Genomic DNA, 60,948 nt, shown 5'->3' with positions numbered 1-60,948 from the left:
TACTTAGAATATGTGCTAGCTTTACAACCGAGTCATTGTCCTGTCTCTTTTTGGTAAAATATTCCCATCAATCCTCCAATTTCTAGGCTTAATTTAACAACCTTTTATTCGCGGCTCAAACCAAGAAAGCCGTCATATTTGTTTCATAATGTCGCTTAGCCTATATGTTTTTGTTTTTTAAAAATAGCCACACTTTTTGTATAAAACAAAATATGTTGGCCTATTATCATGTTCCACAAAAAAAAAAAAGTAAAGAACTGTTCACTTTTCCTGGTTGAAAACGTACATTCTATACCTAGTTCATAAACGCACAAATGCCAAATGTCATGGTACCAATCAATCAGGAGAAAAATTGAGGGCTCTAAGCCCCTAACGTAAGTACAGATACATTTTAGCACCTTCTAATTCTTTTTTTTTTTTGTTTGTTTGTTTGGAAAAAGGGGGGAATTTTCTACACTTTGTGCCTACATTTCGGAGGGCCGGATGGAATCACGTCGTGGGCCGGATTGGGCATCACTGGGTTAACACGATGACGGGACTATATGTTTAACCAGTCCAAGCTCTAGGGTTTATTCGGAAAGTTTCCACATATCCTTCTGTGGCACTTTAACGGAACAACTCGCAGGTCATCTCTTGTCGCACTCTTTGCATCTTAAGTCCGAGTCTGTCAACAAATAGTTGGTTCAACGTTTTTATAAGAAGTCAATAGATTTTGTTTTGGACATGAGATTATAGTCCTTGTTGTATCATGGGTCAAGAACATTTGGAAATAGTAAAACTATTTTTATCGCGTACATTTTAGTATGAATACAGTTCTTTGTCTGTGATGTTAGAAGTTTGACTAGTATGTATTGTGCATAAAACATCTACATAATGTTGTCATTTATATTAAAAATTATCATAATATGTTTAGCCGCACAATCTAAGAATCCTAGTATGTCAATGAATAATTCAAAAAAAGTCACTGACTTTATATGTGTATGTATGTCACCAAACTATGTCCCTTTGAATGTGTTTAATAAAATATAATATATATCAGGCAAGTAAAAAATATTTTGTAGTGTAAGGATATATTCTTGAAAACGCAATAACAAATAAAAGCAAAGTTCCATTAAAATTGTGTATATTTGAATCTATTTGGTCGACACAAAACACAACACCACGCTACACTAATCCACTGGGAGAACATTAGAGTTTACCTAGGCTCTGATATTTTTTTTTTAAATAGACTTTTTGTTATTATTACAATTTTATTGAAACATACTTTCTTCATTCTCACATCTTCTTGCATGCACAGAAATGGTTTCAGTTTCAATATTATCACCTAGAAGTTTGAGTCAAAGAACAAAAGTATTTCAGCGTTTTCATTGGAGGGCAATGTCTGCACAAATGATTGTATTTTTTTATTGGACTCTCGTCACGTGATCACATTAAAATTATGTGAAAACAAAAAAAACAAAACATCGATTCTAATCTAACTATGTTAATTATATGCACAGCCATGGTTCAAGTAAAATAAGACACAATATACAACAGAATATGAATCATTTCATGAGAAATCCAAATGACATTCACATTCCTATGAAATTTTTCACTTTCGAATGAGACATTTGACATAAAATGGAGTGTTTGTTTCAGAAAGCCTGTGTTGCTTCCAAATCATTATGTACAAATAGCAAAAATTAATTAATTAAGTTATTTTAATTCTAAATTTGGCGTGGTTTTAAAAGACATAATCAAATGGACCAAATATCTACACACACAGATACATATATAGTACAAGAGCATTGTGAGGCGACCCGAGCGTTGATAGGCTACTGACAGTTAATGATGACATACATAATTTATCATTTCACATATACAATAATCAATTCAGGAACATCATCTGACATTAACATCAGATCAGAGACAGGTTAATAAAAAAATAAACATTTAAAAATATTATTTGTTTTTAGCAATTCGAGATACAACATTGCGCCAGTGACGTAGGAGAGGGGAAACAAATATTTAAATCTAATAACAGTGAGGGAAAACATGAAATTCAGCGAGGAATTCGTTGAAACAGGAAGTGACGATTAACGGTAATGTTGCCCTGTTACTATTCTGGTACTAAAATAATTTACATCTTCGGAGACATAATTAGTAGCCTTTTATTCCTTTGTAATACATAACACCAGAAACATTAGGACATGCATTCAAATGTAAATTGTTATTGCGTCAATGAGTTTCTGAATACGTGTTCATAATTAATAACACTGCAAACTGATCAATAATATATTCAATGGACCTGGAAACAAGATCAGCTTGTCCTAGGGATTAGGATTGCGTCACTAATATGGAGTTGTTACCGCTTGAGACATAGTAGCTCTTTAATGCAGTTATCTTATAATGAAACATTTGGACTTGACATTGACAACGTTTTAACTTCAAAAAATGTTCACATTCTATCCTACAAGATACTTGAATAAATAACAGTTCCCTCTCAGTGAAGGAATTCTAAAAAAAAAAAGGGGGGGGGGTATAAAATATGCTTGCTTTCAAGTCTGTTTTTAAAATAGTTGCTGTACTTTTAAAATAGTACTTAAAAAAGTTGTGGATATAAGAATATCTAACAATACCAACAGACTTGTTGTTAACACACTAAATTTTTGTTTACAAACTACAAGGCAGTTTGTATCTTTGTCCACCTTTCATTTCTCTAAACTTTGCGTTTCAATCTACATGCAGTAAAGAACAGTATTCTTTCATCCAATTTAGCACTCCTAATGTGCTAATAAAAAATTGTTTTTATTGAAATAAATGCGAGATAAATATAATATATTCTTTTTATCAATGTGCAAGTGAAAACTTTTTTCAGTTACAGAGTTCCTAGTTTAAATAGGTCAATCCACTTTAATACATATACCTGATATATCATCCAGATTTAGTACAATCGAACTCTCTTCTACATATTAGAAGATAATTTAGATTAGATGTGAATTAGGCTTGCACTTAAAAATAATTTTAATAATAAATTTTGACCAGAATGTTAGAGAAATCTGATCCAACTGTCTCCAATCCCATTGGCCAAAGAGTGGTCCTTGTTTAAGTACAGATGCTGTTACCACGGATACTAGACTTTTGTACAATTAAAATTTCGATTGAAAAAGTTTAATTGATTGAATCCGCTTAGAGGAGAATAGATTGTATCAAGCCGTGAAACTTGCCAGATTGAAACTGGCATGGAATTAATGTCAAAACTGAATTGGTCCAGGGGAGAGAGTCGGTCTTTGAGTAAAAAAATTAATCATCTCCCCTTGTCAATTTCCCGCAACTAATACCTTGGTAAACTGTGAAAGTAATTGTTATTTAAAATGTCAAAAACAGAAATATACTGCAAAACAAAAAAATGTTTTAGTTGTCTGTAATAATGTTAGTGAATACAGAAAATACTACTATTTCTAATAATTAAGCGTTCGGGCATTTTAAAGATGCTTATTTTTCCTAAAAAGATGGTAAGTTTGAAAAGCAATACGCTCTATTGCAGGATCAACTTTGTTTTATATAAAACTAATTGTAATTAAATCCAACAACAAAGGTGAATAAAAGTTAATATTCTCATTTTTAAAGAAACCTCATTTCTAGTTTGAAACAAAAGGACAAAGTCTAGATGAGTTTTCAAGTAGTTATACATGTAGGCCTATACAAATCCAGATTAGATTGGACAGTGACGGCAGTCAGTTAAACTGTTACTTAAGTTAAACTGTTCCTAATGTTAAACTGTTGCCTTAATCAAAATTGAATGAGATCAAATGTACAAAACAAATTGTGTTAAGAGACTTGTCTTCCAGATAGAATGATTTCTTCAATTAGATTTAGGATCGATTTCTTTAACAGCGTAAGCCAAGTGACCAACGACTAGATCGATCGATCACAATGTCATTGATCTCAACAAAGTGTCAACAAATCAAAGCTTTACGGAATCGATCATTACTCTGCCAAACAAAACCTTTCAACACTTTGGAAGTAACCCCCCATGTCCACACCCCCACAGTTTTGACGCCTTCTTCTGTTTATCCCAGAAAGGCCAGTTCCTAGAATAAACTTGGCTCCAATTTAGTCTTTCATCAAAAATATATTTGTTTCAACAAAACCTCCTTTGCGTCGGGAATAGATTTTTTTCATGTTCTTCTTTCTTAAGATCCAAGTCATTCGAATCACTCTCTGCTAAGGCTAACAACTAATGAAGGCAATTATCCCCTTGCCGTGGCGACTTGTTGTGGCAATCCTGTCTATTTGCCCACACGATGTTCTATTGCACTATATTTAGAGATCACTTAGAAATCATGAAACCCATCACAAACATAAGACTTCTCTCCTGGGGAATCGACCTGATTCTTTTTCGTTCAGCTCATTCCAATTAAAGCTTTTTTTTTTTTAAATATCTCAACCAGTATTACGAAACAGGACTTAACAAGTTTCCAGTGTGTGTGTGTGTGTGTGTGTATGTGCGCGCACACGCGCGTGCATTTGTTTTTTTAAATCTCCTTTTATTGTGACTTTCTTTTTTTCTAAGAGAATTGTTTCCAAGAGAATTGTTTCTAAGAGAATTGTTTCCAAGAGAATTGTTTCCAGCAGAATTGTTTCCAGCAGAATTGTTTCCAGCAGAATTGTTTCTAAGAGAATTGTTTCTAAGAGAATTGTTTCCAAGAGAATTGTTTCCAACAGAATTGTTTCCAAGAGAATTGTTTCTAAGAGAATTGTTTCCAAGAGAATTGTTTCCAGCAGAATTGTTTCCAGCAGAATTGTTTCCAGCAGAATTGTTTCCAACAGAATTGTTTCCAAGTGAATTGTTTCCAAGAGAATTGTTTCCAAGAGAATAGTTTCCAAGAGAATTGTTTCCAAGAAAATTGTTTCTAAGAGAATTGTTTCCAAGAGAATTGTTTCCAACAGAATTGTTTCCAACAGAATTGTTTCCAAGAGAATTGTTTCCAAGAGAATTGTTTTCAAGAGAACTGTTTCTAAATTCAAACAGTGCAACAGTCTCTGTGTTTATCTTTAAGATTCCTGCCCATCCGTTTGCTAGAGTTATCTCCGACTGCAGAGAAAGCCCTGGAAGCCAAGTCTGCGTGATCATGGCGCGTGCTTATCACGTGGAATCAGACAGTTATTTGTTTGCTTTGATCTGATTGGTCCCTTGTAGCTTTTTTATTTAGCGCAGGTGGTTACTTTTTGTTTTTGTTCAGGTATGGCCATGGCAACACATTGTATCCAGAAAGGCCCATACCTAGTGACATGCAGATGACTCAAAATGGCGTCGTACAATGTTGTGCTCACAGAAATAATTAGATCATTTCTATTTAGGTTGTTGTATCTTTCATTTATTTTCGTAAGTTGTTCCCATCATATGTTGAGAAGCATATACTGGACTAATCAATGAGTCGACTTTTAAAAAAACAACACAAAACTTTTCATCATCAAAGATCGATAGGTCTTGGGAAAAAAAAGACATCAAACTAATTTTAGAGCTATAACAAAAATGTTTTTCTATGCCGTGTCTGTTGAGTATTTTTATTGTAGCGTAAGTACATAATCACATTTATGTCAGCAGTAAGTCCAAATTTAATTTTCTTTACAGCTTTACACAGCTATAGTATACTTCTTATCAAATAATACATTACCCTATACAGCAATGGGACGCAAATAGATGGGGAAACTTGTACAAACTGCAGGACCAAAGCGCTTCAAGGTAGTATAGAAAACATTACATAGTTTACAATATCAGACGATAGAAAAGTGGCGTGATAGGACCGGCCTTGTTGGAAGTGTGGACGTCTATTGACATTGTGTATTGAAGAGCAATGGGTAATTGACAATGTGTAGTAATATTCGATGGATGCTGACTTCAATATGTGTAGAAGTTGTTTAAAGAACAAATTATATAGTTTACAAAAATCACTTTTGTTTGACATTTGCAAGAAAAAAATTCGTTTTTTTTTTCGTTATAATTTTAAATATAAAAAAAATACAAAATTCTGACATTCCTAATCTTTTCAATAAATTATTTTAAAAAAATACACCTAAAAATAAAAAGCATATTTTAGCAAAGTTCTGTGGAGCAGTTTGTGGATTGAGTTAAATCAATTACTGATGATCTGATTCTGAGAGAATCCTAGCGATCCAATGGAGGTCATTGTTAAGTTTTGTCGGGCAGTGAGCTTGACCTGGGGTCAACTATGGTGTCTTGCTACTTTATTTTAGCCTCAGATTTCTTGGTGGGCAAAGTGACCACAGCCCATATGTCTCAGACTTCACGGAGACACAGACATGAACACAGACTTTGTTAGATCTTGACTTCACCTGAATGTTAAGGAAACGTCTGCTATGTAGACACCAGGAGTACACCTGGGACTTGGTTTCCTTAGAAGTCCGGTACATGTGAAGTCATCTTGTTAGTGGTAACTTGTGACCAAGTGTTGGATGAACTGGAACACACGAGGAGTTGCCATGGCTGGGAATTAAAGAAAATATTTCCACTGTTACATTATTTGACATTTTTATTGATAATTTAATTACTATAGAACTTGTTATCATTTTCGTACAAACTAAATAACAGTATAACACACAAACAACAAGTGAAGTATATGAAGATGTCACTAAAGTTGTTTTTTTTAGTCCAATCAGGCACATGACAACCAAGTGACATACACTCATTCACGTCATTTTTTATATTTAAATTTCAAAAGTGTGGCAAGTAACTTTGAAAGAAGACACTATATATTGAGTTTTAATATTTGTATTATATTTATTTATTTATATAAAGCCAATACACATTTTTCAATTTCAATATATGTCTAGGTCTATATGACAAGTCTATTTCTATACTCCACTTCAGGGATATCGTCAACATTAAACTACCTCACATTTTCACAATACAAAGTGAAGGACCCGATTGAATACCATATTCATGACTATGCTTGCTTGTAAACTGGTCAACGCAATTGGTCCATTGAACTGCAGGCTATAAATAATGAATTATTGTAATTACTGTCATCATGATTCTTTAAAAAGAGGTTACTCTCCTTTTAAAGCCTATTACTCTGAGGACGAAGTCAACCGTTAAAACTGAACCAATTATGACAAAATAAGTTATTTCATCCAAGTATGTACTTCACGAGTCCACGTCACTTGTGTGTGTGTGTGTGTGTGTGTTTGTGTGTTGGATGTGTGTGGGAGACCACAGTCAGAATACTTCACAATCAAAGTTTGAATACAGACTTGTCAATGTCTTCTGTTCGTTCATTTTGGTGTGACTTTTAAAGTGATCGGCGACACACAAAGTCCTGTCAAAATAGAACAGGCAAGCCCTCAACTCAAATAAATAAGTGGCCAACTATTTTGTCCCTTTTTAAAGTCTTCCTCCTCCTCCCCCCCCCTCCACCCGGTGTGTGTTGAGATGTGAACATGATATCTGAAGCAGAAAATTAACTCCTATTCTTGATGAAACTGTGGGCCCTCGATCAACGCGCTCAATTCTTACATGCCTTTGTGCTAGATCCTGAGTGGTCTCCCTCCTCGCAATACCAAGAAGATCGTTCAAAACGAAAACAAAAAAGAGGAAGGAAGGGAGTTGAATGGAGATACTAAGGGCGAGCACTGCTTATCGTACAAATATAAAGTCAGAGATCTGTTGGAACAGTGACCTGCCCTCAACTGTGTCACCACCCGGACTATCTCCAGTAATTTCATTAGGATCCTTATAATTGCTGTTATTAGAAATGTCTTCGGCTCTCAATGTCCAATTGTACAAATCAAAGCCAGACTTGACTTGTTCAGCGACAGCCAGCAGACGTGAAGGACGTCTCTTCTCGAGGACCACACAAGTTTCAACAGAAATGGGCGTCATCCACTTGGTGGATAGGACTTTGAACAAATAAGGTTCCTCACACAATCCCGCTATTTGAAGCTTTGAAAATCTTTCTTTTGTTCCATATTTTATTTTCCGGACAAATATTTTGAGATTATCTAGTCTTGATCTATAGTGGAGATTTTCACGCTAAACTCAACAATGTCAAGGACGCTAAACTGAGTTATTGAGTTATATAATAAATAAACAAGGATACAAGGATAGTTTGTGTGGAAACACAAACTCAGAATCTGCTCCCGAAGTGGTCCACTCAGGCAGGTAAAAATGCAAGTTTCGGTATTTTCACCATGAATACCAGAAACTACAAACTATCAGCTATCACTATCTCCGCCCATACAAGATAGAAGGTCGAAAATGTTGCCGATATTACTATATTGTTAGGCCGACTGAGGATACGATACCACAGGTTACGAAGATTTATTAATGTTATTACAATAATCACATTATTAATACTCATTTGTAATCAATGAACTGATTGATATGAAGAGATTGCTCAGCGTGCGCCTGACCTAACGGATGTTATCGAATGATCATTGAACTGATCGTTTTGTGAATGACCAATCTCTCAATTCTAGGCCTCAAGCCAGAGGCATCATACGTTTGGTTAGACTGTCTGTGTATTATAGAAGTTGACAAGTAGGACTCCACTTGTAATAAATAATACTAAACAATGTTTACTAAGTCTTGTACATTTTATTTGACTTATGTACATACTAAATGCACTTATTTTCTTTTAAAACAAAGTCCCTTCAATTTTTGGTAGCTTGAATAATAGAAAACACTTAAATATTTATAGAACATTATTTTAGAAAAGCGCTAAACCCATTGCACAAATGTTATAAAATTATACAGAAATAATATCTCCCTTATTCATTTAGTGTACCCTGTTTAGTTTTAAACTATTAATACTGAACAGTTGTAAAAATGGTGTATTAAAAAAAAAAGTAGCCTATGCACCAGAAATTTGCATCAGAACTTAGCGAGGTCTAAAATATCATGATATAGGATTTTCAATAACTTTTCAATAACTTAACGGGACGGACAGGCGCACAGACAGACCACACAAAACTAGTAGCGGCTCTTTCCCTTTCGGAGGCCGCTAAAGAATTGAGCTACAAACACATGGGCTTAAAAAAATTGATTTTGCAGTGTTGAATAGTGTTCACACCTTATAAAATTTAAAAAAAAAATTATCAACACTTCCTCCTGGGGTCCTGAGTTCGAATCTTAGTGAAGACTGGGATTTTGAATTTCAGGATTTTTAGGGCGCCCTGAGTCCACTCGACTCTAATGGGTTCCTGACTTTAGTTGGAGAATTGTAAGGCGGTAGGTCGTTGTGCTGGCCACACGACATGCTGCTTGTTAACCTTTGGCCAAAGAAAAAGATGAGCTGAACATCGTCTGTCCCATAGATTGCAAAGTCTGAAAGTGGAACTTGACTTTGTACTTTATTTCCTCCTATATTATCAACAACAGAGACATCAAGAGTTTTGTTTTCACCATGGATGAAACACTCCAACTGTCAGATTCGTTTCCCATCGTTACATATGCATATAAAGTACTTCTAATACGGTTAAAATTAAAACAACATTTTAGGTCAACTTTAATTTTATTTTTAACAACAGCAGACTAAAATAAAAACAAAGCACACACACACATACAAATGAGTGTGAAGTTAATGTTGAAATGTAACACAAATAAACATTTAGCGATAAAAACTATAAGCTGACACTCTCTAACTGTGACTGTTGCCAACTGTATATTTAAAGTATTGTCAGTAAAAATGAAAAAAAAAAAAAAAAAAAAAAAATTAGGAAAAAAAAAGTAAAGTTGCTGACTCATCGAAATATGGGTTGTTTTTTTTTCTTCTAATTTTGGGGACCCCTTTCTTGTATATTACCCAATAGGCAGTAGCCCCGAATGCCCACCCTTACATCGGGCCCTGGGTGGGTGTATTAATTAAAAACAACATGTTTGGCAACCATATGTAAATTTTTAAGGGCTCTACGCCTGGCATATTTTTGTTTTGTTTTTGTTTGTTTTCACCCAGGCTAGTTGCTTGTACCGTATCGCGCTGTAGATAAATAATAAACCAACTTACGCTCTTGGGCTGCACATTGGTCACGTGGTGTGCGATCATGTGACACCCACTAATAACAAATAACAAAAAAAAAGACAACTCACTCTAAGAAACAAATACACAAGATTAAAGAGAACACCTTGGCGGGAAATGAGGGAGAGGAGGTGAGTTTGACACAAACAGTGACGTAGAATGAGTTCAACAAATGTACATGGCAGAAGTGAGTTTCTGGGAGGAAGGGAAGTGCTTTGGGGGGTAGGTGTCAGTGGCGGAGATGAATAAATGAAAGAACGGTTGACGGGACTACATGTCGTGACTCCCACACTGCTGGGATGTACATGCACGTATGTAATTATGGTTTGGTAGGGAGAGAGAGAGGGGGGCTAAACTAGTCTACTGTTTTAATAAAGCCAACTGCTGATGCGGATCGGCTGTAATCCTCACTCTCTACCTCACTTTCTACTATTTTTTTTGTAAAGGTCAAACTTACAAGTCAGGCATGATGGGGCATTGGTTTATCTTTAGCCTTGCCTAACTTCCAATGAAAGGGTCGCACTGATCGAACAAAGGATTTAGGACGAAATGGTTTGGCTTGTTCTCTTAAGTTACCTTTTTCTTTTTCAAAATGAGACTCTCTCTTTCTCTCCCCCCCCCTCTTCTCTCTGTACATCACTTCCCTTCTCTCTATCCTCCCTCCTCTCTCTCTCTCCTCTATCTCTCTCACTCTCGCGAGTAATAGGATGGAACTCTGTGAAAAACACGCGACATGGTGGTCCTGTATTAGTACTTGGTTGTGATTGATTTAGCTGACGCTAGGACTTCCGCTGGATGAGAAAGCTTTTGAATGTCGATAACCTAACAGATTTAATGCCATTGAAAGTGATTTCCATTCTAAATAAAATTATATTGAATTTTGGAAAAGTGTCTTAAGAAAAATCTCTCTCTATCTGTCTGTCTGTCTCTGTCTGTCTCTGACTGTCTCTGTCTGTCTCTGTCTGTCTCTGTTTCTTTCTCCAAGTCTTTTCTCGCTCTTCTCTCTGAGAACTTGTGAGAACACTTTCAAATGACTCGTTCAGTCACTCAGCCACGAACGACAAAGAGTCAAACTATTGGAACGAATCTTTGACACACAAAACAAAATATATAAATTATCTATTGGGCCAAAAGTTTCACAATTAGGTAAAGATGAGATTCACAATCAGACACAAATTAATTTCATAATTAGGCATAGATTCGTTTTACAATTAGCCGCAGACGCCCACAGATAATGGTAGATTGGAGAGTAGAGCAAGAGTATACATGTAGACAGAGCAAAATATCTGGTTCAGAATGTCGGTTGTGGACGGTGGGCAACAGCATAACCAGAAGTAGGAAGTTGGGGTGGAGGCGCGGCCATTTTTCTATTTCTATTACTTTCCTTTAGTTTAGGAAACGTAACGTCTTTAAACCAAGTCCTGACGAATAACTAACACTTAGATCTGAAATGTTATTAACAACACAACGAGGAGGAGGATGAGACATCCAATTCAGCGACACACCCAATCCACTGACACATCCAATCCACTGACACATCCAATCCACTGACACATCCAATCCACTGACACATCCAATCCACTGACACATCCAATCCACAGACACATCCAATCCACTGACACATCCAATCCACTGACACATCAAAATCAGCGAAACACAAATGAAGCGAAACATGTATAATACTTAACTAGACTATCTAGACTAGACTTGGCCTGTCTTAGTCTCGGGCTGCAGCTCAGAAGTAAACTGACATTTCTTTGAAGTTGTCATATTATGTATTAGTATCTTTTCTCTTACAATTACACAGTGTTTGGAGGTTGGGGTTGAATGTGAGGGCGTCATGGGGGATGCGCACTTTCAATGTAAATCATTAACAATATATTTTTTTTTACAAAACTTATATCAACTCACTCTGTCTGTCTGTCTGTCTGGTACAATTTTTTTACACGTTATTTCTCCCACACCCATTCTCGGATCAAGTTGAAACATTACACAATAGTTTATTGTAACTTACAAGACATGAATCAATAAAAAAATAACTAATTAATTAATTATTGTTTTTTTTATTGGTATACAACAAGGGAAATAAATTCTACTTATTGAGATATTTGGATGCATTTGTGGAGTTATTGCTCTTAATAAATTTTGTGCACGTTTTCCCCCACTTTCCGATCTCGGATCAAGTTGAAATTTCGCATAATTATTCATATTCGATGAGAATACATGACAATACATGATGATAAAAAAAAATTAACCAATTAATCAATTAGTGGTAATAAATTAGTTTTGTTTCATATAGAAAAAGGGAGATTATTCATGAAGTATTGAGATATAAGCCAAAAATTTTATCCACTCTCCTTAGAAAAGATTTGTTTTTGAAAAATATTCTCGTTATATTTTTTATATATATTTTTTTTTTGAAGTTTAAGAGTAACATAACTTCAACTTCTATCTAGTTCTTAAGTTATAAATCACCTTTAACGCATCATTTCATTCACCGTTTTACAAAGTTAGCAGATTATGTCTTTTATTTATTGAAAGTTATTTTTTTAAATTAAAATCGAAACATTGTTGCATCAGGTAAAAAAAAAACGAAAAGAAGACATAATCTAAAGAAATGAATCATTAGTAGGTCTATAATTATTTGCAAAAAAAAACAAACAAAAAACAAAAAAAAAACAATAAATAAAAATAATTTATTTTTTTAAAATATCTCTCTTACTGCGGTCTCTCTATCTTTCATTCAGTCTCAATCTCTTTGTCTAATGTTATTTCTAACGCATGAAATCGCTACATATTGGCCACAGATGTACAATTTAAAAAGCAAATGGCGCGCATTGGTTGACTGTATATTTGTCATGAGAGTTAGCGAGACCTAGGAACACTCTGTCTCCATGGAGATGATGATGAGCACTAAGTGCTGGGTAAATGAAGCTCATAATGAGTCTATTATTATCTACATTCTGATTTCTAAATATGAAATTACAAAAAAGAAAATTAAAAAATAATTAAAAAATACATTCAAAACAAATAAACCCAAAGCGATGACGTCATTGTTGATAGGATTTCTCCAGAGGCAGCTCATCTTTGATAGAATCTCATTCTAATGTTCGTTCTGAAAATATTGAAACCTGCCTTTTTATCTGATTGGGTGGACCACTTCGGGGGCCGATTTTTAGTTTGTGTTTCCACATAAACTGTCTTTGTAACCTTGTTGTAAACATAGTTAACTCTCTCTATTCTTGGCCCTAGTTGACTCATAAATAATTAGTAATAATATTAGGATTAAGTTTCTTATTTCTATTTTCAACTCAACCATCAAAAAACAACTTCTTATTAATAAGATAACAATTAATAAAACACAATTAAGACAGAAAGAAAAGAAAATTCACATTTTTCACCCTAAAATATTCGATAATTGAAAGTTACTTTTCAAAATGAATTCAGCATGTTCCAAGTCAGGAGTTTACACTTGGATCATGATCTGAACGGCTCGAGTCTTCCTTTAGAGCAAATAGAAACAGAACAATGGTCGTTGTGCTGAACACATAAAGCCTTCGTGAAATGTTTTGTCCTTTAAAAATAATAAATTAAATCTTAGTTCTTAAGCAAGTTCTTAATAGGGACATCACATTTCTTTTTCGAAATTCTCCCAATGTCCCTTGTATTTATAGCCTCCATTGACCTCCTTACGCATACGCCGCTATTTTGCAGGGCAAACCTTAGGCCACTGCAACCTATGCGACCGCAGTGGGCCCAGCACTTTTATAGAACCCGCGCTAATTTTAGGTGTATAAACTATTAAATTAAACCATTGTATAACTTATAACAGATTTCCCGCGGCCTCATGTCGATTTAACAGGAGGTCTAGGAAATCTCCTGAAATTGCAAAATATACGAATAAGTCCTGGAAATATCCGGAAATTATTAAAATCTTTTGAAAACTCATACAAATCTCCTGAAATATACAGATTAAAATTGTCTTTTTTTTTCACTCTTAAATTACCCTACGTCCGAGTTGCAAAAAAAAAAAGAGGGATCTTTCCATTGTGTCCAAACTCTTGAGCGTGCTCTGTCACTTCGAAGGTTACTACAGAATAGATTACTCCCCCCCCCCCCTTATTTTTTTAACGTGAGGTAGAAATGAAAAAAACAAAAAGAGTGATATTACAACGGTCCTGCCCCGCTATGTTGTGACTACGTGTTCTCCCTCCCCCTCCCTTTCTTGTTTACTCGTGGACTATCCGCAGAGTGATCTTTCCTTTGCTCCTTACTACTCGTTTAAATTGTTGAGGGAAGAAGAGAATTATATATACATATAGATATCTAGACTGGACATGGAGATTTTTTAACACTACAAAAAATGTGAATTTTTTTTTCAAAAATTTAAACAAGGCGTTGTTTTGTAAAGTAGTTATAAGAAGTATAGTTGTTGATTTTTTCAACCCTAACCTATGTAACATATAATTTTTAGATCTAGATCTAGTAATTGAACATCAAAAATAAGAGTACTCTCGTCTCATAATTATTATTTTGCAATTTTTAGATACATAATCTAGAAAGATCTAGGTAATCAATATATTTCAATGTACATAAGATGATTAAAATCAACAGACATGAATTATTTCGATCTAGGATTTTTGTAACATTATCTCAATGGAAACTAACAGGAAATGGCTTTGTTTCATTTATTTGCGTGAATATATACTTTTGTGATTAATAGCCCATTCTAAAGAAAATCCAAGAAATGATTTTGCATTATTTCAAAACTTTGAAAACTGAAGATCATTACTTTTCTAAGAAAGAAAAGATTGATTGGGGCGACTTCCATTAGAGCTTGAAAAAGAGTTTATGTAGGCCTACATACAAATCTATAGGTCTGTGAATCGATCTTGTAAAGGTCATCAGTTTCTGTGGTCCATGGTTAACGAGGATGACATGTGGCCAGCACAACGACCAACCGCCTTTACTTTTCCCCAATTAATGTCAGGTAGCCATTAGAGCTGGGTGTACGCCCCTAGAGATCCCTAAAGATTACTCCTCTGGACCAGTGGCCGATACGCTTACAATAGTGCCTGGGTAGTTGTGCTTATAAAAATAGAACTTTCATAGATATTTTTTGTTTCAACATTTTCTCTCTAGAAAGTATAAAGGGGACTAATTCAACTTATACCACCACATCAATCAAGTACAATGTCTTTCCTTTGTTCGAGATAACAAACAAGATAATTGATTAACAATAATTTTAATTAACTAATTGGTTAATTTATTTTTATTGATGATTTGTTTTGTCAGGTAAAATGAGATAATAGTGCAAATTTTAAGCTTGATCCAAGACTGGGTGTGGGAGAAATAACGTGTACAAACATTTTACCAAACGGACAGACAGACGGACGGAGTTGATATAAGCTTTGTTATAAAATGTAGATATACATTTTTTTCTGTTCACTTAGCGATGAAGTAAGTAAGGGTAAAATTGCCTGTATTGCTTTAGCTATCGTCTAATGAATGTACATTATATTTCATGTTTTTAAAAGTTTATTTTTTGTAATGAATAATGTTCAGTTATTCTGTATAATGCGCGATTGTAGATTGAATTCACTTATGGATAAATAAGGGATTTCTTTTATTATTTTATTATTATTATTATTATTATTATTTGTAAAATGAACTAATTTGCATTCTCTGTCACTTTCAGAGTAGAGCATCGTTATAGGGAAACAAAATTCATTGTAGCCCCTTTAACAGTACCTCCTTATTGTAATTATTATTATTATTATTATTATTATCGTTATCATCATAATCTTAAATAGCACGATGTCTGTTTGTATTATGTTTAAAAAATGTGTCGAACATACATAGCGATATCTATCTATCCATATCTATCTATCCATATCTATCTATCCATATCTATCTATCCATATCTATCTATCTATCCATATCTATCTATCTATCTATCTATCTATCTATCTATCTATCTATATATATATATTATTCAGCTTATAAAAACTTTGACCAACATATAATGAGTGTTAAGTCCTGTGCTCTCACCATTTATTACATGCTAAAACTGACCCTGTCCTCCATTGGCCGTTACTACTCACGAATGGGCTACGTCCTACTTGTCTAGTGGGACCGCAATTACCGTCATCCGGTTGGGAGGTTTTGTTTAGGATGCTCTCCCTTTTTTGAAACACAGCCCCCTACCCCTCCCTCGCCCCAGATAATAATCTCAATCACTCCGCATCTAAGAGACACAAGGAGACACGTGACACAGGAGATTTCTCGCCCCTCCCCGCCCTCCTTTATTTGTCCCCACACCCACACAGGCCGCACACACCCGCATACATTAGAGACATACACCTCATCCTCCAGGGAGAAAGGGAGCGCATGGTCTGGTGTGTGAGTGTTTGTGTCTGGGGCGGAGGGACTTCGGAATCAATACTGCATCTCTCAAACAAAATATGTACCTAGATATCATCTCTTTTGGCTACAGGCGCCGTTATGGTGGCGAGAATGATACCAGTTTTCTTTTTATTTGTTAGTTCCCTTGTTTGCCGTTATCTCCCTTTGCTCTGTTTTAACATAAACAACTCATCTGCCGAGTTCATGACCAAAGTGTAAATTATACATATTAACAGCAAGAAGGCTTCACGCCGCTTGTAAACAATGCTAGAGTCATGGGATTAAACCGGAAACTTGATCATGACTATCTGATGAGCCAGATGAGTCCAACAACAGAGCCTTGCCGAGACGTTGCAGATTTGACTGGTACAATATTCATGAAGACACCAACAACAACATAGAGTATGGGTTTTAAAACACAGCGGTAAGTGTTTAGGAGACGAAGGAGGCTGTATTAAATAATGTATAGAGAGAAATACAAACTTCACGTAACGTAAAGTAATAAGTAGCAGCAGTGTAAAAGTCAAGTTTCAGACCTTGCGATCTATAGGGCAGATGATGAAAAGGTCCACGGTTAACAGCCAGCACAATGACTTTGCTTTCCTTAATTAATGTCAGGTGCCCATTGGAGACGGGTGGACTCAGAAGCGCCAAAAGATCCCAAAATCAAAATCCCACTCTTCACCTGGAGTCGAAACCGTGACCTCGGTTCGGAAGCTAAGCGCTTTACCGCTCAGTGTATGCAATGATAAATAGCATCCAGATTGTACTATAATATGTAGTGCTGCTGTTAACGGTCGTTGACTTGTAGCACCAGACTGCTGGTAGACAACTAAACCGCTCTTGACTTATTATATTTTAACTTGTAAAACTTGAAATAATTTCAATAACTACTTTGTGAACAAAAGTAAATATACATTTTACCACAAACAAATGTAACTTGAGATGCAATGAAATCAACGTATATTTGAACCAAATCTAACTCACTATAAAACCACGTCTTTACACTCTGGCATCCTAGAGTCGTCAGGCCTACCTAACCCAGCTTACGATAGTGCCACTTATGTTGCATCATTCTCCTAGACATACTAGACGAACATTAAATGAATGCTCTCTTCAACAAACAAATAAATACTTTCTTTCTATTTCATCACCTTAGACACACACATACACACACACACACACACACTCAACACTCCATACCAAGCACCAGAGTGTACTATAATAGGTAGCGTGTGCGTAGACGGTAGTACCAAGAAAAGGTAGGACTAGAGTGTGAAGGGTTGCAATACGTAGTGTTTGAAATAGGATGCAGTACGTAAAGACTTATCAATAAAAGGCGAGAGTGGAATGCAGTGTTATCACTGTTATGTAACACTTCTTTTTTTTAGGCACCACAAAACAAGAATGATGTGTAGTGAGTACTGGTTTTAGATGGAAAGAATTTACGAACTTCTAAAAAAAAGTTAGTGCATGTTATATACGAACTTCTAAAAAAAGTTAGTGCATGTTATTTTCAGTGTCATTTGATGTGATAGACATGAAAGAAAGGACCGGGCCTCTCTAGATCTTCTGCTAAGAACCGCTTGTGACCGAGAAGAGTGACGAGATTTGGTGACACGAACTATCACAGCGCCTCCTACGACAAAATTCACGAGACAGATAAGATGAGATCTGATAAAGTTGGCCTGGAAATGTGTTTATCTTATCAGATTTTTTTTTTCACGTATTCACATAGTTAATAAATATCAATAGAAAATCAAAATGACACCTCCGATATAAAATTTTAGGTTTACAGGTCAAAATATTATGGTTTTATTTATGTATGACGCGCTACTGGTTGCATCAACTAGGCAGTAAACACAGTTTACACGTATCAGCTGATGCAAATTGAATGCTGTTTAAAATGCAAAATAACACACGTGACTAGTGTTTGTGCATTCTCAGACTACATTTCACATCTAAAACGAGAAATACAGTTAGGAAATACATTTTTTTTTTAAAAAGTCATACCTCCATTCTATAACTTAAAATATAATAAAATATTTTTTCAAAATATTTTTCTTTATACTGGTTATTGAACCCGTCACCTTCTTGACCGAACGACGTTACCAATTCGGCCAATGGCCAACTCATATTTGTGAGATTGGTATTTTCATTAGGGAATTTGGACAACTAGATCTAACACTTTACACTTGACCTAGACTTCTAATTCAGAACTCTTTAAGATCTCTCCGTAGATCTAGGATCTAGATGTAGGCCTAATGTATATTAGATTTACGTAAAAAATAGAAGTGAAGCTTTTAGATAATCTTTCAAAGTAACTTTCAATGTACACAGTTATTGCATAATATCGGTACACTACAGCTGACTACGCCATGTTTTTTTTTTAAATATTATTATTGAATAATTCCAATGATAGGCTTTAAATCTAGACTTAGAAAACGATGCGAACGTTTTTCCTGAACATTTATTCAACTCTTGAATCAATAATGCCTTGCATTTAGAAATTGCCGAACGCGATAATTTTTCAAGAACACGGTATTCCTTTCAAAACCGATGTTGCCTCTAAGATCTAAGTCTAGTTCTCAAGCCATAGTTTCATTTTTTTTTTTTTACTTTGAGCAATTATAACGGTCAAACCAGAGTTTTCCCCATGTGGCCAACGAGTTAGTATTAGCGATATACAGCAACTGCTAACTTTCTAGGAATAATCTTTAGAGCTGTTTTTGAGATCCGCGGTAGGTTCCATGCATGCAGATTCCTGAAGGTTCCATGAGGTTCTGTCTTGAATAGAGGTATTGTGAACAGGTAGACTTGATTCAGAATGTCTTGATTTTAAAGATTACTGGAGGTGGAAAATGTTGTTCATAAATATTTAAAAGAAACCTCGGTTTTCTTATTAGCAATTCAAACCGTGACCATGAAATTACGATAGCGTCCTTGACATTGTTTAGTTTCTCGTGAAAATCTTTGGATCGTTTTATTGTAACTTCTGAGGAATTGGAAGGTAAAACCTAACCTGCAACGTAATTAAACTCATTCAGCTTTAATCTAAAAATCATGCAAAACAATGTTTATTTCTTAATGCTTGAAAATTAAAGTTCGTTCTGTAAAGTTCTTTATATCTGATGTAATAGGCTTAAAAATGTGTTCAATATTGGAATCTTCGTATTTCTCTAAGCATTTATTTTTCTCCTATTCTAGAGTGAAACTTAGACAAATCCGGTGTCAGCAATAGAGTCACAGAGGGACACGTCTCACTTTGAACCAATCTTTGAACAACTCTTAGCAAAACACTCGCGGCTTCATACTGTGGAGTCATCATTGTTTATGAACATGAATTATTAATTCATTTTATATCGGTCTAAATTTTTTTAAATAGTTTAATACTTTTTATGGCCTGCTTCAAAAAACGTTTGCACATCACAGTCCTCCCCTTCCCCCAGTGTCCCTACAGGGGACGACGTTTAGGATGGTTTAATCTATTTTGACCGACAAAACGGTTGATTTTAATCGCCCTGATCTGCTGCTCATCGATAAAAAAGAAAAGGCCGCTACCATTATTGACATCGCCGTACCACTATCTCATAATTTAAAAAAAAAAAAAACTGAGCTGGAAAAATAACGAAAATATGGGAACCTTGGCTTGGAGATTAAGCATTTATGGAAATTATCTAAAACAACAATATACCCCATTGTTATATCAACCGAGGGGATAATAACAAATGACCTCACAGATACCTTCAAGGCCCTAAACACTCCTAGGAACATTCTCCTTGCCTGTCAGAGGGCGGTACTGCTGCAGACCTGCCACATCACCAGAAAATTCCTCAGTGGAAACTGATAAAGGGACTACAACGAATTTTGTTTCCCTTTAACGAAACTCGACCCAGCATCTCAGCTTTAAAAACCGGCCGCAAACAAGGCAAGGTTGGGTCTGTTTATGTACAAAGTAAGTAAGTCTCATTTTTTTTTTGTAAATTCTAATACTTGGCTTCACCTTAAAAGCTACCAAGTGTTACCAGTAAAGGTTGCATCAACAACAACAAACAATAAAAATAACAACATTATTGCAAAAGCGTGGACTTTAAAGATAACAAATTAAAGTCTCTGTAGGTCTTTTTTGGGAGCTCACAATTTGGTCATTTGGAATGAAGTACATTTTTCATTGCGAGCGAATTTGTGAAAACTGTCACATTTTAGTCGAACGCGTGGATATATAATTGTCTGCTTCTATCATTATGGGATAATGGTTACGGGTTAGGTCAATATCGCAATAAATTATAACAACAACGCTGAATTTAAAACAGATGGTTGATTTTGTTTCATCATAAAGAAAGAATATCCTACAATTGTACAATAGCATTTGACAGCAACAACAGATAGAAACTAGAAGTAGTCTACTGTTGACACCAAATCAAAGAGTTAATTCTAGTCAATGAGTTGAAATGATTGTATTTAAACTTGACATGACTTTATCATAAAAGTGTATTCCGTAATTAAATTGTTTTGGAAGCAAACAAAAAGAACATTTTTCTAGTCTAGAGTACTGCTCGTCAAGAAACTAGAACATTTAATCACATTGAATCACTCAGTGTACATGTCTACAGCATACCAAATGTCTGTGTTAATAAATCGCTGCATTTTAATAGAAGCTTCACATCAGTGTACAAAATACATTTCAGATGAAAAAAACAACAAATCTATCAAACAAATATTGAATTATATTTCTGTTCGCATTGCGATTATTTACCATCAATAATCTACAAAGAAAAATATTTGTTTTTAAAATTGTAAGCTTACTTAACACGGCTTTGACTAAATGGATTAAAAATGCTAAATGTTTAATTAAAGAGATTTCCTTATAGTAAAAGAAAAAAGGTTGGTGCAAACAGGAGAAAACAAAGAATTTTTATGTATAAAATATTTCAGTTTTTGTTCTTGTTTTTAAATATATTTACACATGTGTCTACTACAAAGCAGCAATAACAACAAAATGCTTAAGAATCTACACAATCTGTTGTTTGTTTGGTATAAATGTTGAGAACAATTAACTTTGAAAATTATGTAAATCCTCGCACTGAAGATCACGAGTTGAGGCACGTGTTGCTATTTTTGTTGAAATGTGTCATTAATTAATACTTCAAGTGCCCACTAATGCCCGGCCTGGGAGAGCACATTCATTGAAGTGATAGATTTGAGGATTTCAGTCCCCTATATAACTGTCAAAGCTGATGGCGCATTCTGAAGCATCTGTGGACAGGGTTGATCTAGACAGTTAATTGTTAGTCTGCTATTGACAAGTTGTAACGTCACGTGATATCTGGACGTTCCGAGATTTGACACTGTCACGACTATATAAGATCATTCTGTTTTAATGGCTGTGAAATGTTAAGTCTAAAGGAAAGAACTAGATCTAAGTTTTTTTTTATTTTGTGTCCCACCCAGTCTTGGTGGATTTGATCAGCAAACATTAACTAGGTGTAATTTCGTCTCTACATTAGAGGTGGGGAAACAGGCGGTTTAATGAGTGAGATGAGCAAAGAGAAAGGGGTCATTGGACCCTCTCTCTGTCTCTTTCTCTCTGTCTGTCTCTCTCTCTGTCTCTCTCTCTCTGTCTCTCTCTGTCTCTCTCTGTCTCTCTCTGTCTCTCTCTTTCTCTCTGTCTCTCTCTCTCTCATACACACACACAAATCAAAGGACTTTAATACTTTAACGGTAACCATCTAGATCTAAACAATGTTTAACTACTTCTGTTGTTTCTGTGTCATACATAACCACAATGTCCTAGCTATACAAACACATTCATACACAAACAAACACATTCATACACAAACAAACACACACATTTTATACAAAATTTTGTTTTGATTCGTTATCATTATTTTGTGTCATTGTAGCTCAGATCTGATTTTGTTTTGGCGAAGTTTTTTTCCTTCAAATTTTAAATAGCCCCCCCCCCATCTCTATTTTTAAATGTCCATCTCCTCGACTAGGCTCCACCCAACCCCCCTCCACCGCGCCATATTTCCTTACCCGGGAATCGTTAATAAAAATCTCGAGTCAGTGAACCAGATGTTTAAAATTGGATTATGTAGGGCCAATGAAACAAAACAAAACAAAACAAAAATTGTCGTTACATTTACAAATTTACATAAACCAATCAATTTCCATTAATGGCGAATAACTATTAATAGCTGGCTTTTAGGCGCATCCGCGCCAAAAATGGAATATCGGAAGTTTTTATAAGCTATGTATTTCATGAAGTATATACCCATAGACTTATATATACTATATCTAGACTGGACATGGACACTACAAAAAATGTCGTGAAAATTTTTTTAGAAAGTTGGATCAAGGCGTTGTTTTGTAAAGTAGTTAAAGTAAATAGAGGCTATTTTTTTTTAACCCTAACCTATGTAACATATAATTTAATTTTCAAATCTAGATCTAGTAAATGAACATCAAACTCTCGTCTCATAATTATTATTTTGCAATTTTTAGATATATAATCTTCTTTATCAAAAGACTGAATGCAACACTAAATTGTGATATTTTGTGTGTGTTTTTGATAATCAATTACTAGATCTAGATCTAAAAAATAAAAAGACGCTATTAATTTTGTGTGAAATGTTTGTCCGTCCGTCCGTCAGTCAGTCTGTCCGTCCGTCCGTCCCGTTTAGATCTCGTAAACTAGAAAAGATAATGAAAATCCGACATCATATTATTTTAGATTATTCAAAGTTCTGATGCAACGGCTACTTTTTTCTTTTCTGAAAGCGAAAAATCTAATTTTAAAATCACTTATACAAGCATTTTTTTCATAAAAATACAACACCTTTACAACTATTCACTATTAATAGTAACAAACACTGGAGGATCTTTATTAAGGGAGCTATCCATTTACCATTTTTTTACACTTGTATTGCTAAGTTCTGTAAGTTCTGTCATACTAATTACTACATTTACAAAAAAAAAAAAAAAAAAAAGGTTACTTTTTTTAAAGAGAAAAAATTTATTTAGTATGCATATAAGTTGGACATAATTTAAAACATCAATTAATAAGTAGTTTTTTTTTTATATTATCGCGTGAACTGCAGGGTCACTCTACAACTATTGGACACTTGAAAGGAATTTATTTTAGGAATAAGAGATTGACCCTTTACAAAACATTGAGGTCAATTAGATATACATTATAAGACACACATTTCACTCAATTCACGTATAACATCACATTCACCGATCCCTTGGGGCACCACACAAGATCTGTCAACCTATATTCTCCATTCTTCTCTGTCATTTGTCTTTGATAGAATTTCATTCTGATATTCTTTTTGAAAATATTGAAACCAGCCTTTTTTACCTGCCTGGGTGGATCACTCCGGGGGCCGATTTTGAGTTTGTGTTTACACACAAACTGTTTTTGTAACCTTGTTTTTTGTGTTGTTTTTTTTACATTTGTTTCTCGTTAACCGTGCGTATCTTCAACTGAGAGTAACTTATATGTATTGAATCTATCTTTCCATTCATTTAGTGCACAGAGAACATCTATAATTTCAAGTGCATTGTAACTCTTTTTTTCAGTTTTCATTGTTTAATAATCTATCATTATTATAGTTTTAGTGGGCACTTCCACGCTCAACTAAACATAAGACGCTAAATTGAACCTCACTGTTGCCAACTAGAAAATGAGCTATAAACGACAACGCTTTGAAAAAATAATCAACACTGCCTTTATTCTGTACACTGGACACACGAAAAAGATAACTATTTAGAGTTTGTTAACCATACATGAAAATCTCTTATAAATAATTAGGAATTATTTATTTTTAAAAATAAAAACTTTAATACTACACTTTCAAGAATCCATCATTTGACATCATTTGAAATACATTCTGTTTAGACAAACAAATGTTTAAAAATGTCATTGAGAACTGGTTTTCTAAAGTAGATAGTAATTGTGGAACATGAATAAAGAAAAAAAGTCGCATTATTATTTATGACACTATTTCATTAGGAACATACAGGCGTAATAGCGCTGTTGTTTTTAAAAGAGACAATGTCAAAACAAAATGTTGTTTTAATAATGCCTGGCTGCTGAACAGAAAGATCCTTGATTTGTCTTTAAGAAGTAGAATCCATTTTGTTTTATTAAAATGTGTCATTTGGAGCATTCTTCGGCCATTACTAAACAGCAAAGGTTCCCCTTTCAGACTTTGTGATCTAAGAGCAGGTGATATAACGCTGACATACTTTGGGAAAGTAAAGACGGTTAGTCGTTGTGCTGGCCACATGACACCTTCGTTAACCGTAGGCCATAAAAACAGATACTTTAGTCATAATAAACAATAATGACTCGGAGTCATTGTGCAGTTTTTTTAATGTAGTGACATAGGTCCTAGGTTTTTTTTTGTTTTGTTTTTTTGTTAATAATCAGTGTAAACTAGAAATCTTGTTCGCGCTTTCTTTTCCCGTGAGATTTCCAATCAAATCAGTAACACTTAGTTTTTTCACCCTACCCCTCACTGGCTATCTCGTGATAAATAGTGAATAAGCACTACACACACCACACACAGACAATACAATACCCTCCTGCTAATCATTGTAATCTATTCTAGTGAGCGTAACGGACACGCTTAGCATGTTGCCCCCCCCCTTCCAACACACACACAAACACACACACACACACACACAATAGTGTGAGATGATGACAAACTGACACAACATGCAATGTGTCCACATTCAACAATATGCGGGCCACATGTTCGGAATATTCTATAATTTATAGTCTAAAAATATTCTTGTTAGTATTGTTACTATCATTGGATTTGTTATGCATTTGCTATGGATTGTTTTTTTATGGATTGAGTTATTGAGTTTTTTGTTGGTATAATTGAAGGCTTGCGATTTTGTTTTATTTGATGTATATATATATATATATATATATATATATGTATATAGTATTGTTTGATTTATGTTTAGTTATTGTTTCTCTTGTTGGACTTGTTATATATAGTTGTTATTGCTTATATATATATATATATATATATATATATATATATATATATATATATATATATATATATATATATATATATATATGTTTGTCTCGTAGAGAAATACTATTTCCGTAATGCTAACATTTTTATATGTTTTAGACATTTCTGCATTATTTGTTTCAATCAACTACTTTGTAGGCAGAACTGAAATATCAAATTCAAAGTAAAAATACATTATTACCAATGCAGCGATAATAAAATTCAATAGCTAATTTTTCAACACAAACAAAGAAAAAAATAAAACCTTTAAAAAAACTAAAAATGTTTGTCCAGCTTTTTACTTTTGTAACAGTAAACGATAAAACAATGTCTCAATGTGATCTGAACTAGTCCAGACTTTCACTGGTACAATATAAATAGATCTATATATCGATTAGTTTTTTAAAAATAATTTAGTATGAATTCCTTTTCTCTAAAGTACGAGCCAGTTAATTTAATTTTTCTTTCTGTAACTTCCCAAATACTTTGTTTCACAATACAATTTTATTTAAATGGGAAAAAATTGCAATTTTGAAATTAATTAGAAATCTTTTTGATGTATCTCTCAATTCCAGGAATCCTTCATTCCAGACAGATGGAACGTAGAGTGAAGCCTTAGATCTAAGTGATTGTTGGGATACGTAACGGAGGTTATCAACTGGTCTATGCTATTCATTAGCAATGAGCACCTAACACTAAATATACATTGAGAAAAATGAGAGTTTCAATTTAAGTTTGGGTTTGTTGCTTTGTATATTCATGTGTAGACAAGTTTGACATGATTAAGATCACTAACACCATAAACGGCAATTAATGTTTTGTACGCTATATCAGTGACTCAGTGTTTTGAGAAAGAGATTCGTTTCTAGAGCTTCATTATAACTCTGATTGAAAAGCATGGCAATGAATTGCTTCTAAAGTGTAATCTCATCTGAAAAATGCCTACAATTTATATACACAGACCAGATCTTAGCATTTAGCAAATAGTGAACGTCTGTTCTTGAGTGAAATAAAAGGTTGGTATCAAATAGCTTCAATTAAGTGAAAAGTTATCGTCTGCAAATTATACAAATCAATGTTAAGCTTTTTAAAGAGAATTATAATTTGCTGCAGTCTGTTTTAAAACTTAATTTCATGCTATGAATGACAAAACGAGAAAACAATGGATTGCATCGAGACAGGAGAAACTATTCTACTAACCAAGTTTTATTTCCCCGTCATTGCCTGGCCTGCCAACGAACAGAAAAATCTAATTGTAGTTATTGATTTTTCTTGTGTGACTCGTTTGTTGACTGTATTTCTAAACAACGACCACGTATGTGTCGCTTGTCACAAGGAACAAAGCAGTTTGACACTCTACAAAACTTAGTTCCATATCTAGATCATTTATCTCGTGGGAGATATAAGCTAGTGCTTTTTTTTTGTGTTACAATCACATTTACATATTTGAGTGTCTATCTCCAGCTCTCTATGACCTAACTCCGGTGAACGCGGTAACTAGAACGGTGAGTTAGGATGGCTGGCTTTTAGCACATCTGCTGTAAGTGTCGCCTCGACAGAATGGCTCTCAGAGACCGACTTCTAGACCAGAACCATTACATTTAGAACTAATGTTATTTTCACCAAGTCTTTTTAAAGGAGTAAACACGTTTGTTACATGTGATTCAAACAACTTTTAAAATGTTTCAATGTTCTCTGTAAGACTTGGAATATTTCTTTTATTCACCTTCCTAGAATTATAATATATAAGAACCCCATGGGCGTAGCCAGGGGGGGGGTTCTTGGGGTTCAAACCCCCCCCGAAATGAAATCCCCCCCTTGGGGGGGGGGGGAGTCGGAATTTAGTGACTGATTTTTTGCTTTGATTTTGTTTATTTTAGGTGAGATTTTAATACTAAACCATCAATTGCCCTAGTACAACCAAAGGGGTTTTGAGTTTAAAACCCCCTACCAGGGGGGGTTCGAGTTTAAAAACCTCTACCAGGGGGGTTCGAGTTTAAAAACCCCACCAGGGGGGTTCGAGTTTAAAACGCCTACCAGAGCGGTTCGAGTTTAAAAAACCCTACTAGCGGTTTTGAGTTTAAAACCCCCTACCAGGGGTTTTGAGTTTTAAACCCCCTACCTGGGGTTTTTGCAGTTAACTCCCCCTCTTCTATAAAACAAAACAAAACAAAAAAATGCTAACGAAAATCCCCTAATTCCAAGAGCACAGTTAAGGAAGATTTTGATTTTAAAACCCCGTCTAAAATTTACGATAAACCCCCTCTTTAATATAAAAAAAGCTAATTACAAACTCAAAATGTTATGAGCGTAGCTAAATGGGTTTTGACTCAGTTTTGAGTTTAAACTGAAGGTTTGAAGGTAAAAAATACCTCTTTTTAATAATAAAAAAAAGAAAATTATACACTAAAAATGTTATGAGTGTAGTCTATGGGGTTTTGAGTTTAAACTCCCCTCCAATGGAGTTTGAAGCTAAAAAGTACCTCTTCAATATAAATAAAAGAAAATTACTCACTCTAAAATATATGAGCGTAGTCAAAGGGGTTTTGAGTTTAAACCCCCCGCCATCTTCAGTGTAAGAAAAAAAGCAAATTACGCACTCAAAACGCTATGAGCGTTGCCGAAAGGGGTTTTGAGTTTAAACCCCCATTCAGAGGGGTTTGGTGCTAAAAATACATCTTCAATATAAAAAAAAAGCAAATTACACACTAAAATTATTTGAGCGTAGCCAAGCCAATCGGGGGTTTTGAGTTTCTTCTACAGATGGCTTTTTTTTTAAAGTTTAAAACCCCTCCAGATGGTTTTGAGTCTAAGATTTCCCTACAGAGCATTTTGAGGTGGAAAACCCCCAACAGAAGATTTTGTTGATAAAACTTCTCTTTTTCGATATAAAATCTAAAGCAAACTACAGTCACTTAATTCCAAGAGCGTATTCAAGAGAGGTTACACATTGTTACCAGTGGCAGGGCTCCATTAATAAACTGCAGTGAATAGTCATCTACCGAAATCGAAAAACACTAAATATAGCTCAACAAAGATGGCTAAGACAGATTTCAGGAGTCAGTTATAGAGATCGGATCTAAATCAAGGAAATCCTTTGCCGAACTGGGAGTCGACCCCTTAGTAAGATTGTGAGAGAACGACGCATGAGGTTTACGGGACATGTTCTCCGACAAAATGAATTACGCATAAGAAGAGTTGCAATGATATCCTAGTACAACTTGACGCCACTCATTCATAGAGGCCCTCATGGTAGGTGGGAAGAGGCTTCAGACATTACCAGTGACAGATTTTTATGGAAACTGCTTGACGTCAAATGCTCCGAACGGCGTGGGAGGGTCTAAGTCAGTAAGAATAGCACATTAGGTTTTTGAAATAAAACTTTTTAATAGCATTAAAATGGACTGTAGATACCTCAGAATATGCATTTTGTTGGCTTTTAATACCAGAATAGTGCTTGGCGGCGGGGCTTGCTAGTAATGGCGGGGAGTCCACAATTTTATGGAAACAGCTTGATGGCAAATGCGCCGAACGACGAGGGAGGGTCTAAGTCAGTAAGAATAGCACATTAGGTTTTTGAAATAGAACTTTTTAATAGCAGGAAAATGCACTGTAGATACCTCAGAATATGCATTTTGTTGGTTTTCAATATCAGAAATAGTGCTTGGCGGCGGGGCTTCGCCCCGCTCTGGTGGAGCTCCTAGCGCTCCCCCAGACCCCTTTGCTAGTAATGTCGGGGAATCTACAATTTTTTCACTAACTCTTGGAAGAACCTATTCTAGGGCACAATAAACGTCTTCCGAAAGAATGAAGGGTCAGAATGTAATAAAGATTATGTACACACACACATAAATACATATAATTTTTTTCCCGGGGGGGGGGGGGAGGGGGGGATCGGGGGGGGGGGGAAATTCACCCCCCCAAAACCCCCCCCGAAAAAAAATCCTGGCTACGCCCATGAAGAACCCCTAAAAAAAAAGTCCATCCTCTCTCTCTCTCTCTCTGTCACACAAACACATTTCTTTATCTACTGTCAGTCTACTGCTCTTCTTTCTTCCATATTTCTTAATTCAATTTTTCAAACAGAAGAAACAAATAAAAAAAAAGGATGACTTTAAAAACAAAGCTTTAGGGACAGAAGCACTAATTACTGGCATTGATCTGAAAATAGCAGGGTTTAGCTCCTCTTTCGCTATATAATACAAAATTAATTACAGAGTAATAATTGATTAACTAATTGATTAATTTTTGGATTAATTCGTGTATTGTCATAGACTATGAATTATACAAATTTTTTACTTGATCCAAGAATGATAAGATGGAGAGAAAACGTATCAAAACAGAACAAGGGGATGAAATCCACCTATACAATCAAATCTCTCACATTGTGTAGCATTTATTCCCCTTATTTCGATATCAAACAAAATAATTAATCGCCAATAATTAATTAACTAATTTTTTTTTTATTGATTCATGTCTTCTCATGTACAATGAATGATTGCGCAAAGTTTCAACCTGATCCGAGAATAAGAAAAGGCAGAAAAAACAAGTTCAAACTTTTATCAATTAAACTTTCCTTTTTATTTGGACAGAATCCTGAATTATTATTATTTTTTTTTTTAAATTATTAAACGCTAAAGTTTTATCAAAATGTAGTGCATGGTTGGTTGGTTGACACTTGTATTTCAAATAATAATAATAAATTAAGAATGATAATAATAATAATGGGACTAAAATGAAGTTTATTTCTCGACCCTTGTAGTGCCACAGAACGACAGATCTAGGACCGGACACTGGCATAATAGTAGTAACAATACCTCAAGCGGCGGTAAACTACAACATAATAACACAATAGCTCAATTGAAAATACACGTGATGTGTAGACATTAATCGTCAATGACATAATTCAAAGTTATTACAATACGTAAGTCAGAATTTCTTAGAGGAACCTGGACAGCTAATCTCAAAAACGGCTCTAACAATTTTTCTAGAAATTTAACAGTTGATGTATAATGCTGAGAAAAGAATCACTAGCTCGTTGGCCTCACGGAGAATATTCTAGTTTGACCCTCATCGTTTTTCCAGTAAAAAAATAAATAAATTTAAATTTGGCTAGAGATCAAAATCTAGGTTTATAGGCCTATCCAACATCGGTTTTGAAAGGACTATCGCGTTCTTGAAATGACTACATCTTTCGGAAATTTCAAACTGAAGAGTTTAATAAATGAATGTTCAGGAACATTTTGCAAATCATCTTCTAAGTGTAGATCTATAGGCTTAGCATTAGAATATGAAAAGATGTACTAGATCTATATATTTGCTTATCCAGGATTCTTTCAATTCGAGAATGATAAGTGTGAGAAATAGCGTGTACAAGTTTTGTATCAGTCAGACAGAGTGAGTTGATAGTAGATTCGTCTAGAATATACATACTGTGTACATTGAATACTTTATTTCCGCATCAGTTTCATTCCATCTGGCAGTTTTCAAAAAAGAAGCAATTGTCTATTTGCATTTTATTTGCTAATACACATTTAAATAAATTTTAAACATAATTTTTTATAATCTTTTTTTTTTTGCAAGCAGAGAGCCACACATTTTTATTTTATAACTTCTTTTTCATCAGAAAAAATATTTTTTTAATTTTAACAAATAATTTTTTTTCTAAACTATTTTTTAAAAAAAGGGAGGGGCGTTTCCTTTCATAAAACGACTACTTTGAAGCCTCGGATCTTGAAATTCAATTCTACATTAAAAGGAACTGATTAACTCATTAACTCTACAATTGTATGGGGCAATGTTAAATGGTACTTATTCGATTCCGTGTGTTGCTAACTATAAACTGAGCCTGTACAGAGTAGCCATTTTTACTATTCCTTTAATTAGTTTGCAAACTCTTCATATATTCAAAAAGGTGGATAGTCGGCACTGGGTGGACGTCTCTAACAATTTTCTTAGACATTTAACAATTCATGTATAAATAATTGGCCACAAAATGAAACCTCTGGTTTGGCCGTTGTAATTCTTCATGCTATAATTGTCTTGAAATTAAATTTAGTTTACTACATCGTTTTATTTTACACACGGCTTCATCGGGAATCCCCGCACTCGACTCCAATGTTTCTTTGTTCAATAATTAATAGACTTACTTGAACATTTTGCGCACCGCCTTATGTAGAAATTAGTGTGCTTTTCTGTTGTGGGAATATATATATATATATATATATATATATATATATATATATATATAAACCCACTCATCATTATCATAATGTATCATGTGTGGTATTATTAAAGATTAAAACAATTTAAAATATAAAAGTACCTCTAATCAATTTCCAACACGTTGAAAAATAAAGTATTAACATAATTTACCATATACAACTAAATACATAGGCTAAGTAAAAAGGTAAAATGTATATAAAAAGCTTTACGATTATATGCTCATTACTTTCACAACAAATCAAGGATTGTGGAAAATTGGTTTGTTACCTATTTGGTTTGGTAGATCATGTTCCGTTATATACTTATCATTTCATATTCACTTTCACTGTACATTGTTTGATATGTATGTTTCAAAGTCAACCTATCCTTGAATGTATAGTTAAAAAGCAGTTTCCAATACAGAATCCAGGCTTATAAAAATAAAGCAAGCAATACTGTAGGCTCTAGAGCTCTTATTCCATGGGACATCTTAGAAAACGTTTATTTTTGGTTTCCTCTTTAAAGAATCCTATTTAATTATACATTCGTTTACCTCAGCCAGCGGAAATAAAATAATATTTACACAAAAGTGAATAAATGAACTTTCCATTTCAGAACGATGAATGATAATGTAAAGGAATAACCGACGGTTAACGAGGGTGTCATGTGGCTAGCACAACGACCATCAGTCTTTCATTTTCCCATACTGATGCCTGGTACTCATTAGAGTTGGGTCCTAATCGGGATTTGAACTCATAAAGCAAGGTTTTACCCCTCGGCCACCCAACCCCGACAAGATAGATAGATAGATAGATAGATAGATAGATAGATAGATAGATAGATAGATAGATAGATAGATAGATAGATAGATAGACAGAGGAATAGAATGAGACCTAGAGGTAAAAATAAAGACCTATCTGTTTTACCATTCCCAAAGTCTAGTTAAACTGATTGAAATCAAGTCCACTGTATCCATGACATTTCAAGTATGTTGCTTAATTCTGTAGTGCAGAGTTTCACGACCAACCTAACACTGTCAATGAAGCTATAGTGGCCTTCAAAATGGCCAACTAAATAAAAGTTACAAATAGAAGAGCTTCAAAAAATGGATTATCACGTGACTTTAAAGATCAGTGGATAGTTTATCCACACCTCCTTTAGTCCGTACTCCGGATACACCACAAACAACTTGCTATTTATTATTAGAAGTTTTCCATTAAACATGAAAGTGCTCACTATTGATCAACACATTGAAATAATTCTCTTAAGTTGCTTTTTGGTGTCAGGATGTAACGGTGTTGAAATGTGAAAATATAAATATTACTTTAGAATGACACGGCTCCTAAAGTTATTTTGTGTGTGTTCAGAATTGAATAAAAAGAAATTCAAGTTAATACAGGAACTTTAATATTAAAATGTTTGTTCCATTCTTTGACTACTATCAAATAGTCACTAGAATCCCTCACAGAAAAACATTATTCTGACCGAACTGTAACTGAGCCAAGAACGATTGAATAATTAAACCAAAACAAACTCCTCAACAATCAGACTTCACAACAATGGACCCGTTCTTATCTCCCTTGGCCTGTCTCCGTTACTTGAAATGACTCAATGCACGTGAACACTTGAACCAGATCGAATCAAATACAATTTTAAAAATACTCACTCCAATTGAGACTCGATCTAAAAATTTTTATACACTTTTGTACCTAAACACTTTCACATCTAAACAAGTCTTGCACATCTAAACACCGTCACATCTAAACACTGTCACATCTAATTGAACATTTTTCGAACTAAACATTTTCCATCTAAACATTTTGTCTCTAAACATTTTGCCCATCTAAACATTTTCCCATCTAAACACTCTCGCAGGCAATGTGCTATAAAACTTTGGGTACGACTTGAATGCCATGTACAGGAAAAGACCAAAACATTGTTAGCTCTCTACAAATGAAGACTAAGAGACTTGGTATTGCTTTCAACATTTTAATTAGCAAGATTACGTTATGGCTAATGTTCATAGAACTTACAACACTTAAAACTACATTAGAATTTTTGTTTTAGAAATAGCTGAAAAGTAGTTTATATTTCAGTACAAGGTACCAATGTACTAATTTAGTACTAAAGTACAAATGTTCAAATGTAGAGATTTTCAAATGTACAAATGCTCACTGTCATCTACTCTTTGCTTTTCATGACAATAAAGATTTACTTTGTTGATGACTTCATGTTAATGTACATAGTACATAGTTTAGTATTTTAATAAGGAATAACTATGTGCTATCAAGCGTTGCTAATTTGTTTCATTCAGTTTCAAAGTATATTATTTGAGCAGCCCTGAATATATTATTTACTAGTCGGAACATGTCAACATGACAAGTGTGATTACATCGTACTGTGTTTTATTCAATTATTAATTGTAAAAAGTAAACATAATCTCAAGCTTCATGTAATGAGAGGAACACAGCCAAATAATGACATCTTCATCAAATCTCTAGTTAGTTACTAATACAAAAGTCCACTAGACAAAAGTAAATTAAAAAAAAAATAAATAAATAAAGACAACTACAGTATTCCTTATATGAAATCGCATTACTGATGCAGGACATTTTTAATAAACCTTCCGAGGCGAGGCGTGTTTCATAAGTAATAGGCCCGACTGACCTGCTAACAAATACACACCTAGGCTACACTATGTTTCCTGTATATTGTGTTTTGTTAAGTTATAGCTGTATTTTTTAAAATGTAAATACTATATAGATATTAAAATAGGGCATTAGTTTTGTTTTGTGGTAGTCTCTTTTCCTCATTTACTGGCCCATCAAACTAGAAACAAAATAGACCCGACATATTTATTTAAAAAGCAAGGATTTTTATAAAACTTAATTACTACATTTAATTCAATAAATATATATTTGAATTATTTAAAAGTCATGTTCAAAATAATATAGTGCAAATAAAAACCTAATCACTGAGATAGATGAAATGACAGATTGATTTCTTCTTTAGCCTACTAGATCTAGAGAGAATGCATTTAATTTTTAATGTAGCCTTAGGCTTTTGCATATTTGGTAAAATAATACCCAAAGATTGTTAATTAATTTAAAATAATCGATGTTAATTATTAAAGGACAAAATCAGACTTTGGCCTATATTACTTATAGGTCATTTGCGGCAAGGAATATTATTTGAAGTAGAAATGGGAAATAACAATTATTTAAATGATACAAACATGATCTTATTTTAAATGCAAGTTAAACCAAATGCAATCTTTAAAAAAAAATGCAACCCTAATAAATACAATTTAAAAACTATAAAGCCAAATTATTTAAAAAAATTTTAGAGTAAAAAAATGTATTAGTTTTGTAATCTATAAATAGAAAGTAATCAGATTGTATTTACCTTTGAGGTCCAGACGCTGAGCTCTACTCCCTTATAGTGGTTCGGCTACTCAAGTTTGTGTTGGAATTGGTTGGTATAGTGCCGTTTGTGTACGCTTCGAGCCCTTTCAGCAACTGCATAGACGGAGACACCGTGGGCCCCGCCAGCACCGGATTGCCAGTTCTGACAGGGAGCGCCATGGGCAGGAGCCTGTGGTGGGGCATTGCAAAGTTCCTCATTTGAAATGGAGTGTACAGAGGGTGTCCCCTGATGCCCAGTGTGCTGAAAGCGCTCGCTCTATCCCTGGGAATAGCAGCTTTGCCCAGGTCAGACCATCGAATCGTTTCGGCAGATGATAATCGTGTAGGGTCTGAAATCGGGCTGGTGACTTCTGGCGTAGCTCTCCTTACCTCCAGCTGGTTGCGGTTCGAGTCCACAAGGCCGTTAGCGATCTCAAAATGGCGTTGGCGTCTCAGCTCTTGCATTTCTGCGTGAAAGTATTGAACACTTTCGGGTGTGTGTGTGGACGCTTCTTTCAAATCAGCATTTCCATGTCTTTCCTCTCTTACATGTCCATGTCCATCACTGTCCTTGTCACTGATGTTGTTAGATACACTCACTGGAGAACTTTGATGCTTACCATTGTCCGTGTTCGATTGGCTGTCGAAGGGCAGCTTAATGTCTACGTTTGAAGTATTGCTTCTGGACAGGCTTGTATCTACGCTCAGCTTATTCTCCATTTTAAAACCTGCGTCCGAAAGAGCGTTAGAAATTAAGAAATTGTCATAGTTGGTTTTGACCTCATCCTGTCTGGTTTGAGTTGGTTGTTTAGACATAGCGTTTTGGCTAACTTCAGATTTGTCCGGTGTAACATCTTTGACATCAGTGCTTAGCGCGGTGGACACTGCAGATGTCAGATCTAGAGCACGATCAAGTTTAGCACCGTTGGTAAGGTTGTGAGAGATGGGTTCGTAGTTCTTAGAGTCCTGGCCACGAAAATGTTTCATGTCCCGGGACAAGAAGTCAGAGTTACCGGAATGATCCATATCACAGTCGTCATCCATCTCGTGAGCAGGAGAGTTCTCACCTGACGTCACATGAATCTCATTGTCGTCGATGTCGTCATCACTTTCGTAGGAAAGGTCACCCTTACCGCTACAGCTGGACCTACTGGTCACCTCACGCCCGTGGTCGTTTAACGTACTGGTTCCACTGCTGTCTTTAGAGTGACCGCTGGATGGCCTCCTGTCCGATTTCAAATCGTCGGACATTTGCGGCAAGGAATAGCCTGAGATGAACGCGCCTTTTAGTGGGTCGCTGTATGTCATGTGGGTGTTAGGTGTGACCACTTCATCGTCGTCATCGGGCGCCAGCAAGCTAGCCACATCAAACAACCTTTTCTTGCTGGGCTTTCTTGGATGGAGGGGGAGGGGGCCGTAACTGGACGCGTGATGGGAAATGATCAAATGCTCCGACGCTGGATCTGTGGGGAACGCTCTCATGGTGTGGTCACCCAATGTCATGGACGTATCGAGGTGTCCGCGGTCATGTTCGGGAGCCATGTCATGATGAGGCCACGGCTGCGTTGGAGACGGTGTGGGGCTGTCGTCGTCATCGGGAACGGATAGCCCCATGTGGCGACGGACTTTCCTTTGAGCCCGACGCCTTCTGAAGTCCCCTCGTTCAAAGTCGTCCACATTTGCTGGATGCACAGCCCAGTAGTGGCCCTTACCATTAGCACTTCGACCGGCCTTGATAAAGCAATCATTTAGAGATAGATTATGCCTGATACTGTTCCTCCATCCGGGCCCCCTTGTCCGAAAATACGGATAATTATCCAGTATCCACTGATAAATGTCGCTTAGCACCAATTTCTTCTCCTTTGAGTTCAAGATGGCCATGCCAATGAGGCCAATGTAGCTGTGACTTGGTTTAGGTTCTTCATGAACAAACCTGGCTCTTGGGTCGTGCTTGTAGAAGTAAGCCTGCGTGTAGGGGTCGTTGATGTAGGCCTGAAACGGCGATAAACCCATCGTGTTTTGGTAATTGCGTAATCCAAGCTGGACTCGCACATTGTAATCGTTAAGTTGCGACCTTTGAAAGTCTAAGGCCGAGAGGTGGACCTGCGACAAGCTGCCTCCAGGTCCGAACGGGAAATATGGCGACGGAATCTTCAGACCATAAGGGAGCAGCACGCCTTGCGACGGGGCGCACATTTCGTCAATGTTATTAGCTATTTTCTTACCTTAGTCTTACGGAAGCAATTTGAAATAGTAGCCCGATTCTCCAAACTGTTAGATCTATATTGGATGTGTTCGGAATTTATTCACTGTTCCTATTCTGCTATCTATGTTTTATATAAACATTTGACTTCGCACAGAGACCCATGCACAGCTATTTTGTTTCCTTTTCTGGAATCTCGCAAGCAAGTGAAGACACAACCCTTCAAGCAGTTGACACACAAACCGAGTCGTCATTCGAGGGGGGAAGTTAGCCGTAGGCTCCGCCTTCTTTATTAACGTCACGCTTCACGACTCGCCAGTCACTTGGACTGACAGCCCGTGGAGCGGTGTCATTGGACGCTGGTCCCAGTGTGGTGACAGCCTCCCGTTAGGACTTGGTGCCATCGAGCTGTTAGACGACAAACTATGGGTGAGAGTTGTCGCGCTTGTTTGGAAGCCGATACCACCCGGTGGCAGCACGGACAGTCCAGTTTCGAAAGCGCTAGGTTTTTTTCCCCTCTAGTTTTCAGTTTTCTAATGATTTATTTACACTATTTATTTGTTTATTTGCACTTAGCACTTCAACAATGCAATTTTGATTCAAACCCAACAAGATACAAACTTTAAAAAGCCCAAACCTGTCCCATAAGTAAACAATACGGCTACATCTTGTATAATACAAAAAGCCTTATCTAGAACTTCCCTGTAGAGCCATGCAATGCCAATGCACTGGGCTATTTAGTTTTATATACTCTCTTTAGTCGAGGTATTTACCTCTCGCGTTACGTCCATTGTTAGCAGTGATTTCAAAAAGGATCGTTCGCAAAAAGCAATATAGGAAAAAGTATGTAATAATAAAAAGTTTTATTTACGGAGCAGACGATATAGCATTTTTTTTTGTAAGGTCTCAGGAAACTTTGCATTGATTTGAACATTATTTCGCCAAATGTCACATGTCTTTGCTACTTTCTAAGGCCGCATATTTATGTATTCCAAAAAGGTTTGCAATCAACAAAGAAAGCACAACATGTATTAAGGTGGGGGGGGGGGGGGGAGGTTGGAGCGTAACAAAAGTCGTCGATAAAATATTGTCATCTTAAAAAATATCCCCCCCCCTCCCCCCATACAAAAATACAAGAACCAGCTACATGTATGTATTGATCACGTGATACACAAGACAACATCTAATGTACAGACATGGTGCTGGTAGCGCTCTAGTAATGTGATTCTGTTGTGTGTGGGGGGGGGGGGGGTATATAATGGGAGGAGGGGGGTGGGCGTCAGTTTGACATTCGCTCATCATAAACTAGATATTTCTTGAGCTTGCAGACAGTTGTCGTATTGATCACAGCAAACTGTAGGGCAGACACACTGATTGGAAACAAGACACGGGGATACGGGGCAGTGGCGCGAGCAAAAAAGGTGCAACAGACCATCGTAAGACCACCCCAGCTGCTCCCCACTCCATCCATCCATCCATCCTGAACGGTTTCAGACATGTTTAATGGAGCTTACTTTAACTTTACAATGAGTTAGCATTCAAAACCAATCACTATCGATTGAAAATAATTTATTTAAGGGTTAGATTAAGCTATTGTACAAAATGACTTTTGAGATCAAAATAAAAATGTAATATAGGCCTACATCAGCGTTTCTCAAACTGTGGGCATCAAACCAGGGGACTTGATGACAAAGGGCTCACTAAGATGGTCTTTTATCAATGAAAGAAAAAATAGGTCGTATTATCCTTGTAGTTATACATTGATGGCATAATTAACGAATGTAAAATAAATTAATTAAGCCACTTCGTTTCATTTATTGAAGAAAATATTTTCAACACGTCTTCGCAAAAGCTGCATTTCCGAGTTTATCTGTATTTCCTAGTCTAATCATATTTCCGAGTTTAACCATATTGTAAAGTTTAAACATATATTTTCCGAGTTTAACCATATTTTCCGAGTTTAACCTTATTTCCTAGTATAACCATATTTTCCGAGTTTAACCGTATTTCTTGCACCAGAACGCTCACACTTCTCCCGATTATCCCCATCTTCTCCGTGTCCAGGAGAGTCCCATTCCAAGATGTCTGATACAAGGAGGATCTGACGACCATCCAGCTCATTACAAAAGTAAAACCATTCCTCCTCGAATGTCTCTCCCACCAGTGTCGGATGGAGTGGATCGCCAGAACTGAAAACTGGTAAGCCAATGTGTGGAAAAGTGTGGAAGCATGGAGACGGGTATAGGAAATAGCAGTTGTTGTTTTTTTTATGAAATTATATTTCTTTTTTTTTTTTTTTAGCTTCAACAAAATATAACTGAAATTCGATGTATAAACTGTCTTTAACCATGACACAAAATATTGTTTCAATATTTGTTTTAAATATGTCGTTAATCGTTCACTATAGTTATCATTAGGTGCAAATAGTTTTCTAGTCATTTAGTCATTCATAGGTTATACATGTCATGTCCGTTTATAGGTTATACATGTCATGTTTATTCATAGGCTATATCAGCAGCACATTATGTTCTGATGTAGATGTCACATGTATACACATGAACTAAAGCCGTAGGTTGTCCAATATCTACGACCCTCCATCATGGATAGGTTACAAGTTCAAATGCAGCATATGATTGTTATATTAGACTCAGGTTTAATTCAGTGATCTATTGACTTGTTTAATTCATTGATCTATTGACTTGTTTAATTCATTGATCTACTGACTTGTTTAATTCAGTGATCTATTGGCTTGTTTAATTCAGTGATCTACTGACTTGTTTAATTCAGTGATCTACTGACTTGTTTAATTCATTGATCTATTGACTTGTTTAATTCAGTGATCTACTGACTTGTTTAATTCAGTGATCTACTGACTTGTTTAATTCATTGATCTATTGACTTGTTTAATTCATTGATCTACTGACTTGTTTAATTCAGTGATCTACTGACTTGTTTAATTCAGTGATCTATTGACTTGTTTAATTCAGTGATCTACTGACTTGTTTAATTCAGTGATCTACTGACTTGTTTAATTCATTGATCTATTGACTTGTTTAATTCATTGATCTATTGACTTGTTTAATTCATTGATCTACTGACTTGTTTAATTCATTGATCTACTGACTTGTTTAATTCAGTGATCTATTGACTTGTTTAATTCATTGATCTACTGACTTGTTTAATTCAGTGATCTATTGACTTGTTTAATTCATTGATCTATTGACTTGTTTAATTCATTGATCTACTGACTTGTTTAATTCATTGATCTACTGACTTGTTTAATTCATTGATCTAATGACTTGTTTAATTCATTGATCTACTGACTTGTTTAATTCATTGATCTACTGACTTGTTTAATTCATTGATCTAATGACTTGTTTAATTCGTTGATCTACTGACTTGTTTAATTCATTGATCTAATGACTTGTTTAATTCGTTGATCTACTGACTTGTTTAATTCATTGATCTAATGACTTGTTTAATTCATTGATCTACTGACTTGTTTAATTCATTGATCTACTGACTTGTTTAATTCGTTGATCTACTGACATTTAATTCATTGATCTACTGATTCATCTTATTCAGTGATCTACTGACTTATTTAATTGTTTTGGGGCGTATTAAAAGTAATCAAGTTTTCAACTGAAACCCTACTTTCTATTATAATATACCCTAACGTTGTACCCAACAACTAACAGCCAACAGCTATTCATTAACATTTTGTGATTTTATCTTAACAGGGCCGGTCTTAGGCCACTGCGACCCATGCGGCCGCAGTGGGCCCCGCGCGAATTCTAGGTGTAAATTATTAAATTAAACCACTTTAACATATTATTAACGGGTTCCTAGAATTCTCCAAACATTGCAAAATATACGAAAAGGTCATGAAAATCTCCCGAAATTATTAAAATCTTCTGAAAACATGCAAATCTCCTTAAAAACAGACAAATTGTCATTTCGGGGTGTCATTCAATATGGAAAACGCAAATTCTACTAGCGATGAAAAAAAACCGGCATTGACAGCTTTCATTTAATAAAAATGTAATAACAGGTCGAATTTTAAGCAAAACAAGAAGTTCAAATACTTAATTTACTTTAATAGTCACTGGCATATAACTATAGATCTAAATCTATCTCGATCTCTTCATAAAAACAAGGTTACAAAAAGACAGTTTGTGTGAAACACAAACTCAAAATCGGCCCCCGAAGTGATCCACCCAGGCATGTAAAAAGGCAGGTTTCAATATTTTCAGAATGAACATCAGAATGAAATTCTATCAAAGATAAGTGACAGAGAAGAATGGAGAAAGAAGGTTGACAGATCTTGTGTGGTGCCCCAACGGTCCAGCAGACCAAAGGATAGGTGAAAGTGAATGTGAAGTTAGATGTGAACCTGGCTTAACTGATGTCTTATAATAAATATCTAATTGGTCTAATTGTTTTAGAAAGGGTCAATCTCTTATTAAAGCCTCAAGAAAAAAAAATTCCGTAAAAAAAAAAAAAAAAATTGTCTCTAGTTTAGTGTTCTATAGCTTTATACCGCCACTGCAGTTCACGCGATAATATGAAAAACTACTTATTAATTGTTGCTTTAAATTATGTCCAACTTATATGCATACTAAACAGATGTTTTCTCTTTTAAAAAACCAAAACATTTTTTTTTGTAAATGTAGTAATTAGTATGACAAAAGTTACGTAACTTAGCATTGCAAATGTAAAAAAAAAAATGTTTTGATAATAAATCTAAAACCATTTGCATAAATGTGATAGAAATAAGGTAAACGGATAGACCCCGTAATAAAGAGACTCCAGTGTCTGTTACTATTAATAGTGAATAGTTGTAAAAGTGGTGTATTTTTATGGAAAAAACTGCTTGCATAAGTGATTTAAAAAATTAAATTTTTCGCTTTTAGAAATGAAAAAAGTAGCCGTTGCATTTGAATGGTCTAAAGTATTATGATGTCGGATTTTCACTATCTTTGCTAGTTTACGAGATCTAAACGAGACGAGACGGACGGACGGACAGACATTCCACTAAACTAATAGCATCTTTTCCCCTTTCGGAGGCCGCTAAAAATAAAAAGCGATATTTTGCTAGTCGAAAGCAGATCGGAATGTTTATCGGCCGGCTTTTGTTGGAAAACTACTTTCTACTGTAGATGGCTCCTAAAGTTAATTTGACAGTGATTTTGTGCGTAATGTGCTCGGTCGTCTCAATGGTCCCGAGTTCATGCCCTGGCCGCTGCCATCCCCTTGGACTAGGAATACGATCATCTTCAACTCTGAAGGAACATTTCAAAGAGTCAAACAATTTACATTTTTGTACTTTAATGTATGAGTATCATTTGAAGCCGCTATGACGAGCGCTCATGTGGGGAAGAAGCGTATCAAAAGTCAGAGAGAATACTGTAGCTGATCTAGCGTCTCACTTCCAGTCCTCCACCCATCCTTGCTCAAGTCTGATCACGCAAACAAAAGACTTTTAAAAAAAAGAAAAAGAAAGAATATACTTAAAAAAAAAAAAAAAAAAGCATTTGGTCTCCTTAAGCCGACAAACTGGCCACTTTGCTAGTGAGGTGCCTATGAAAATAGAAGACAGAGCTTTGTACAAATGTTTAAGAAGATTCGCAAGAATGAAACAAACTCTCACCGACTGGTGGGGCTTGAAGAGAGCTGATGTCCATGACACCTCTGATTAAGCATAATTCATTATTTTCTTGTTAGCATCGAGCTTTATAAAGATCTAGCGAAATGAATCCTTATAACCTATGACAAAGTTGTTCAAACTCAATCGAGAACTTCGGGTTAGCTATTGCAAGCTCTAGTCCTCAACCATCTGTGACGTGTGCTAAAAACCTGCATTTGGTTGATGTATTTGTAATATAAGAATAAAGGGTTAAGTAATATATGCCAATGTTGGAAATGGGCCTAATAAAAAAACATGTGTGCGTGTTAAAATATAACTTAATTGTGAAGTTCATTGAAACATAACACAGAAAACGTGGCAAGCTCCATTTCAGAGTCTGATGACAATATGTGTGTGGGTGTGTCTGCTGTTTAATGGCGCACTTGAAGTGGATAGCATTCTCATTAGACAAATATATTCTCAACAACGTCAAGACGTGTATATCAGCTGAAATAACTAACGTATGTTCCGTATCATGAAAAGTAATAACGAATAACACTAGAACTAAACAGAAGGAGTCAACGAGAGTATGCCTTTGAGTGCGAGAGTTAGGCTACATTTCTTTTTTTTATTATTAAACAGCTCAAATGACGTCATTAATTTGAAACCATATTTGTGCGATAATAAGGGTTCAATTAACAAAGGGTCATCCATAAATGGGGTTTATAAGCGTCAGCATTGTGTAGTTTTCTTTACGTTCGTAGCAGACCAGACGTTGCATACAGAGTATGTCAATTTAATAAATAAGAGACATAATTGAATAGAACCATCCATCGCTTTTACATCAAAGAAATAATTCTACAATATCAAAGGGGAGATAATAGCATATCTCTGCATAGTTTTAAAAAAAAAGGTTTTAAAATTTTGATACGTTTTGAAAATCAAAAAACTTAGTACTCATACACACTATAAAGAATCAACGTAGATGTAGTACTTGTAATTTCTTAAACTGTTTTTCAAAAGCCTATAATTTATTTTCTGATAGTTTCCTAGAAGCAGTATTTTACATTTCATAATCTCTGCAGGATTAAAATGCATGTGGAGCTACCAGGGCAGGAATGTGAACAGTTGACACATTCCTCTACAGACCAAATAGTTTCTTACAGGATATAGAGAGTTCTGTGGGGGAGTTGTTTTGTGTCACTGACATTTTCGGATTATATATTAAACTTTATTCTTTCCTGGATAGCTGGAGTTTTTGTAGATTCATTTAGTAGAATGTTGTTGTTTATTAATGTAATATTATCGCAGTGATCGAAGTCCTAATGATTCTAAATACCACAATCCAGGGACGTAAAATTACTGTCAATTATTGTTATTTTAATTGTTACTATTAATGAAACAATATTATTTCTTTGCAACCTCAGGATCAAGATTCTTGATGGTTCAACACCAGTGTCATGCATTCTTATTAGTTCCTTCTTTTTTCTTTCTTAGAAGGTACAAAAAGTCGCAATGCAGTCGACATCATTTCAAAGTAGATCTAATTCACTTATAAATTTATTTCATTCTTTTATCATGTTGAGCATTAAAATACAAATGTAAACAACTTTAATAGTTCGAGTCCCTAAAGACTTTGTTTTGATGTTTACCAGAATTTCATTCTAAAACTATTAAAACCTTTCATCCTGGCTTGAAGCGACATATCACACGGCCAGGCATAGATCATGTATGCGTGGAACTTAAAACTAAGGTTCAGATATAGATCTGGATTACACTGGTATTCTGAGATTGGGTTCAAGTCAATACTTTTATAAACATTTTCTTTGTTTTGTATACTTCGAATGTTCCTTCTTGTTTAAAGTTGATTACACCCTAGCCCTAACCCTAACCCTAGCCTAAATCTCCAACAGGAAGACGGGGGCATGGAAAGGGGGGGGGGAGTGGTTCGAACCATCAAGACGGAGTCCTGAGCGCATTTCACACGACAAGGCAGTCATTTTGTTGGTCTCTTCTCAACTTAACCTTCCTAGCCCAGCAAGACCTAGTGAATCATTTTTTATATGCCACATTAGGCCCTAGGCAGAATGAAGTTTGTTGAAACAAAAAAAAAAAAGAAAAAGGGACAGTTTCCACATTTAGGAAACGAATGTCTGCAGAAAACATTTTTGTTTGAATCGCGTTGAAAAAAAAATACGTTAAAAACCTCGTAGCCTCTTTTCCTACAGAATTATACAATGTTATTTTTATTCAGCACTGACCTAAACATGACAAATCTTTTTCCTCTAGACATCAATCATAGTCTATGACATCAATGAACTTACCCAATAGAACCTAATGCGATGTTCATTTTGAGAATAATTTGAAAATCAAAGCAAATAACATTACACACACACACACAGAGACTTTTTTTTTTATCTAGAGGACACGACATATCAACACAGGGAAAAAAATTTTGGGGTAAAAATCTTTAATGAACTAGTTTCTTAATTTGTATAATATATTTTTATTGGGCTAACCGAATGTTTAGCAAGAATGACAAGTTCATCATTTTGACAAGTTCATAATGTTGATAAGTTTATAATGTTGATAAGTTCATAATGCTGGAAGTGTGATGATTGTAAAACCTCGACAGCAGTTTTATGTATCCTTGTACTGTTAGACATATCCACTTTTCAACAGGCCTGTATAACATTAAGAACTTTCACGTCTATCATCCATATCAGTTATGTCTAAGAAAACTGCAAAGGGCAAGCCTGAGCACACTAGAAGTTTTTGGGTCTGTTTTGATGTTGAAGAGTTGGCGCATACTTCCTATAGAATCTCCCTCAAGTTGGTTTGGAATCAAAGAAAACACATTATGTAAAAACACTAGCTAGCTGTTGTTTTGAGATAGCGGTTGGTATGCCTCGGGTTCAGAGTTGATTGAGAGCCGCTTCCCAGTATGAAGTCAAGTCAGGTAGCGATAGGAGCGGGCGAAGTTGTGTCGGCGCAGATGTGATGCGGGCCGGTTGTCGGCATATCAAAGCAAGGAGCGGGAAGGTGTGTATACAATATGTTGCGAATGTTAAATAAATTAATGGTCGATGCTCGTGAAATATTCTGTCATCTTTATTGGAAATACTCCATACAATTAAATGTTTTGTTTGCATGTTCAACAGCCGTTCGTTGGTCTGTCCCTGAACGAATGTTGGAAGCAAGACGCTGTCAATCCCCGGTTGTAACTCTTAGCCAGTTGATTGTTGATTTTAATGAACAAACCTGACAGGAAACACAAATACTTTACAAGGAGTCGCCTAGAGGTACAACAATAATGACTCGAAATATAAAATCCACACAGTCCCATGTAGACTACCCATGATTCTTAGCGTTGTAGTTCATATGAGTAATTTCCAGTAGATTTAGTAGGGCAAAAGTAAGTAGAAAAAAAAGTGGGACATCTTGTAATGGACAGACCAACACAGTTTTCTCAGCGCTAGGGTGCACGAACTACCTGAAACTGTGCTGTCTGGATGTTCTAACTTGATTGGATTTGATTTCTCGTGATAGGTTTGGTTCTGAAGTTGTTATTTTCTTTTTGTCTCGTTTCCAAGGGACGTCATCCTTGGCTTGATGACTCATCACGCGTTGTCAATGTAGCACATTTGTTTTTTGTTATTTTCTTGAAACACTGAAAATAAAAGAAACTCTCATTATGAGATTGAAAAAAATGGACATCAAGATTTTTTGTTAAATAATTTTTTAAAATAAATAAAAATCAATTGTAATAGTTGGCAAACGTATTTTTTTTAACGAAATAAAAAAAAAATAAACCAAATTGTTTTGCACTTCTGTTTAAGTACCAGTGACAAACTGTCAGTGATATATCTAAAGACGTTAGGATGACACTAAAATCCATGTGGTATTCCTTTTAATATCCCACCTTACATTTATCTTTTTAAATTAAAATATTTGCTCCCAGAACAATTTTATAACGACTATTTCAAAACTAGACACCAACGTTTCTCATTTCGCTTTCGTTGGCCATTAACATGTGCTTTATATAATGTCAAAAATATGAGCTTTATATAATGTCAAAAATATGAGCTTGTCAAAAATATGAGCTTTATATAATGTCAAAAATATGAGCTTTATATAATGTCAAAAATATGAGCTTTATATAATGTCAAAAATATGAGCTTTATATAATGTCAAAAATATGAGCTTTATATAATGTCAAAAATATGAGCTTTATATAATGTCAAAAATATGAGCTTGTCAAAAATATGAGCTTTATATAATGTCAAAAATATGAGCTTTATATGTCAAAAATATGAGCTTTATATAATGTCAACAATTTTAGCTTTATATAATGTCAAAAATATGAGCTTTATATAATGTCAAAAATATGAGCTTTATATAATGTCAATAATTTTATCTTTATATAATGTCAAAAATATGAGCTTTATATAATGTCAAAAATATGAGCTTGTCAAAAATATGAGCTTTATATAATGTCAAAAATATGGGCTTTATAAGTCAAAAATATGAGCTTTATATGTCAAAAATATGAGCTTTATATAATGTCAAAAATATGAGCTTTATATATTGTCAAAAATATGAGCTTCATATAATGTCAAAAAAGATGAGCTTTATATAATGTCAAAAATATGAGCTTTATATAATGTCAAAAATATGAGCTTTATATAATGTCAAAAATATGAGCTTTATATAATGTCAAAAATATGAGCTTTATATAATGTCAAAAATATGAGCTTTATATAATGTCAACATTAACAAAGATATGAGCTCTTATAATGTCAGAACTGAAAACAAGAAGAACTTACAACTGCACTATGCAACTGACAACACTGACTAACACATGAGCTTTATACTCTCCTTAAAAGTCAGACACAGACGTAACGAAGCAAAACAAATCTTGAGTTCTCATGTTGGGGGGATCAGTTGTTTATCTCATATGTCTGCAGACTTATCCTACATGAATACATTTTTGAATTCGACATTTTTTTTTTAATCTATAGAAGTACATACATAATCAAGGCGTAAGTATGGACTCATTCCTTTTACTGTTGAAGTTTTATAATGTAGATCTTTTCTCACTTTCTATAACAATTCTTGTTGTTTCAAGTTTTGTGCTTAGGGAATTTATAAGATTAACAAAAAAAAAAAAAAAAAAAAAACCAACATGTTTTTTTCTGTTAACATTTCTATGTACATTTCAAAATATGACCTTGGCTGACTTTGTGCAAATAAAAGCGAGGTATTCTAAATTATAAGTAATAATCATTGCATTAAAATGTTTAGCAAATTTGTTGATCTTTAAGCAAACATTTCCAAGCATATTAAATTTAACTTTTTTGTGTGTTAAATACCGCTGTATCAGTTTATATGGGAGAATACAGGCATTCATTATACAACTAGGGAGAGAACAAACTGTAATAATAAATGGCTCTAAATCAACACCAATAACAGTAAACTCAGGTGTAACTCAAGGAACAGTCATATGTCCACTACTATTTTTAATTTACATAAATGATTTACCAAATTGCATTACTTCAGGAACAAAAGTCAGATTATTTGCAGACAATTGCATAATATATAGAACAATAAAAACAACACAAGATACAGAAATTTTACAAAGAGAATTAGATGAATTACAGAAATGGGAATCAAATTGTAGCATGTCTTTCCACCCAGAAAAAATGTCAGTTATTAAGAGTAACAAAAAAACTAAAACAAATTAATTCCACTTATCTTATTCATGGTAAACCAGTAACACAGACTAAAAACGCAAAATGCCTAAGTGTTATAATAAATGAAAAACTGTCAAGGAATGCCCATATTGATGAAACTATAAAAAAATCAAACAAAGCATTAGGGTTTATTAAAAGAAATTTCTATAAATAAAAAAAAAACATACAATTAAAATGTTATTTAACCCTGGTTAGGCCAATAATAGAATATGCATCCTCTGTTTGGGACCCATCAACTCAAGAAAACATTAAGAAACTGGAACAGACACAAAATAGAGCAGTGAGATTCATAACAAACAAATATTCACATTTGACTAGAGTAGGCTAAAACCTTTAGTAAAATCACTTAAAATTAGAAAGCCTTCAGGATAGAAAACTTAAAAGTAAAGTAGCAATTATACATGAAGCACTGAACCATAGTCTTCAAATAAAAAAAATTAATAAAATACTCAATAAGACACACAGATAAAGGCACATTCCTCGTTCCATATGCTAGGACAAATCTGTACAAATGCTCCTTCTTCCCTAGCGCTATTAGAGCATGGAATGGGTTGCCTGAGCTAGCCAGGAAAACCAGTAACTTGGCAGAATTTAAGTCATTGGTTAATATGCATGACTAAATGCATGACGCGTAGGACGTAATCATCTTCTTTTTTGAAGTAACGTCTGTATCATATAAGATAAGATAACAACCTTTAGAGAGAAAAATGTAATCGCTCTATACATAAATAATATATATAATTAGGAAAGAAATACAAACTTATTAATCTTCTGAAATACTTAAGTAAATGAATATATGACATATGTCTAACTTATTTAGCTCAGAAAGGTCCACCACCAAGACAGCGGTGTCATAAAGACCACTGCGTTGAAACGTCCAGCGCCTAGACAACGGTGTCATAAAGACCACTGCGTTGAAACGTCCAGCGCCTAGACAACGGTGTCATAAAGACCACTGCGTTGAAAAAATAAATAAATTACAATAAGTTATATAAGGTTGGAGTATGTTATATGTTTATATTTGTGAAATGGTTTTTAGCGGCCCCCGAAAGGGGAAAAGACGCTATTAGTTTTGTGTGAAATGTCTGTCCGTCTGTCCGTCCGTCCCGTTTAGATCTCGTAAACTAGAAAAGATATTGAAAATTGGACATCACAATATTTTAGACCATTCAAAGTTCTGATGCAACGGCTACTTTTGTTTTCCTGAAAGCGAAAAATCTAATTTTTAAAATCAGTTATGCAAGTATTTTTTTAAAGAGAAAAAGCTAATTAGTATGCATTATAAGTTAGACCTAATTTAAAACAAATAGTAATCTTATAAACTTCATTTTGCTGAACAATTTTTTTATTGCGGAAATTTTTTATTTTTTTAAGGATTTGAATAAGAGGCAAGATGGCCCATAAAAGAGGCATATAAAGCCCAAAAAAGAGGCAAAGAAAAGAGGCATAAAGCCCAAGGATTCCTATGATGATAAAGCTAAAACTGAATAGCGCAAATTCTGAGGTTTCCTTTAAAAAAAAAAAAAAAAAAAAAAAAAAAAAAAAAAAAGAGATAGAGCCTTTTCAAAAAATTAGATCAATTATAAGACATCAGTTAGGCCAGGGGAGGCGCGGTGGCTGAGCGGTAAGGCGCTTGGCTTCTGAACCTGTGGTCCCGGGTTCGAATCCTGGTGAAGACTGGGATTTTTAACTTTTGGAATCTTTGGGCGCCTCTGAGATCTGAGTCCACTCAGCTCTAATGGGTACCTGACATTAGTTGGGGAAAAGTAAAGGCGGTTGGTCGTTGTGCTGGCTACATGACACCCTCGTTAACCGTAGGCCACAAAAACAGATGAACTTTACATCATCTGCCCTATAGACCACAAGGTCTGAAAGGGGAACTAGTTAGGCCAGGTTCACATCTAACTTTACATTCACTTTCACCTATCCTTTTGATGTGGTGGACCGTTGGGGCACTACACAAGATCTGTTAACCTTCTTTCTCCATTCTTATCTATCATTTGTCTTTGATATAATTTCCTTCGGATGTTCTTTCTGAAAATATTGAAGCCTGCCTGGGTGGATCACTTCGGGGGCCGATTTTGAGTTTGTGTTTCCAGACAAACTGTCTTTTGTAACCTTGTTTTTTTTTTTTTTTCAGTTTCAGATATTGCGATATTTATTTTTGTTAACGAATTGGCAAAAAAACAAGCCCCAATTTGGGCAGCTATTTGATGAAAACATTCATAAGAAAGCTAAAAAGGTTCTAGAAATCACCCTCTGGCCCAGGATTTTGTGATTTTACCATCCCAAAAGGCATACAAGACACCGACAGCAAAGACAAACACAAAAGCTCTTTTGTTCCCATTGCAATCAAATCACTAAATAAAAACTAAAGATCTTATATAAACATTTCACATGTAAGTTAAGAGCGAGTCTGGTGTGAACGTATATTTTGGTTTTGAACAGTTATCATGCACTAATTGTAAGACAAAGTTCCATAAGGATAATAAAGATTATTATTATTATTGTAACAATCAATTCTCGGCAGACTAAAATACGTGTATACGTAATACTTAATATATTAGTAGCGAAACAAAACTAAACAACACAATGCGCATAGTGCAATAAAACCAATACAATACATAATATAAAAAAATACAGTATACACATAATAATTTAAGCAACACGACATAGTACCAACAAAATATTGTATGCACAATTGAGTATACTCATAAAATACACCACACAATATCTATAAGACACAATATAAACAACACACTATGAACATCCCGATACGCAAAAGTTTCGAGAGGTCAGATAACACGGCGGCAAGGGCTGAATATGACTCGCGGGTCGGGAAAAAAATATATACAACTAATTCGCTTCAGAATTGAAGATTATTACATCCTGGCCCAAACCTCCTGTAGGACGGCGAGGCGGCACGCAGGGGCTCGAACCCGGGACGAAAGGGACAATCGAGACAACAGTCCAGAGCGCAAACCACACTACCAAGCATTACTTGTCCATTGTGATCACGGCCAAAGTAGTGTGACAAAATTTAGGATAAATATTATTATGACTTTGAATACTCCTTAAAAATGCCTGAAATCCCAAATGCAAAACAGTTGCAAAATTTTATTTCTGCTAGTACTGACGTAAGAAATATAAAAAAAAGACATACTTTACAAACTCTATATTAAGTGAAATTGTTACAATTATTTTGAATCAATCTTGTAATTACTTTGTAGTAGATCTCAGCGATTGGAAATAATTTTACTAATTGTTTTTATTAATCGCAAATTTGAAGTTGAGGGCTCAAGACTCTTCAAGCTGGCACACTAGCCTCTGATGCATCCATGTGCTTATGAAAATAGAAGGTTTTATAGTTTCAAATTTTTAGGCGACGACCTAATTCTCTACACAAGGCTTATATGTCCCCTTAGTCTGTCTATTTATAAAACTAAATTAATTAATTATGACTAACTAATTAAATAATTGGTCAATTTTTTTTTATTGATTCCTGTTTTTTTTTTTAGGGGCAATGAATAAGTGTGTAAATTTCAATATAAACCGATAATGGTAATTGGGAGAAATATTTTGTACTATTTCCAGACAAACAAACATAGTCCATATATTTTTTTAAGTAAATATGAAAATTAATAAAAATATATTACATGTGTCAGGGGTAGAGTAATCCTATTTTCAATGGTTTATATTGTAGTAATATATAAGAAAAAAGGTTTTGGGATGATCTGTTAATAATTAAGTTATAAATAATTTGCGCAATCACTGCAACATCTCTCAATACTAGAAGATTTACCTCCCTTTTCTATATAAAACAAAATTAATTAATCGTGAGATCTAAACCTCCTGTTAATGCAGAGCAATGTCCCAGTTTAGACAATGGTATGCATACATCTATTGCAGTTACCTCTGTAAAGCCTGCACTCTTCCTTATTCAGTAGTATTGGACAATTTTCAGTAAATGTTTCACTTTCCAAAGATTGGCCTAGGAAACGTATCATGACCTATCTGGCGATATATATATATATCTGGTTTCATCTTGAACTATATCTCAGTCTCAGTATATATATATTGACTAGGAAATAAACTTCTAAAACTCGATAGCAACTGCCTCGACTGAGACTGAGATATAGTTCAAGATGAAACCAGTCCACTTTATCATTATAGAATAATTCTCAATGTTAACTAAACCAACATCGACGACCCAGTCTAGAAACTCTTCAATGATTACGCATTGCTCTTAGACCTTAGACCACCAAAGTATGTTGCCAGGAGCAAAAGCTGCATTAGTTTGTGTTCACGAGAGACACCGATAAGAAAACAAATAATACAGGCAGTAAAACATTTGGCAGCGACAATAAAGACGACAACAATGGAATAGGTTTTCAACAGACTGATTAGTGCCATTCGGGAATGAAAAAAGCGGACAAACTGGCCAAAGATGGGAGAATGAACAAACAATCAATAGATACCTTTCTATCTCCTAGATACGAAGGCAAGGATAGAAAGTACTGGCCACAAACAGAAAACAGTTCTCAAACTTTCATGAACAAAAACAGAAAACAGTTCTCAAACTTTCATGAACAATAAATAGTAGAAGCTACCCCGACATGGTCAACGAATACATTTTTTGTCGCCGAATAGGACACAACAAAATTAGGCAACTCATCTTTTGGAAGCTGGACATTGGATGTAACGAAACATGGCTACCATGTTCTATCGAGAAGTCATTGTCCCCAAAAACCAGTTGATCTCAGATACAGGACTGGTTATCTGAACCTACAGTATGAAAATGAAAATGCAGAAGAAATTCAATGCAGTTTCAATGGAAGACTTATTACAATAAATGTGTTTGGATTGGAGGAGTAGCACTCAGATTTAAGAAAAAATATATTCTGAACTTTAAGCTTAATCTGAATGAAACATTATAATAACTCTATTATTACTATCTGTAATAAAGAAAAGAAGGGCGACGATTGTGAGCCACACTGACTTACTTCCGTTGACTTAGCGAATCATTTCAATGACTCACTCACTTGTTCATTTACAGACTCACTCAAATCATTGACTTACTAAGTGAAATAATATAAGACTTTATAAATGATATTCATTGATTCATTGCCTGAATACTTATATCTTGTAAGGATACGATGGGCTATTTAGATTATTTATTATAACGATAGAAATGTGTGAACTTCAGACTGTTGAGTTTTAAGGACATAAATGGACCTCATTCACCAATCGTAAACTAACAACATTTATTCACGTGATAATATTGATAAAACAACGAAAAAAAAACTGTCACGTGATAGCCATTGTGTATTAAAAATTAGATCATAATGTGTATAGAAGAGATAGAGAATCACGTGGCTAAATGTTGTTTGTTCACCATTGGTGAATGAGGTCCATTGATTTCAGAAGGAATGCCTTAAAATAAATCAATAAACAAATAAGACTATACTCTAGAACCCAAACACTTGTATAGAATGTAGAGGACAGAAACTGATGACGCGGGAGTTTTAGGGTGAAGACATTGGAGTTTGTATTGTAAACAATTTAGAAGCGAATTTGGCATTTAGAGATATGACAACATCACACCTAATGTTTTATAAAGTTCAGAAAATATACTAAGAATAAATAAATGAATAAAAAAGCTAGCAATAAGCAAACCAAATCATTATTAAATAATTAAATGACAACAATGTAAACTTCAAACGAAAAGCAAATAACTTTTGGAGCTTGTAAATTCTAGAATTAAATGCAAAGTTAATCAGAAATCAAAACATTCCCTCGATCAGAAATCAAAATACTCTCTCGATCAGAAATCGAAATATTCTCTCGATCAGAAATCAAAACATTCTCTCGATCAGAAATCAAAATATTCTCTCGATCAGAAATCAAAATACTCTCTCGATCAGAAATCAAAATATTCTCTCGAGCAGAAATCAAAATATTCTCTCGATCAGAAATCAAAATATTCTCTCGATCAGAAATCAAAATATTCTCTCGAGCAGAAATCAAAGTACTCTCTCGATGCTGTTGTGTCTAAGATGCTGCCATAACAATCAATGATTGGACTTATATGCATTTAAAAAGTGGCAGTAAAAGAGTTCCATTGACTGAAGTGGTTACCAACTTTATTGATTTCTCTCCTCGAGATCTAGTTTTCATGTAAGTCCAGGAATTGATCAGTGATTGTATGTATTAGTCTCCATCTCTAGTTTAGAATAACAATCTCTTCAATCACAAGCATATCAATACTCCCACCATTCTTTTAGTTTTCTTGTCATGATTCTGTTTTCCTGCTCTATTATCCTCATCCGTTTCGCTTCATTTCATTCTAGAAATTTGACTTAAAATAAATCTTAGAGTTATATTAAGTTGACAAATGGTCTCTAAATAACAATATCTTCGGCCACAAAAAGTAAAACAAACTTAGAGCAGTATAAACGTTAAATAATTATGTACATGTCAATCATGTCCAGTAGCAATCAAATCTTAATGGATTTGTTTTCTTATAAAATTACTTTTGACTGAGAACATCTTTTTTAAGGGATATCCTTTACTTTAAAAACAAAATTCTATTTAGTTTTTAAAAAATCTGTTGTTAATGTTTGAATTACACACCTAGGTCTACTTATAATTCTGAAACTTAAAACTAAATTACAAAGAGAGTCTGCTTTTCACAGAAACTCATGGAGGCCCTATGGTTCTGCTGTTATGTATGCAATACCGTTTAAAAACACATGTTTCTATTTATAATTGCTAATATCAGAAACTAAAAACTACAAATGATCAATAACCACAAATCTTATCTCCCTCCATATAAATCGTTCATTTAAATCAAGCTTGTCTGAGATCAGGGTGTGAACTCATGCTTGTCGCATTGTCTACATGTAGAAAATCAAGCAATGTTCGCGCTGAGATAAAACTCGTGGCAACATATGGTGTATGTAATATTTTCCAGCCCTCATCGGTGTACCATTTCAAGGGCCGCTAAACTGATAATAACAGATATAAATATATTGCTCGTAACTGGAATGCATAATATCTCATACATAATAAGCTAACCATGAAAGCATGATTTCAAAGGAAGAACAATACAATGAACAACTGTGTTGCGAATGACTTATACCATTGTTACATACATTTCACTCAATGAAAACAAAAACAAAATTGAAGCCATCCTCCAGCACACTTACAAATACATGACATAAACAAAACATCAATTGTACCTATTGTAAATGGCAGATCGTTATAGTTTTCATAGGTGATTAATAATTCGAATAGCATAGTCAGTCTGATTGGTCAATACTACAGAAGATTTGTGATGACTTGCGTGTCGACAAGTTTTGTTGCGACTTGGATAGAAGGAAAAGCAAAGACTTGAATACATATAAGACACACATCTCATTCGTCTCATTTCATGGCGAGTTTCAGAGTTTCAGAGATTCAAAGTTTCAGAGTTTCAGAGATTCAGACTTTCAGAGATTCAGACTTTCAGAGATTCAGACTTTCAATGAAGATTATCATGTCTAAGCCCCAACCTCCTGCAGGACCGAGAGGTCTCAAACTTCATGACGATATTCCGGAGCTCAAACCCTACGATTAAGATGTCATCTCAAACATTTATTTTATTCTCCAATAGACTTTAAAAAAAACTTTATTAATAATTAAACTCAAAGATACAATAAATTGATTACTTACAGAAAATCACAAAGAAACAAAAAATAAAACAATTTGTCTTAAAGTTGTCCATCACTTCGTAATGAACTGTTCTCTCTTTAGTCTGTAGAGAGGCACTGCTAAATCTGGCCCACCCAGGAAGACGTCTTGAAATAACCAGGCCTTTTAGTTTTCTTTATTTTTCATGATAACTTTCTGCCCCTCCCCCTCCTCAAGTCTTATATTAAAAAGTGTGTGTTGCCAGTTTAGGTCTCACTTATGAAGCTATTCAGGCATGTCTTCTCTCCCCCACTCTCTCTCTCTTTCTCTGACTCTCTCTCTGACTCTCTCTCTCTCTCTCATCGACTCTCACTACACAAGCGACGTTAAGGTTTTAATTAAAATCTCTTTTGTCGCCATTCATCCTTGCATTATGTCCAGGGGATTAGCAGCTTGAGCAGGTCACATTAGGAGGACATTTAGCCGTCTTTGTAAGGAAAGAACAGAAGAGAGGCGCCTGGATTAACTTAATAAACCAAAGTATGTGGCTTCGAAGAGAGAAAGGCGAGTACATTGCATGGGAGAAGGGGAAAGAACTGCAGGAATAAAAGGACTTTAACATTGTTGTTTTTTTGTTGAAATATAACAAATTAGAACACAAAAGAGAATAACATTGAAAATACTTTTTAAAAAAGCTTATACAAAGTGTAATTGTATCAATTCGTTTACTTTAGTCATGCAATTACATTTGTAATAGGCCTATATCTAAACCAACAACAATAAATCTTTGCGATTAGAAATATTTTTACCAATTGTGTTTGTTAGCGCTATTTTATTATTTTAGCTTTCTCACTTGTCTGGCCTAGTTGGGAAAAGGGTGGGGGGGGGGAAGAAAGGGAGATCCGGGTGAATTTTAACGTAAGCGTTTTTTAAAAGCATTAATGAATAAAAAAGGGGGAAACGACCTGAATTTGAACTCATGACTCAAGCCGACATTCTAACCACTCTGGTATTGTGGTGCCTATGAAAATACGCAAGATTGTAAAGTCATCTATTGTTTTTTCAAACTTACTTTAAAGCGGCGACCTATAAAGGGGACTAATACAGCTTACACCACCACCTCTTTCAAGAACAATTTCTTTCCCTCGTTCCTTTATTACCAAGAGCTCATTAAATAATTGATTATTTTTTTATTGATTCTTTTGTTGTCAGATAAAAGAAAAAATTGAGAAAACTTTTAGCTTTATCCAAGATTGGGTGTTGGAGAAATAACGTGTACAAACTTTTTACCAGACAGACAGAGTGAGTTGATATAAGCTTTGTAAAAATATGGCGATTCAAAAACAATTAGTATATCTATATTTCAATGGACGTGACAGACATAGATAGACCACACGAATATCTTCTATTGACTACAAACTATGGTGTAGATATCTCTACACAATATACATGTAAAGACTTTCAAGCCAACATACACAAAGCTAGCTAGAGGCATGGGGGGTTTCATACATGGAGCTTCCGGTATATCTGTTGTTGAACGTTGATCATTGCTAGTTAGTGTAGCTTCAGTCATTCAAATAATTGTTCAAATTTCAACTTAAAATAACACAAAGGATCCTTTCATTCACATTTTATCACTGTGTAATGTTATCTCCAAAGCTCCTTGTGGTAGATAATAAATTGTAGTATATATTGGCAACAATTTTTTTTTATTGCGTCCGAGACATTGTTTCCTTTGTTTATTTAGTCCCGAGTGTCTCCCAAACGTAGATACATGCCGTTTTTTTTTAAATGTTTATTCCTATTAGGTTCCAATCACACAACTATTACAATGACACAACTATTACAATCACAAAACTACTACAATCACACAAGTGCTAGAATCACACATGAAGTTTCAAAATCATACATCGACTACGATCGCACAACCATTACAATCACACATCCACCACAATCACAACTACTATAATCACTCAACGACTACATTTACACGATACAACAGTTACACATTTACTACAATCACACAACTACCACAATCACACAACTACTACAATCATACAACTACTACAATCACACAACTACTACAATCACACAACTACCACAATCACACAACTACTACAATCAGACAACTACTACAATCACACAACTACCACAATGATACCAATACCACAATCACACAACTACTACAATCACACAACTACCACAATCACACAACTACTACAATCCCACAACTACTACAATCAGACAACTACCACAATCACACAACTACTACAATCACACAACTACCACAAGCACACAACTCCCACAGTCACACAACTACTACAATCACTCAACTACTACAATCACACAACTACCACACTGATACAAATACCACAATCACACAACTACTACAATCACACAACTACCACAATCACACAACTACTACAATCACACAACTACTACAATCAGACAACTACCACAATCACACAACTACTACAATCACACAACTACCACAATCACACAACTACCACAAGCACACAACTCCCACAATCACACAACTACTACAATCACACAACTACTACAATCACACAACTATCACAATAATACAAATACCACAATCACACAACTACCACAATCACACAACTACCACAATCACACAACTACCGCAATAACACAACTACTACAATCACACAACTCCCACAATCACACAACTACTACAATCACACAACTACTACAATCACACAACTACCTCAATCACACAGCTACTACAGTCACACAACTACCACAATCACACAACTACCACAATCACACAACTACTACAATCACACAACTACCACAATCACACAAGTACTACAATCACACAACTATCACAATCACACAACTACCACAATCATACAACTACCGCAATCACACAGCTACTACAGTCACACAACTACCACAATCACACAACTACCGCAATCACACAACTACCGCAATCACACAGCTACTACAATCACACAACTACTACAATCACACAACTACCACAATCACACATCTACTACAATCAAACAACTACCACAATCACACAACTACCACAAGTACACAACTACCACAATCACACAGCTACTACAGTCACACAACTACCACAATCACACAGCTACTACAATCACACAACTACCACAATCACACAGCCACTACAATCACACAACTATCACACATCTACTATAATTACAAAGACGTAAATAAAAGTTCCACCAACAAGTCTCTGGCTTGATGAATGAAACTGGCAAATGTTAACGTTCAATAGGACAGCCATGGCAATAGTTTATGCTCTTTATTTCATATTTCTCTCTCTCTCTCTCTCTGTCTCTGTCTCTGTCTACCTTCTCCTCTGCTATATTTTCCTTCTCTTATATTTCCTAAAATTCTTACATTTCTCCCTACATGTTTTTCTCTCTTCCTATATAATCTTTTTTTTTTTCTAGAAGTCTGAAAACACAGAACAAAGATCACGTGACATTTTGTGACACTGTGTAGTCTCTTCATTTGGAAGAGAACAGATTTCGTATCAAAAGCCACTTTAGGTTGTACACTTCTGTCCGTCCATTCTTCCCTGTGTAGGTCAAACGTAGATCTAAACAAAATCTAAATAGCTATTGAAAATCGTATTTCCCCATCGCCTGGACCGTGCAGACAATCAATACAACAGACACTTTTTGTTCTTGAGAACTCAGTATTTTAAAATGTCTAGGCAAACTGTTGTTGATCTTCCTTCATATATGTACACCAGTCTTTAGAACAAACTCCTACTTAATTATACTACTATACAGTGATCCAGAGTAGTCCAGAGTGATCCAACTATATGAGAAATAACCAAGTAGTTGTGTCTTAAGGCTTTAAAATAGTCAAATGTATGTATTTTTTTTAAAATAAAAGTTTAATGTCAACTTGTAAGTGCTCCAGCCATTTACCACATCGTGCACATTATTTTCATTGCACGCGCATTCACATAAATATCTTGAAAACAAGATCTAATCGACAGACCATCAGCTTTAATGCGCTATATTTATAAGCCTATGCATACCGTCATATGTGACATTGTGTATGTAACTGACCCACAGGGGACCTACAAGTTATCTGTAACCCAAACTCACTTTATCAAGCTTTTGATAATTCGAGGAATTTTCTTATATTATTTTTATTTCCATTTATAATTCGAAAAAACAACAACTTATGTTTCAGAAATCTGGCCACAAATTGGCTACTGAGGAGGAGTTTAGTTCTCAAGTCCCGAACAAAGATTTTATTTTGATATGGGCATCATTTGTTTCCATGACAACCATTGACAAGATGCACGCGCCAGTTACAATAATAGCATTAATAGTGGCAGTATGGATGGAGCATGTGTGCGTGTTTCTAGTTTAATCGTGAGAAAGAAAAACATTTGAAAAAGAAATAATCCTATACTCTTAAACGAGCTATTCTTGTATGTATGTATGTATGTATGTATGTATGTATGTATGTATGTATGTATGTATGTATGTATGTATGTATGTATGTATGTATGTATGTATGTAAGTATGTATATATGTATGTATGTATGTGTGTATGCATGCATGCATGTATGTATGTATGTATGTATGTATGTATGTATGTATGTATGT

The 60,948-nt window shown here is 34.9% G+C and overlaps 1 protein-coding gene across 1 annotated transcript; it reads right to left on the bottom strand.

Annotated features, from left to right (window-relative positions):
- Positions 1-1,107: 1,107 nt before the first annotated feature.
- LOC106074974 (uncharacterized) lies at positions 1,108-37,479 on the bottom strand. The gene is made up of 2 exons (XM_056009392.1): positions 35,075-37,479; positions 1,108-6,490 (listed from the first exon to the last, which is right to left on the bottom strand). Exon 1 carries the CDS (start codon positions 37,267-37,269, stop codon positions 35,098-35,100), a length of 2,172 nt encoding a protein of 723 aa, XP_055865367.1. The 5' UTR covers positions 37,270-37,479; the 3' UTR covers positions 1,108-6,490; positions 35,075-35,097.
- Between the last annotated feature and the right edge of the window lie 23,469 nt (positions 37,480-60,948).

Source organism: Biomphalaria glabrata, chromosome 1 (genome assembly GCF_947242115.1).
Source record: "Biomphalaria glabrata chromosome 1, xgBioGlab47.1, whole genome shotgun sequence".
Lineage (NCBI taxonomy): Eukaryota > Metazoa > Mollusca > Gastropoda > Planorbidae > Biomphalaria > Biomphalaria glabrata.
This window is presented reverse-complemented; position numbering and strand designations above follow the sequence as displayed.

What these genes read in the sequence shown, in the direction of transcription:
- LOC106074974 (XM_056009392.1), bottom strand. Translation starts at nt 37,269, where the DNA reads ATGTGCGCCCCGTCGCAAGGCGTGCTGCTCCCTTATGGTCTGAAGATT.